Source organism: Talpa occidentalis, unplaced genomic scaffold, assembly GCF_014898055.3.
Source record: "Talpa occidentalis isolate TD23 unplaced genomic scaffold, MPIMG_talOcc4v2.1 talOcc4.10, whole genome shotgun sequence".
NCBI classification, from domain to species: Eukaryota; Metazoa; Chordata; class Mammalia; order Eulipotyphla; family Talpidae; genus Talpa; species Talpa occidentalis.
Window position 1 is genome coordinate 104,005,506 of NW_023600993.1, and position 69,388 is coordinate 104,074,893.

Sequence of the window (69,388 nt, forward strand, 5' to 3'; positions counted from 1 at the left end):
TGGCCAATCTCACAACATGGTCCCCCCTCCTATGTCCCCCCGCTTGCCCTGTGTCAGGCTCTGTCCCAGGCTGCCAACGTGCGCCCACAGTCCTTGACATCACCCCATTCTGCAGATGGGGAAACTGAGGCTCAGTGGACTCCGACTTGGGCGGCCTCATCCTGTCCCCTGGGCAGAATACCCACTTTGAAAACTGAATCTGGTTCAATCTGGTTCTTTCCTTTAAAACTACGGGCACGGGCCATGGGCGGCGACAAAGCCCCTTCTGAGCCCGCAGTCAGGAGGCAGACGCGTCCACATCCACGCCGCCTCTCCGCGGCTGAATTCATCTTGCTGCATTTCCTCTCCCGTGCTGGGACCGTCTCAGCCCCCTGGGGTGTAAAAACCTGAGGTTTAATCAGAGCGGCCACTTCCTCTTGCCAGAGAAGCCCCAGCCCCTCTCAACCAGCCTCCTATATTTAGATCCCGCCCGGGCCTGCGAGCTGGGGCTGGCTGGGTGGGGCCGGGCCTGCGGCGGCTTCCGCCCCAAGGAGGGGTTTCCAGCCTGTGTCCCAAGAGGCCCAGGAGCCCGTGGGGCGAGCAGGGGGTGCATGAGGCCAGGGCTTCCCCCGCAGCCTTTCCCATGCCTGCAGCCGTGTGGGTGGGCAAAATCTGTTATAGGACAGGGAGAGGGTCAGCCCAAACCCTGCAAACCTGCCTATTCTACATGGGTTCTGCCATCCGCCGCATCAACACAAAACATAGGAGACTTTAATGGGAAGGAACTTTAATAAAACTAGGAAACAATACAGGAAAGGCAAAGAGTCTAGTTTCTAAATGAAGCACCCAAAGTTACCCGTCCCCTCGTGGGTAAAAGTCCATCCATATGGGATTGGCCCAGAACAAGGCCCCAAAGCCTGCCACAAGTCTAAAGCATCTTCCAGTGGGGACCCACAGAAAAGGGTCACAAACAACCAGACAAGCCCGGAAGGAAAAGAGCAAAATCAACATCAAGATAAAAGCTGCCATGGTCACCTCCCCACGGGTCTCACCCACATCTGTGTCACCCAGTCCACGACCAAAAGACAAGCGCAGTTTCTTCACGTGTCTCTCGGCTCCATGCGCCTCCTCCAGGTCTCCTGGCTCCATCTTTCTTCCTTCCTTCCTCAGTCTCTTCTGCAGCTTCTCCTCTTCCTGCTCAGCTCCACCCTCCCTTGGGTGGGGCAGGGAACCTGGAACTTCCCCCTTTCCTGGGGACCACCCTGTTACAGATCCACTTCCAGAACCCAAGAGAACACGACCCAAGTCACTGGCTGCTTGGTGAGTGCCACCCACCCAAGCGCCCCCCGCGTCGGCCGCTGTTCTGGACTCTGGGTCCAGCGTGGACCAGGCTGGACAGGGCCCCTGCCCCACAAGGCCGAGCCAGAAACCACCTTGTCCACTAACTACACAACAGGGCAATGGAGGAAAGGCACAGAGGAGGCGTGGAAGGGAGGGTGGGCTCCGGGGGAGAGGGCAGGGGAGCCTCTGGGAGGAGGTGACCATGAGCAGAGGCTGGAATCATGGGGCCCCCATGAAAGGCCTGGGGGCGCAGAGGCTGGAATCACGGGCCGTGGAAGGCCTGGGGGTGCAGAGGCTGGAATCACGGGGCCGTGGAAGGCCTGGGGGCGCAGAGGCTGGAATCATGGGGCCCGTGGAAGGCCTGGGGGCGCAGAGGCTGGAATCATGGGGGCCCGTGGAAGGCCTGGGGGCGCAGAGGCTGGAATCATGGGGGCCCGTGGAAGGCCTGGGGGCGCAGAGGCTGGAATCATGGGGGCCCGTGGAAGGCCTGGGGGCGCAGAGGCTGGAATCATGGGGGCGGGCACTAGGGGGTGAGAGACATGCACACAGGAGGGTGATGAGTTTTCTTTTTTTTCTTTCAAGTCAATGACCGTTTCCTGAGGGTTTGTATTTGCTATTTACACACGTAGTTTTTGTGTTCTTACGTCACTGTTCACGGCTGTGCGAGGACTGGTTTCTCCCTCGGACTCGGTTCTCCCGGCACGGCGAATGGCCCCACGTCCCTGTGCGCTTCCCTCCCGTGAGACCCCCTCCCCCACCCCCTGCAAGCTGCTCCGGGCCGTGGTCAGCGGCTGTCGTGTCTTTTTCTTGACCCTTCGTGTGATTTCTCTAATTCTGCACGTAAGTGAGACCGGCCGATATTTGCCTTTCTCCCTCTGACTGACCTCGGCAGCGTAGCCCCAGGGTGAAGGATCTTCCTGTGGAGAACCGGGACAGGGACCAGGTGGAGACGTGGCAGGGGCGGCGCCGTACCCCCCGCAGGCCTTCCCGAGCCCCGGGTAAGCGCAGAGACTTCAAGAACACTGGCTGGGGCGTCCAGAGACAGGTTCTCACCGCTCCTGGGTCTGAGCGGCCGGCTGAGCTGACGTGGAAAACCACTCTTGGGGGCTCCAGCTTCCTCTCTGTCAAAGTAGGGGCAACAGTATCTTCCATCCTCCCCTGTGCTGGGTTGGTGAGATGCTGGGTGTGGGGCCCAGGACAGTTAGGAGGGACTTACCGGCCTGAGCACTTAGGATGACCCCTGGGAGCTGCAAGGTGGGTACGGGTGATGTCCAGGAGCCAAACCAGGGTCCGGCCTTGGGCATCTCTAAGAGTGATGACCAGTGTCCCCAGGACTGCTCCAGGCCTGTCTTCAGCAGTGACCCCATGTGGTGGCAAGATGCCAGGGTAGCAGCAGGGAAGTCTGGCCGAGCTGGGTTAAGGGTGACCTTAGAGAGAAAGGTGAGGGCACGCGGGGTGTTCTGGGTCATGCGGCATGCGCCAGGCGGCCTGGGCGAGGGGGAGCAAAGAGCTATGGTCTTCCCTGTATCATAACTTGGTGGACTGGTTTAGTCTCACTTTGGCAGAAAACTTCCTAGTACCCAGCGGCTCTGGGAGAGTGGGGGTGGAGGGCGGCTGGGGCGGCCTGTGGTGCTGGAGGGCCTGTCACTCTGTCTTTGCTCCTCTGGCCCCTCCGTCCTGCCTCCCCCAGGCTCGCAGCCTGTCTTCCTGGATTTCTCAGCTGGGGAAGCTCTGAAGACGCAGGCGGAGGGAAGGCAGCGGTGGGCGGTGCAGGCGGCGGTGGTCAACAGCAAAGTTTGCCTCACTTGCCCGCGTACCTTCTCCTAGAAGCCCTGGGTTTCCAGGATAGAGCTGGAGAGTAACTTCATGAACGTGAGTTAAGAAAAAAGAGCTGCTTTGAATGAAACCATGAAGCAAATGACTGATCAGATGGAGAAGACAGCGGTGGCCCCTGAAGAGCTGACGTTTGGCACCTGCAGATGAGGGCCCTCCTTGGCGCCTGGCAAGATGGCTCAGTGGCCTGGGTCTCACCCACCCCTCCCCTGCCGACCCGGCCTCAGTCCCTCGTAGTGGGGTGGCTGATTCCAGTTTCTGGGAACTTCCTCTGCTCTGCCTCCCTCCCTCCTGCCGAGTCAAGCCAGGAAGCATCCTTCCTGGTCCAGCACGAGCCCTGGCACAGCCTCCTCGGTCGGAGGGCATCCTGGGAGGAGTGCCAGCCCCGTGACTTCTCCTCCTTCACTGGCCCGGCGCACCGCTTCTCCCCTGGCTGCTGTCAGCATCACTGAGGCTCTCCCAAGATGCCCAGCTGCACAGCCCTCCCCCCGTTCCAGGGGCAACACTGGCAGGGGTGGGGTGCCCTGGCGAGTTGGAAGTGGGATCTTCCAGTGAGCAGCTGAGTGGAGCTTGGCCCGGAGCTCCCTTTTTCAGACGGGGTCACTGAGGCCCAGAAGACGCTCAGTCACAGAGCCTGTGACTCCAAAGAGGCCGGGTGACTGCGTCTCCCCCTGGGGCGAAACCTCCCACCTGGCTGTCCCCGGCCCGCTCCCGCGCGCCCTTCCCTGGCCTGCTGCCCACCCGCTCTTTGTTCTCCGTTGCTGGTGCTGGAGCGCCTGGCGCTGCTTTGGCGCCGGCGGGAGGCTGAGGCGGGCCCTGCGCAGGTTGCTATTTGCTTTGCCCTCCACAGCGCCTTTCTGACCTGGGCGGAGGTGGGTGTGGGGCCAGGTGTGCAGGTGTAGAGGATTTGTCAAGGAAGAGCTACCTGTCCACTCCCAAAGTTCCTGGTGCGGCCTGGAGTCCTGGTGGGGCCACCTGGAGCTGAGGGGTTTCCCAGAAGCAGGACTTCCCATGCCAGAGCCCAGTAAGCCCCACGCCCACTGCAGGAGACCTGGGCGGGGCAGTGGTGGGATAACAGGTGGAGGGGGATGGGACCTGCCACCCCGAGGCTACTGTCCTGCTGCCGGGAGGCCTCTGTACCAGGCCGGCCTTGACCTCAGGCAGAGGGAGTGGGAGCCCTGCCCGCCTGTGCTGACTGCGGGGTCTAGCCACTGCTCTCCCGGAGCCCCGGGGTCCTCGTTTGTACAATGGGGGAAGGATTCCACTCCCCAATCAGGACGCTGGGGAATCAGATGAGAAAATGAACACACAGCACCGCGCCGAGTCCGGGCTCGCGACAAGACAGTGCGGGGACCATGTGACTAGTTCTCCACTTAAAACCCAGCTCCTGCCTCTCTCAGAATGAACCCCAGGCCCCAGGGACCTTTGACGCTCCCGCGCCCTGCCCCACTACCTGCAAATCCTGCTCCCCTCTGCTCTGGTCAAGCTGACCTTCTGGCTGGACTAGACCTGCCCAGGCCCCCTCCTACCTCAGGACTTTTGCACATGCGGTGTCCTCTGCTTGGAGCCCCACCGTGTCCTTCACAGGGTTGGCTCCTCCTCATCTTTGGCCTTAGCTTAAGGGTGGCCTTGCTGCCCCAAGCCCCGGCGTGTTGCGTGTTAAGCTTTAAGTGGTTAAGTAGTGAGTGAATGAACATCTGCCTGTGGAGGCCCCACTGGGCTGGAGGGGGAGCCAGAAAATGCCTTTCCTTCTCTGAGCCCAGGGTGAGAGGAGCCGCTAGTTCCTTGGGGCTTTCTGGCATGAATGAAGTGGCAAAGATGGACAACCCTTGCACCCCCCGCCGAGCAGACTCAGACGGCTGCGATGTGAGCCACGTGCGCTTGCCCGCGCCTGCCCGCGCGCAGGGCTGGGAAGCAAGGCCGGGGTGGTCCTGCCTGGTCACCCCCACGGGGCAGGTGCCAAGCCGAGGTCTTCTCCGGGCGGGGTTGCCCTGCATCCACCCTCCTCCCTCCTGCCGGGGTTGCGGCTGCCAGTGCTCCTAAGGCAGCAGCTGAAGCGTTACATGCCCTGGGCCCCTGGGGCACCCCCTTCCCTGGGCCCCTCCCCGCCCGGACTTCAGCACATTGTCAAGGCTGTCAAACAATTTCCCTGCCAGGTTTTTGCAAGAATCTGAGGCCTCACTGCCCGATGCCAAACACCCTCTTAAGACAATACCTCCGGGGCCTGCGGGCCGTCCCCGTCCCCAGCCGCCGCCTCTCCTCGGCCATATATAGGCAAAAACCGGGGAATCCCTCTCTCATCACAGGCTGAGAGTGGAGGGGGCTGACACAGCCTCCTCCTGACCCCCATTTCTTGGGCCTCCCAATCTGCCACCCTCTGGCCCGGGGCGGTGGGAGGCGGCCAGGTGGGCAGGAGCCAGCTGCCAGTCCGGCGGGAGCGCCTGCTCAGGGCCTCCAGTGTCCCACCAGCCCAAGCCCGGGTGCCGGCTGGTGCAGGCTCTGACCAAATAAGGCCTGGCAGCAGGGCTTCTGCACAGGCTCGAGCTCAGGCAGGAGGCCGGGTGACAGCGGCCTGCCGGGCCACTGCTTCCTTCTCCTGGGCGGCCCTGCAAGACCCATCCCGCAGCTCTGAGGGCAGCCTCTCTGAGCACCCCTGTGGGAGGGGAGCCTCCATGGGAACCTTCAGGAAATGCTGTAAGAACCTCACAAGAAGGCGCAGTGGGGAGAGGCCCTTGGCACCCCAAACTTGGCCCTAGGGGCACTGTGCCCCCTCACCGCAGTGCATGCACACCAGCCCCCATGCCCAGGGAGGGTTTGCTGATGGGCGTTATCTGTGGTCACTGGACAGCCCCTTCCCAGTGCGGTGGGGTCAGGGGCAAGGCTGGCAAGGAGCTGGGTGAGAGGGCTGGGGCTCTGGAGCGAACTTGTCCTTTCAATCAATGAATCAGTAAAGACTTCAGGTCTAGACTGCACGCCAGAGACCTTGCTGGATCCTGAGAAACCAGCAGAACAAATGAGCTGAGGCAATTCCGTAGCTAGGAAGGTATTTTGTTTTGCAATTGCAGAAACCAGGGCTCGGAGAGGTTGTGTGAGTTACCAAAGGCCACACAGCTTTGGCCCGCAAGGATGCAGACTGGAGAGGAGATGGGCGGATGGGGTGTCTCCGGCGGCTGTCTCAGATTTTGGGGCCTGGCTTTCCATCCGTGCCTCTCCAAAGGGGGTTTGCCTCAGAAACACAGGCTCAGCCAAGTTCTTTGGACCCGGCCCAGGAATCTCTTGTTATTCTTCTCTGAAGATGGTGCCCCCACCTTGGGGGTGGAGATACCTCCCCAGCAGGGACCTGGCATCTCTGGCAGCCAGGGGAGGATATTTTTAAAACTCCCAGCTGGTTTTTATCGAGGCTGCTGATATGTACGCGCGGAAGCTTTGGGTGTGTTGTGCCAACATGCGGCGCAAACTGAACACAGGGGCAGGGGTGATGTTCACCAACAGGGAGGTGGCGGGGCTGCGGCCTGTGCTCTGTCCCTTCAGAGTCTGGTGAGAGCAGGGGGCGAGAGGGCCAGACCTGGCTGGGGCTCCTTGGGCGGGAGGATATGGGTATCGGGCATGTTCTCAAGAAGCTGCAGGCCGGAGCTGGGGGCCGAGTAGGACTCCAGCAGCTTTCTGCTGATATGCTCAGTTTTCCTCTTCTGGGAGGTGGCAAGACAGACAGCTTGAGAGCACAGATTTTGGAGTCCAGCAATCCTCAGTGTGAGCTCTGCCTGCCTTTAAGAGCTCTATGATGGCAGGGATGGCTGTAAGCTATGGCTGCGTAACAAATCAGCCCAGTTGCTTGGTTGCTTGAAACAATGCAATTCTGTGGGTTAATCTGAGCCCTCCGCTGGGTGGTCCTTCTGGTCTGTGGGGGACACATGTCTGTGCTTGGTGCTGGGGCCACTGGAGGCTCTCTCTGGGGAGCAGCGGACTCTTGTCCAGGTGGTGTGGACAACTGGCTAATGTGTCCAATTCTCTGGCTCCTTCTCTTGATGGAGACAGAGTCTAAGAGAGCACAGAGCTAGTTGGAGGCCTGACTTGATTTGCCAAAACATCCTCCCACATTCTATTGGCCAAAGCAAGTTGTGGGAACAGCCCTGCTTCAGGAGACGGGGAGCTAGACATGACGTTTTGATGGGCGCAGCTGCACCGTCACTTGAAGGGTTTCAAATACAAAGAGGGATGGAGAATTTGAGCCTTCCTGCACCCCCCCAATCAAATTAAAGGCACACTGGCAGCACCTATGTGGCTCCCCAGCTTCAGTTTGTAACATTGGGAGTGTGTGAACAATGTGGTTATGTGTGAGCTAAGTGGGGTGATGTATGGGCAGAGCAGCTCCCCGTGATGCTGGGCGACTCCTCCCTCAGAAGGGCTACTTCCTGCCCCCCACCCCTCCAGATCTAAGACACACGCCAGCTGCTTTGTACAACCCCTGTCCAAAAGGAGAGCCTGCCGTTGCAAGAAGCCCACCAGGGCCAGGAGCCTTATTGATAAATATCCCCCCCCAACTCCTGGCTCCAGTGGCAGGCACAGAAAGTTCCCAGCTCAGCCTGACCGCGTTCACACAGACATTCTCTGAGGCCCCGGCAGGCCCCAGCTGGGTTTGAAGACTCACTTCCTCCCAGCTCAGCCTCCAGGTTCCTGTGTGACCCTGCACTGGGTTCTTTACTTCTCTGGGCCTCAGTCTTTCCACAGCAAGGCGGAGGGTGGCGGGCAGCATCTGTTGAGTGTTCTGACGTGCCCCTACCAAGGATTCTCAGCAGACTGGCAGAGGGGAAACAGGTTCGGAGAGGCGAAAAGCCAGCCAAGTTCACCAGCCAATAACCAGAGGCCGCAGGCTCTGGCCTGACCCCAGGCCTGACCCCAGGTCTGTCTGACCACGGAGCCGGCCCTCCTGGCTCCTTTGCTACCAGCTCCTGCCAACTTCACCGTCACATGGGGGAACGCCGTTAGAGCCCCGCCTCCCAGGTGAGTGAGGAAACCGAGACCCAGGATGGCATGGGGTCCCCCAGAGCCTGCCCTCCAGCCACACTGGGCTCCTGCCTTCCCTGTGTGCACCCCCCTGCCTCAGGGTGCGTCCACATTCTGTTCCTTCCCCTCGCCCGCTTGGCTGGGTTGGTGCCTCCTTCCTGTGGGTCTCGTTGCTTCTTCAGGGAGGCTCCCCTCCCCCGCACTAGACTCTCCTCTTAGGGGCTCCCTGGCCTTGCTTTCTGTGGCCACTGTCCCCACAAATGTCGTGGTCTAAATCAGCGCCCAGGTATTGGTTCATGGTTTCCGTGGGTCAGAGGTGCCGGCGGCTGTGGCACCTGCTTCCTCAACAACCTGGGCTGCCCTTGTTGTGATCGGAGGGCGGAAAGCCAGGCCCAGGCCAGGCCCCAGAATCTCTGCTTTGGAATCTCTGGGGTGGGTGCGGGCAGCTCTGGAGAGGTCTCTTGGAGGTGCAAGCCGCCTGTGCAGCGTCAGGGAGCCTGACCTCACGCAGAGGGCGGGAGGGCGGGAGGCCCCTCGGCTGACTGCAAAACCAAGGCCCAGCGGCGGTTGATGGCTCTTGCACCTCCTCTCCTACAGGCCCCGATCTCGGGCTTCTTGATGCCACCCAGACAGCCAGCACCAGGCAGCAGCCCTGCACCGTCAAGTGGGGACAGTCACCTCTCCCCAGGGACACGCTGGCTGCGGAGAGGCGGGGAGGCTTGGGGGCCGGCAGAGGGAGAGCAGGCCCTCAAGGGGCACTGCATTGAACCCTCTGCTTGGGGGTCACCCCAGGGTGCCCGGGCCTAAGTTGCACTTGGCCTCAGTCAGTGCGTTGGCACGCTGCCTGGGAGCCTTCTCTGGGTGGGGGTGGGGAGGTGGGTTCTGAGCACAGCTGCTGAGGTCTGGGCACTCGCCTCTGGGGGCAGGTGACGAAACGCGGGGCGGCCAGGGTGAGATAAGGCAACAGGGGTGCAACGCGCTGTCGACACTGAGTTTCCCCGACACTTCCGCCGTGCCTGGCACTTGGGCACCAGGCTGAGGAGGGAGGAGGCGGGCACGCGGGGCCCGGGTGGACGCCAGCGGGTGCACCTTGACCACCTGTGAGACCTCCCAGACCCCCTCTCTGTCCTGGTGAGAGGCTGGGCCCCTTGGCAGTGCCCCCGCCTCTGATGTGTTTCTCCTGCCGGGAAGGGCCCGGAGGTGAGCTGGCAGGTGCCTGTGCCCCCAGGAGACCCGAGCCCGTGGCGCACCCTGGCCCCCATGCCCTCCTCACAGCACCGCCTCTGCCCCCCCCCCCCCCCGAGGGTTGCTTTTCTTTGGCCTCTTTGGCTCTTCACTGGGGCCTGAGCATGAGTTTCTTTCTGTTTCCTGCTGGCAGGGGCGGGGAGGCCTGGGGATCATCGGGCAGGAAACGGAAAACAAGCAAACCTCCCAGGCAAACCCCCATAGGTGAAGCATCGGTCTGACTCAGGATGTCATCAGGCCAGCGGTCTGCCTGCCCCTGCGCTGGCTTGGCCACACCCTACTCGGGGCCACACACCCCACAGCCCCAGACAGGCCAGGGAGTGGAAGAGTGGCTGACCACCCCTCTCCAGGGCTCTGTGCGCTTGTTTCTGGAGTCACGCAGCCGACGCCTGCACTTGCTGGGGTCCATTCTGAGCCAGGGCGGGTGGACATTCATTTAACCCCCGACGGCTGGGGGAGCCCGGCACTCTGCTGGCGCCCCTTGGGGAGCTAAGGAGCCCTAGGCGGGGAGGGGTCCGTCAGCACCTGCCCTCTGCCCGTGGGGCTGGCGCTGGCCTGGGACCAAGGGCCTGACCTCCCGGTGCCTCTGGGGAGGAAGCCAGCTGAACTGGGCACCCCAAGAGGTGACGTCGCAGCCCCCGCCAAAGACCACAGGCAGCACTAGAGCTGCTGGAGAGGAGCCGGAACTCTGGAAACCACACTCTTATCTGCTCCCCACAATGCTGCAGCTCGGTGGCTCTCAAGGTCATAAAGTGGGGTGCTACTTCATCGGCTTGCTCGTTCAGTCATTCACTCACCGGCTCGCTCTCTAGGCTGTGTTAATGGAGGCTTCGCACGGGTCGGGGCGCCCACTTCCAGCGCCGGGCACCCAGGAGACCAGCGTGGAGGCCAGGGCCCAGGCGTGCGAGGGCGCCCGTCAGCTTGCAAGGCCGATGGAGTCACAGGCCTAACTCTTTATTGAAAAGAAATGAAATCACTCTGCGTGTTCTGGGGTTTGTCAGTTCAACCCTCCCGCCCCGGCAGGTGGCTCCTGGCTCTGGGGGTGAGTCTGCGCGGCCCAGATTCCGCGGGCCTTGCATTCCAGCCTGCGAGTCGTGAACCAAGCCCCCTGGGCCTGCACTGAGCCCCACAGCTACGGCCTCCACCCAGCGGTGCCTGTGTCATGGGGACACCAGACAGGCTGGCGCTGGTCTCCAGCGCAGCAGATGGTGGGTGCCAGCCCTGGGTGCCAGGGCTCCTGGAGGAGCTGGGACAAGCACAGCAGCAACAGCAGCCTCAGCCCAGCAGCCACGGGCTCACCGGGCTGGGCCCTTCTGTGACCTCCCCTGACCTCCTGGCCACCCTGCGGGCCAGTGCTCTCTTAGATCCCTTTTGCAGAAGAGGAAACCAAGACCAGTGGGCGGTCAGATGGGCATGGTGTCCCTGTGGTGGCGCCTGAGTGTTCCTCACTCGCAGCCCCTGAAGGAGGGAAGTGGCAGGCCCAGCTCTGGCCCGTCCGCCCTGCCCCTGGCCAGCACGTGCTCCCAAGCCCTGCTGGGAAGCCGTCATGGTTCACCGGTGCTGCAGGACAAACAGCCCCAAGTGTGGCGAATTAGACAGCACACATCTGTCCCCGCAGGTGTCCGTGGCCAGGAGGCGGCCTGATTACCTGGGCGCTCTGCTCAGCGTCTAGCCAGGCTGCGGCCAAGGTGGGCGGGCTGTGTTCTCATCTGGAGGCTCAGCAGGGAAAGCCCCATCTCCACACTCCCTCGAGCTGACGGACGGAGGGCCCGGGGCTGGCACTGCTGTCGTCTTCCCGAGGCCACTCTCAGGCTCTGACCCCGGCAGCCCCTCCCGCTTTCAATCTCAGACAGCGGAAGGCCCAGCTGACTTAAAACTCACCTAGTCAGGTCAGAGCCACCCAGGATCATCTCCAAGTCCACTTCTCTGTAACTGGCTTTTAGGGTGCTGGTCCAGCACATTCAGAGTCCTGCCCACATTCCAGAGAGGGGGAATTGCGGGGTGCCTGTTCCGGGGAGCAGGATTCTCCTCCCACAGGGATGCGGGTTCTTCTGTGCTTTGAGGGAAGGCAAGAACATTCCCTGGGTGGACTCCTGGCCAAACTGCCTTAGAAAAATCGGTGAGAGGCACAGGCCCCTGTCCAAGGCCTGGCTCTGGCCAGCTTCGGGGTTTCTGCGCATCCCAGGACTGGGTGTGGGAGCCAAGTGTGGACGCTGCTCCCATGCGCCGAGTCCTGCAGCCAGAGCCAGACGGTGCGATGCTCAGGGCCCCACGCGTGACACAGGGTCTGACGCACCTGCCCTGGGAAAAACAGTTGTTTACACTATGTGTCGTCATTTTACAACCTTGCTTCGTTTTTCACAACATAGGCTGTCTCCCTCAGGTGTGGGCACCATCGCTTTCCCAGCACCGGGACCCCTGTGGTCCTCACAGAAGAGACGCCTCGTGTTTCTTTCTCCGTCTGGCTCGTTCACGTAGCGTCATCCCGCCCAGCTCCATCCATGTTGCCGCAATGGCACGGGCTTCTCTTTTTTGATCACCGAGTAGGATCCCACTGCGTGTCTATACCCCATCTTCTTGGTCCGCTCCTCTATTCCGGGGCACGGAGGGGGTGTCATCTCTCGGCTGTTGTATAAATGAGGGACGCTTCGCAAGTGGACGTGTCTTCCTCGCACAGGGCCACCCTCTGCATCGTCCCACTAGTAGTAAATGTGCTGCTGAAGCCAACACAGGAAAAGCAATTTTTAAGTACCTGGAATGGTTGGGTCGGACCTCAGGCACAGCTGGATCCAGAGGCTCAAATGTGACCCTTGCGTTCCCGCCACCTCCGGCTCTGTCTTGCCCTCGAGTCAGCCCTGACCCTCCTCTTCCAAGAGCAAGTCAGATTCTTTCTTCCCAACAGGTTCACAGAATTTGTTAAGAGGGATCGACTCGGGCCTGTTCCCCAGCGGGTTGCTGAGACCTGCAGGGCAGCATGAGCTGTGGCCAGGACCGGGTCACACGTCCATCCACAGCCTTCAGGAGTGGGGCTGTCCCTACCCGGCCACAAGGATGTCATCGGGCAGGGGGTCCTATAAGGAAATCCCAAGAGCTGCTTCTAGGTGTGGGAGTGTATAGGGGAAGCAGGGGGTGGTGCAAAAAAAAAAACCAAAAAACCAAACTGGGGTGATATAAACACCCTCCCTGCTCACCACCGGGCAAGACAACAACAGCTAGGGGACCTCTGCAGTCAGTGTGCATGGCGGGGGTGGGGGTCCTTCTGGAGGTGCTGGGAGGGGTAAAGGGGGTGCAGTCATTTCTAGGGAGAGGGGGATTCCCAAGCCTGGGAAGGGCAGGGGTCTGGGCAGGAGACTAAGAGACTGTCTCCCTGGGCACCTGCAGTCTCTGGGGTCCCAGCTGGAGCCACATGTCCCCATCCCCCCCGCCCCCCGCCCTGCCCAGCCAGAGAGTGCAGATCTGCCCCCTTCAGGGGCAAGGCGGCTCCAACAAAGAGCACCGCTGGGCATCCAGCATGGCCTGGGCAGCTGGCGCTGGGAATGTCCCATCTGGGGCAGAGGGCAGCCTGCCCAGCAGAATTTGCGAGACCCGGTGCCGGATGAAAACGCAGCTCAGAAACTACTGAGAACGTGAGGCAGGGCTTTAAAGCCCATTTCGTTTGACTTAGAAGAACAGAGTCAAGTGTTGCCTCCTCCTGTATCCTGGTCACCCAGGCACCCCAGCCCCTGCCTTCACTGGGGTGCGGTGGGAGCATCACGGCCTGTGCCAGGAGGAGGGAGGTGGACTTGGGGACCAAAGATGGAGGAAGTTGAGTGATGGGCACCTGCCTCTGCCTTGGATCAGCTGTGACCTGGGGGGGGGTGGGGGGCGGTTCCTTGTGGACTCCCCTGGGGGTTATGGGTCGTGACAGGGCACAGAGGTCCCGGGACCTTGCCACGTTGGAGCAGCGTGGGGGAGCTGGTGGCTGGGTTCCGGAGCTGGTCTCATGTCTGCTGAGGTGTGGGGCCTGGCGTGCCTGGGGCGGGGGTGCTGGGATGGTGTCTGGCAACCCCTGGCCCCCAGAGCCCGTGCACCCTGAGTGGGCCGGGCCTCCCACAGCAGCCACCTGGGCCGCCGCTGCTCGGGGGTGGGGTGAGGAGTTACTCCTCCGCCCGTGCGCCCACTCGATTCCACCGCCCAGTGTGTGGGGATCCCCAGGCAGGAGCCTTCCCCGGTGCGAACCCCGAGGTCTACAGGCTTTGGGACGCCCTCCCGGCTGCCACTGGCCAGAGCCCCCCGGCAGGTCCTGGGCAGTCCCCTGTGGGCAGGACGCCGTTTCCTCACCGTGCTGTCCCCAGCCGGCTGCCTGGGCCCGCACAGCCCCTCTCCGAGGCTGCCCGGGGACCGACTCTCCCCAGAGCCCCGCCCTCCCGTCCTCCCACTGCCCCTCCAGAGCGAGGCGTGGGCCGCTCTGACGCACTCTGCCAACAGGGAGCCTCAGCCGCGCGGGGCCGGGCCGCCCCGAAGCGCCTGTGACAGGCCTCCTGAGAGTGTCCGCAGGCAGAACGGCCCCGAGGGAGGCTGGCGCCGGGGCGGGTGGCCTGGGCAGTGACTGTGGGGGACTCCACGCTCGGCCCATGCTCTGCTGTCTGCAAATTCTCAGTGCTTTTGGGAGCGGGTCCGGGATGTCCCTTTTGCTCTGGACCCTGCCGCAGGCCCTGACACCCGGCGGCCCCCGCGCTGTGGACGTGTTTCTGGCAAACACTCGGCCTGCCTGCCACCTGGGGGGTGGTATCCCTCGGGGTGGGGGCTCAGGGCCCCCCTCCCTGCTGCCTTCAGACCCACCTCGGAGCTTTGCCCCCTCCTGCTCCGCCAGCTGCCCCTGCCATCTCGACACTCCTGGGCCAACGCCCATGGAGCCCAAGCCGGGAGGGAGCTGGCCCCTCTCCTGGGGCATCCCCTTTAGCTGCACGACACCCCGGGAGATGGGAAAGACCGTGAGTTCCATTTACAGAAGGGATATTGAGGCGGGGGACAGATGGAGCCACTTGCCCGCAGCGGCTGGCATGACTGAGCCTGTCCTGAGCCAGGAGCAGGGCCCAGGGTGTCCCCCAAGGTCAGAGAAGGGAAGGGTGGGTCCTGGTCCACGTGACCCCACCTCGTCCCTTCCCCAGGGCTTGCTCTGCTGGAGATGCTGTAGGTCCCCAAAGCTTTTGAGGTTCATGGCTGTATCACTGGCTGGAGTCCCCCGGGTCATAGTGGGGACCACGAGTAGTTGGCACCAGGAGACCGCCTGGGTCGCTGCATGCATCACCCCCCCAGGCCTCGCCTGGGCTGGCCCGGAGCCCCTGGGGACGTGAGGGACTAACCTTGCCAGGGTTCCCAGGCCTCACTCCGAGGGAGCTTTTTAAAGCCACTTCCTGGACTGGAAAGGAAGATGCCAAGTGCGTGCCTGGTGACGCGTGAGACCCAAGGGCCCTGGGCCTTGCCGTGGGACGAGTCAAGTGTGGCCTGGGAGACCTCACTGGGCACTCGAGGCCAGCGGGTTGGGGAGGCCCAGCGTCCTGTGCTTATAGCTAGTGACCAGGTGTGCCATGTTGGGGGGTGGGGGGAGGCAGAGTCAGAGGGAGAGAAAGGGACACATATAGAGACAGAGAAAGAGGGGACAGGAGGGAGGGAAAGTTGGGGGGAGGGAGAGAGGCACCCGGGGGGGGGTGTCTGTGTGGGGGCGGTGGCGGCTCTAGATTTGCCATCAGGGTTCAAGGCTGGAATTCCAGCTCCGTCAGCACTGGCTGTGACTCAGGGCCTCAGTTTCCCTGTCTGGAAACTGGGGCCAATGGCAGTTCCCTCCAGGGGAGGGTGGTGTGAGGAAGCAGAGGGTCTGGTGCCCCGTGGGGCTCAGACCTTGTGGGTTTGATGTTGACACAGGACCAAGTGGGGGTTCTCTCGAAGGAGGCAGTTAAGGACAATTATCTGGCACTGGGGGATTCATTAAAGGAGCGCCCGACAGTGAGCAACACCACGCGCGCTTGGACCTGCGGGGCCTGGACTGGGCAGCGGGCCTGGGGAGGCGCTTGCTCTGTGGCTGAGCGGCCGTCTGCGCGGGTCAGCTCCCGGGCTCCCAGCTCCCGCCGCCTCGGCCGTCCGTGGGCTTGGGGGAGACTTGCAAAGACAGCGCAGAGTTGCCAGGGGCCCCGACTCCCCAAGGTCCCCGAGTCACCTCCCTGCCCTAGCGGGGCTGTTTGTCCAGACCGGGAAACAGGCTCGGGACGGATCTCCTCAGGCTGACGACCAGGTTACCCCCGATGAGCCCAAGTAAGTGCAAAAGATGGCATGAGGAGGTCGCGCTTGTCACAGCCAGGCTGCCCCACGCCGCCCAGGTTCCCCCGAACGTGCTCAGGACACAAACCCCAGCTCGAAGGCTGCCGCCTCTCACGGGGCCCGCGCTAACTCCAGTGTGGACCGCCGGGAGCTCAGGTTGTCATCCCACAGCAGGCGCCCAGGAGACCCCCCTCTGCCGCCCGCCTGGGGTGGACGCGTCCCTCGTGCCCGGAGCTGTGACACCCGGTGCCAGCGCCGCAGGTTTTGAGGAAGCTCCTCGGGCAGCCCCAATCCCTCTTGCCCAATTTCCTGGCTGAAATCTGACCTCAGGCCCCTGCGGGCCTCTCCCTCGAAGCCTGACTTCCTGAGGCTGTGAGCCCCCAGAGAGGTGACTGCAGGTTCTGGAGGGCTGGCGGGCTCAGCCGTGTTGTCCTACGGGGTCATTTCTTCAGATCCCAGGAGCCCCAAGTGCGGGGCTTCCCTTGGGGGAGTATGCAGCTCCCACCAGCAGAGAAACTGGAGGGTGCAGGAGAATCTTTAGCATCTTTCGAGGATAATTCAGCGACCAGTGAGTCCTGGTGGGAGAGGCTGGGGGAGGAAAGCATTTGTTCTGGACCTGGGCGGCTGAGGCCCTGCACAGCGGGCACCAGCTGTTGCCCAGCAAGCCTGTTCCCCACCTCTCCGAGCCTCGCTCTGCTCCTTGCCAGCCTGGGTGACCACACGGGGTGGCTGGAGGTAGAGGTGATAGCACTGGCCTCCTGGGGGACACTGCGTGTTGGTGCCCAGGCTAAGGGCTGTGCACCAGCTTCCACTACCAGGCTGCTTCCTGGAGCCGCTGGGGGCAAACCTGGGGGAAAATCCCCCAGGCCAGGCTCGGCCTCTCCTAGAGGAGTCTGGCTTTCCAATGAGGGAGTGGACCGGCTGGCAGCCCTGTGCCCATTCCGCCGCCTGCCTTGGCCCGCCAGCGGCCCTTTGGTCCTGCCACTCAGTGTACCAGGAACTGTGCTTTCTAAGGTTGTCATAACTAGGGGGCTCCTGGCATCTTGCAGATGGTAGAGAGCAGGGATGTGCCCCATGCTCCCCCCACCCCATGCAGGGCAGCCCCGCAGTCAAGAATCATCCAGCCCTAGAACCTGGCCAGGGAGCTAATCGAAGCTGTTTCTGGCTCCAAAGCAGGACGCTGAGGTTTTAACCCCTGGCAGTTCCAGCGCCTGCACCCAGGGGTCTGTTGTGGGGAGGCGCTCACAGCACAGAGCCTCTGCTATACCCCAGTGCTGGGTTCACATCGGCTTGGCTGGCACATAGTAGGCCTGGCCAACACACAGCAGGCATTCAATAAATGCTGCTATGGATTTAATCGTGGTCTAAACTGTCATTGAGCATCCAAGAAGTACATGGTGGTCGTCACCCACGAAGTTCAAGACGCTGTGGGGTCCCACTGTCTGTCCCCCTGACCCAGTCCTCATGCTGGCTCGCAGGGTCCTCGCTTCCTGGCCCACACTCCAGGTCTCAGTGCCCAGCAGCTGCCCAGGTGGGTCTGCAGAGTCTGGGCTCATGGCCTGGGCAGCACCCCGAGATGGTCCATCTGGGGAGCTGATATGCTGTCTGTAAACCTCCACCCCGTGGCCACAGGATATGGGGTGAGGGAACCCACCTTCGGGGCCTGGGTGATTATGGACAAACTTATGCTAAAAAGTGATTCTTTGTTTATCTGAAATTCAAATTTAACTGGCTCCAGTGTTTTACCTGCATCCCAACTTCCTGGATCTCCTGCCTCTCCTCCCTGCCCCTCCTGCTTTGTTATTGTATGTAAAGGTTTTATTGAGGTGTAACATATACATACAGAAAAGGGCGTGGGTGCAGGAATTGTTACCACATGAACACCCTGGCTGGGCAGCACCCAGATCTAGAAAGAGAACGTGACCCCAGAAACTCCAGGGTCCCCTCAATGGTGACCTCGGCCATCCCACAGGCGTGTCCACAATGCCTCTTGGTCTGGCTTCTCTCTTTCCACGCTGTGGAGCTGCACCCTGGTCCACTGGGTGCCTCATCTCTTCTGTGATCTAGAATATTCCATGTTCTGATGTGAAACCTTTGGTTTCTCCATCCCTGCTGTGGGTATTTGGATTGTTTCTGGCTTGCGATGGCTATAAATAAAGCTGCTGAGAACATTCTAGCGCATTACTGTCTTAAGGTTCATCCTGGTGCTCAACACCCCAGGAACCAGACCAGGCACCTCACGGTCACACGGGCCCTTTCCTTTCCCAGCTGCGAGGCGTCCCAGGGCGGCCAGTCTGGTGCTCCCTGGGGGCGGAGGGGGGCCGAGGAGCAGGGCTCCTCCTGGGACAGCGCCCATGTGGGATTGACTTGGGGGCACAGACTTGGATTTGCATGCATCTGGCTGGGGCCCGGCAACTGCCATGCAAATACCAGGGAACTGGGCTCTCAGGACCTGGGAGGGGCATAGCAGAGGGTGGGGGGCAGGGGCCTGTGGGCCACGGGGAGGCCGCTGGGCTCCCACCTGCACCGAAGTCCTACTGGTAGCCCCCCTCACCCCAGTACTGTCCAGACGCTCTCCAGACAGTCGCAGGGGAGCATTCCCGGGGCTTCTTGAGGGCCTCCTGCCCCCCAAGCTGGTGAAAGAGGATGAGAAAGGATCTCGGCTCCAGCAGGACCTGGCCCAGGGCCCCTCAACCTTTGCTCCCAGAGTCTTATGAAAATAGCCTGCTTCTAGCTACTCCGGGTGGTGGAAGGCCTCGGGGAGACGCTGCTCTGAGGAGGAAGAGGGAACCCAGAACAGCTCCCGGGGGGGAGACCCAGCTGCAGACTGTATTTTCCAGCAAATGGGACCGTCTCTAAAAATGGCAAATTAGCAGCCACTGTGTACAGCGCTGGGTGTTCCATGGAAATGCGGCCCCTCTCCCTCTTGCCTGCATCCAGGACCCTGGTCGCTGGGGTGGCCTGCCTGGCTCAGAGGCACTAGCGCCTGTGGCCCTGGGGTGATGTGACCGCTTGGGGGTCTGGTTGCTGGAGGCCGGTCGGCAAGCCCCTGGGTGGGAAGAGCAGCCGGAGACTCCCAAGAGAAAGCAGAGGTGCCGGGCGGGCGAGGGGTGCGTCACGCCATCTCCATCTGTCAAAAAGAATGTGAAGAGCAAACTCAAGGCCACCTTCACACCTACAGGGGGCGCTGTATCCCCACCCCGGCAGCACAGCTTGTTCTCTTGCAGGCTGGGCTGAGGGCGGCCCCTGCCCCAGGAAGAGCCTGGGTCTGGTCTTGGGGTCAGAGCCTCCAGACGCCGGCCGCTGTCTTCCTGAGGGACACGCTGGCAGTGGGCACTTCCCAGGGGTTCTGAGCTCCGCACACCCGCGCAGAGGCCTTGGTGTCCACACCTGGATCCCCGGGCTTCTTTCTCCTACCAGTGAGCCTCGGTCTCCCCAGCCGTAGCTGGGGATGGAGACCTGCTCTCGGGCGGTTGTGGGGGAGATGGGGACCTGCATATGGGCGGCTGTAGAGACCGAGGGGCTGCCCTGAAGGACCAGCTGACCCCAGGCCACGAGCTGCCTTGGGCCACCTTTTTCCCCTCGCCTTCTTCCCTTGCCCTCTGCCCTGGTCCCTGCTCTCCAGCCAAGCAGCATGACCCTGACCGTTGTTGGCAGGCCTCGCTTCAAGGTCAAGGAGCCGCATCAGGGCCGGGCTGAGTGTGAGGAACAGCAGCTCAGGGGGTGTGATCTCAGGGTTGGGCCGGGGCTGAGGAGCCCAGGACCCTCCCCCCACAACATCTGCCAGACTAGCCCTACCTCGGCTAGACTAGAAACATCTTTGCATATGCAAAGGAGCCACTGGGCCTCCCTGAACCCTGGGGGGCGTCCAGGCCACCTGCTCTGGGAGGGGAGGCTGCAGCTGGGGAGGTGGGGGGCTCTTCCAAAGGGCTGTTAGGGACCCCAGTCAAGGGCGGGGAAGGAGCCCGCAAAGCTCTGGAATGGTGGAAAAAGATGGGGCGGGACGGTTTTCCCCCTCCCTCCTCCCTCTGTTCCTGCCCTGCCCCTCCACTCTGACTCCGGGGCAACTGCAAGCTGGCCAGGTGCCCAGTGGGGCTTTGGAGCGGGTGGCATTCAGTGCTCCTGACCCGGAGTCTGACCTGCAGGTGGGGCAGAGCAGGTGACAGGGCTAACATTTCTGGGCTGACCTCACTCTCCATTTCCTCAACAAATGAGTCAGAGGCACGAGGCGCTGGGGCCGGGCCGCACTCCGGGCTTTCCTCTAGCTCCCACGAGAGGCTCCCCTGGCCAGGGGCATCTGTCCAGGACCCTGATGCCAGTGGGCAGCAGCCCGCACCCCAGGAGCCTGCCTTCTGAGGGGCAGGCCTTGGGCCAGGCAGGTGCCCCCACCCCAAGCAGCCCGCGGAGGTGGGATCATGAACACTCTGGCTTGGGGGTGATGAAGTGGAAACTTGGGCCTGCCGGGTAGGTCTTGGGAGCCACCCAAACCCCACCAACAGCTAGTGTCCTTCTCGGGTGGGTGAGGTCTGCCCAGAGGGAGGGCTCACAGGAGGTGGTGAAGGGGGAGGAGCATCTCACAGAGGGAGGTGGACCTGGCTGACCCGGCTCTTCTTTCAAAAGGCCACTCCAGGTGGAGGAACACCAGGATTTACCCCAGAGAATATTGGACAGGACCAGATGGGGGTCTGTTCCCTTCCCCTGTACCTACCTTAACCCTCAAGTTCCAGCCGGCTTGGAATCTCACTAGCTGAACCTGGCCTAGCTGCTCAGGCCACCAGGCCGCTTCATCTGGAGCTGTGTGGCTTTTCCATAAGCTCAGGGGGCCAGGGTGCTCTGTGAGGTGAGCCTCATGTCATTTCCACCCCAGGACCTTTGCACATGCTGTTTCTTTCCCTGGCATCCTGCTTTTGCGTGGTGCAACTCTCTTTTCGTTCAAATCTCAAACCTCTAGATAAACATGAAATTCTGCCTCCTCAAGCCTCCATCCTTGATTTACATTCTCCCACAGCACAGCACCAGCCATCTGGCCTGCCAGGCACTTGGCTTATTTTGTTACAGTGCTTCTGCCTTTAGACTGTAGCTCTAGCCAGGCAGCAAGGAGCCCACACTGAAAATACTCTCTGTCCCAGCGCTTAGAGCGCTCCTTTAACTCGGTAAATGCTTGCTTTATGGTTCAGTCAAGACATTTAATAAATGGCGTGCTGCTTGTGCATTGCTAGGAACAGGAGCACAGTTTGATTCAAGGAAGTTGCTCCAGGTGCAGCTTGGACCCAAGATTTTAGAAAGTTCCCTAGGAAATTCTAATGTACTGGCAAAGTTCAGAATCACCATGTTCAGGATCTTTGGAAACAGGAAGGATATTAACTCTCTTTTTAGCATATGGATTTATTTTTATTTTTATTTTAGCAAGTGTCACAAACCAAACTTCTCCTGTCGGGGGAGGGGGGGCAGGCCAGCCATGTAATTGGCAGAACTGAGAGCAAAGCAATAGGGAATGGTGGGGATTGCGGTAAACTTGGGACCCATGGCCCATCCTAAAGGCCCAGCCACATGCCACATTGAGTGCAGTGATTATTAATGTCCTAGGAGGCAGACCCGGTGGGTGAGCTTCAAATGGGTTGAGAGAAACAGGAAATATGAAATTAACCAGTTCAAAAACACCAGCTACTAATTCAGATTGAAGAAGCGGGGGGGGGGGGCAGTCATGCCGTTGGTGGTAGGCAGCCTGGGACGGCCAGTTTGAAATCTTGCCTTCATGTCCAGGGCCTTTTTCTTCACTATGGAGGGAGACACTAACATCCTCTTCTTAAGTGGTGTCAGCGCATCTGCTGTGGAAGGTCGAATAACGGCCCCAAAGGTGTCCCTATCGTAACCCCCTGGAAGAGGTCACCTCACAGGACAAGGGCGATGAAGTTTGAAAAGCAGCTGCTTGAGGATGATCCTGGATTATTAGGGGGCCAGGTTGTCACATGGGTCCTTTAACTGTGGAAGCGGGAGGCAGGACAGTGTCCAGCAGGAAGATGAGACTGGCCTTTTTTGCCTTTGCAGACAGAAGCAGAGGCCACTAGCTAAGGGTCGTGGGCAGCCTTTAGAAGCCAGAGAGCACAGGACGATGGATCCTTCCCAGGACCTCCCTAAGGAGCAGGGCCCTGCCGATAGCCCTGCGGCTTCAGCTGGGGCTGGAGCCACGTGACCACGGCCATCTTTGCTCTGAGGCCTAGAGCCGGTAGGTGCCCACATCAGCAGCCAGCCCTGATGGTGGCTGGGGACAGGTATGTGCTTTGGGGTTGGGGGCGGGGCGCGGGTTGGAGCACCTGGGTTTCAGGCGCGCCCTGCTCAGGCTGGAATCCAGCCTCCACCCTGAGCGGTGAAGGATGAAGGATGAGGATGAAGCAAAGGGAGAAGCAAAATCAGACCGCAGCGCAGCACTGTTTCCCACCTCGGGCGCCAGGACCACCAAGTGGGGCCGTATTTGGTTCTGTAGTGACGTGGCTCTTTTTTTTTTTAAAGATTCATTTTATTTATTTATGCATACCAGAGCTGGGGTGCAGGCCAGAGATATGAGGTGAGATGATTCACCAGAGAGAGTGGGGAGTGGAACAGGCAGATCCACTGAAATCCACTGCTGAGGGGAGCAGCGGGGAGACAGGAGAGGTCTGCTGCGCCATGTGGGCAGCTCCCTGGCTGGGGATCGAACTCGTGCTGCAGTGGCTTGGATAGTTGCATAGTGCTGTGCTTAACCCCTTGCGCCACCAGGGAGGCCTGTTGAGCCTCTTTTCTTATCTATAAAATGGAAATATGAGCAGGAAGGGGCGCCTGCACACCTCCCTCCCGGGACTGTTGCAAGGACTCGATGCGGGTAATGTTACAGCTGTGTGCACAGCACTTGGCACAGAACAAATACTTCCGCATGTTTATCTTAACAATCCCAGGATTATTTATTATCATTTAGGAGGTTATCTATCTATCTAGCTACATCATTATGATTTATGACAAATGATATTGGTTTTCCATTTACTGTAGTGTTATAAAGTTTTGTTTTAAAATAGAAGCATCTGATTTCTTTTTAAAGATTTGTTTATTTATTTATGCAGACAAGAACTGGGGTGTATGCCAGAGGTGTGGGGGGTGAGAGGATTCACCAGAGACAGAGTGGGGACAGAACAGGCAGATCTACTGAAATCCACTGCTGAGGGGAGCATCGGGGAGACAGGAGAGGTCTGCTGCGCCCTGTGGGTCACTCCCTGGCCGGGGATCAAACTTAGGCCACGATATGCTGAGACTTAACCCCCAGGCAACCAGGGAGGCCCAGAAGTATCTGATTTTTAAGAGTGAGTGGAAAATAAATAAAATATCAGTGCTGATAGTACCCAGACATGGTCCAAATCCTGGGTGGTACTGAAGAGGGGGTAACGTGACCAGGGCGGGAGGGGCCTCAGCACCAGGCAGTCTGGGCAAGGTAGGGTGGGCCGGGCCGAGGGAGGAGAGGCTCTGTGGGGGAGGCCAAGGTGCTTTGTGGAGGACCCCTGCTTCCTCACCTTGCCTGCTCTGAGTGTGCAGACTCACCCCAGGCCCAGCCGGGTATTTTTAGCACACAGGCGTCCTGCACTGCTGTGCACACTCTGACCAAATTTAGAAATCTCAGAGGTCTCAGCAGTCCATATGCCTGGTAGCAGAGAGGAGTGAACAGGCCCCGGCCACCATTCTAGCTAAAGCAGAAGGGGAAGTGCAGGCAGAGAGAAAGAGCCGGGGCAGAATCACGGTCTGGCCACGGTCTCCTACAAGAGCAAAGCACCCCAGCCCATGCTGTGTCTAAGGCTGCATGGCCCCAAGGCCACAGAGAGGCCAGGCCACAATATGGTGGGCGGGGGGCTTGGGAGGGGGTGAAGGCTGGGGCAGGAGCAGTTCCACTCCTGTCAAAGCTTTACATTAAATGTTTGACTTCAGTGTCCTGAAATTTGAAAACCTTGATCACCCAACATTTAAAAATTTCACAATGGAAAAGCCTCAAACTGAATACCAGATGGGATTTCCACTAAGCAAGGGCGTGTGCAGCTGTGTGGGGCGGGCCACACTGTATATGACCACAGACGCCCTCTCTCCCCGTCCCCTCTTCCCCAAGGAACACCCAGATGTTCCTGGGACCTGCTCCAGGCCTGCTCCTGGGGGCGGAGTCCACGCCAGCCCAGCGAGGGGCGTGGCCAGGGCCGACAAATCACGGCTCCAGGAGCCCTGGTTCTTCTGGGCTGGGTCTGGCTGCTGGCAGGGCCTTGCTGTGAACTGTCCACCACCCCCTGCTCAGGCGTCTGTCATACAAACTGGCTATTCCGTGGAAACGCTGCATGACGATGCACCTGTGCGTCCCCAGGACGTCCTGGCAGATCCAGCCTGGAAGATGGGCAAGTGGTACACAGAGCCCTCACCCCGCCCCCCAAGGCGGCTGAAAAGGAGGCAGGGTCTGCTCTGCTGTTACGTAAGAGGAGACTAGAAGCATCTTCAGCAACACAACACAATTTTCTCTCCCTTGGTTCCCCCAGTATCTAGCAAGGGCCTTCAGCTAATATGTGTTGATTGACTTGAGGAAATCAGGCCCCATGAAGTCCAGGGCTTTGCCCAAGGTCACCGGGTAGGGTGACCTGAGCTCAGCTTGTGTTCCTCCAGACCCACCTTACTTATCTTGCAATCAGTTCTTGCACAGTGCCCTGCCCCGCTGGGGCAGCTGTGCAGGAGTGCCCTGCAGCCTGCAGCGGAGTTTGCCCTCCTGGTGGCCCAGGGTTAAGGGCTCTGTTTTGAGCATACATTTTGACAGCTTGCAGCTTTGCAAGATGGTTTTAGCAAGGGCACGGGCAGAGCACTTGATGACATGGACTTCCAAGTTCAGGAAAGGATGCCTTTCAAAAATACAGAAAGCAAAAATTAAAATGATGACTAGACGTAGCCACAATTATAAAGTCCTCGCCACATTTCTCTAAGTCATCAAAAAGAATAAATGGACAGAAAATCAGTAGGCTTTGAGAATGGGGAGTTTATAACATCAAATGCTTATGACAGAAAATAAGAAAGGTCTAAAGGGAAGTATCGAAGCTTCTACTTTTAAGAAATTAGAAAAAGAACTGCAAATACCCACTGAAGGAATGAAATTATAAAGAGCAGAAATCAATGAAATTATAATCAGAAAATGAGAGGCTTAATGAAGCCATAAGTTGGATATTTGAAAAGATCAACAAATTCGATAAGCTTTTTGCCAGAATGACTGTGACAAAAAAAAAAAAAAAAGACAAAAATGAGCAGAGTTAGGAGTGAGAGCAGAAACGCTTCCCTGGATGCTACAGATGTGAAATGGATATAAAGGAACATTACTAACAACTTTAGGCCTCAGTCTCTGACTTATGCCCAAATATGCACAAATCTGAACAACATGACTTATCAAACCCACTCAAGAAGGAGTGGAAACCTGATTACTCTCACGGCTTTCGCAGAAACGCATTCACAGTTAAAATCTTCCTAATACAGAAAACACCAGACTGGCTGACTTCGCGGGCAAATGCAACCAATTCAAGGAAGAAATAACCCTAATTCCATGCAAACTCTTGAGAAGATGGAGGAGGAGGTAACACTTGGCAACTGATTTTTATGAGGCTAGAAATACCCCAACACCAAAGATAGTACAAGAAAATAAAACTACGGGGCCTGGTGGTGCAAGGAGTTTAGACGCAACCTATGAAGCTGTCCGCAGCCACTGCAGCATGAGTTTGATCCCCGGCCAGAGAACTACCTACAGGGCAAAGCAGACCTCTCCTGTCTCCCCGCTGCTCCCCTCAGCAGTGTATTTCAGTGGATCTGCCTGTTCTGCTCCCCACTCTGTCTCTGGTGAATCCTCTCACCCCCCACACCTCTGGCCTGTATCCCAGTTCTTATATGCATAAATAAATCTTAAAAAAAAGAAAGAAAACTACAAACCAGAATCGCCTGTGAGTGTAAATGAAAGGCTCCTCAAGAAAGTATTATAAAATAACATAAAATAATATTATAACATAAATTTATATAATATAAATTAAATATTCAGTATATTATATATTATATATAATTATATATTAATTACATAAATTATATAAATTTATACAATATAAATGAAATATTCAGTACAAACATTTAATATAAATTCATAGACTATAAATTATTTAACATATTATATAATATATATTAACTTATAACATAAAATTATATAACATAAGATTATTCAAATCCAGCAATATATGAAAAGGCCAATGAGATTTATCTTGGACCACAAGGCTGCTCCAACACCGGAAGATGAGTCAGCATAATTCACCATCGCCACGGAGGACAGAAAAAGCACGTGATCATCTTAAGGTGAAAAAGTATCTGACAGATTTTGACATCCGTTTATGATGAATTCTCAGCAAACAAGTCAAAGAAAGAAAATCCAGTGTAAGGCAGCGACACAAAACCTGCAGCTCACATCACTCTTAGAGGCAAAAGACTCGATTCTCTTCCCCTCAGTGGGGAGCGAGGTGGAGATGCCCTTGCGTGGCACCACGGCGTTACCCCAGAGTCCAGGCCAGCGCAGCGTGGAAAGGACCTAAAACTGGACAGGCTGGAGAGGGAACTCAGGTGTCTCTGCAGATGGCCTGATTGTCTATACAGAGAACACCGAGGACTCTGAGCAAACCACCAGAATTCACAACACGGGAGTCGGGCAGGGCTGTGGGATAAAGGCAGACATACACAGCAATCCTAGCAGCAATGAACCACGGGAAACTGAAATTTGACAAATAGTGCAATGGACGATAGCACCCCCAAAAGCCCACGGAATGCTTTGGTATAAATGCAACACCTGTGTAAGATCTGTAGCCTGAAAACCACAAAGCAATGAAGGAAGACATCTAAGAAGGCCTGGGTAGTGGGAGACAGACAGCGTGTGTGGACTGGAGGACGCAATGTTGGTAAAATGATCAGTTCTTCTCAGCCTACAGCTTCCCTCCTCCCAACCCCGGCAACCGTTTTTGTACAAATCAACAAGTAATTGAAAATTTACAAGCAAAAACAAGAGATAAAAGGATAATCAAACCAATTTGGAAAAGAGCAATGTTGGTGCTGTGGTCTGAAGTGCCATTTTGTTATTAGGGCAGGGAGAGGGGGGCCCCCCAGAACCCCCAAACCTGCCCACTCTAAATAGGTTCTTCCAGACGCTGCATCAAGACAGAACATACTCCAGTGTGTGAGCCCTTCGGTGGCAAGGGACTGTAACACAATTAGTGTGCAATACAGAAAAGGGGAAGAATAGTTTCCAAATAAGCACCCAAAGTCACCCCTCCCCTTGTGGTAAATGTCCAGGCGGACAGGGCTGGCCCAAAGCAGGACTATGAAGGCTCAAACGCCCCCCCACTGCCCCAAATCTAAGTCACCTTCTGGGGGGACCCACAGGAAAGGGGCAGAAGGAGCAAAATCAAGACAAAAGCTGCCATTGTCACCTCCCCCCGGGTCTCTCACCCACGTCTGTTCCAACCAGTCCAGGACCAGGATGCCGGCGCAGCTTCTTCACGTCTCTCTGCTCCCTGTGCCTCCTCCAGGCCTCCTCTGGCTCCATCCTCTGCCTCCTTCTCCATCTCCTCTCCAGCTTCTCCTCCCTGCTCAGCTCCACCCTCCCTTGGGTGGGGCAGGGGACCTGGCACCTCCCCTTTCCCTGGGGGCCTCCCCATTTCAATTTCCCCAGGGGAGGCTCACTCTGAAGCTACAAGAGTCAAGATGGTGCGGATGGCGCTGAGCTCGGGGCAGGGCTGCCAGTGTGGCCAGTTCACCCCCAACGCCACTGCCAGGCGCAGAGGGAAGCTCTTGATTACACGGCGTGGGGCCAGCCCCCCCAACTTTCGAACTCACGCCTCGAAGGTTGACTCGAAATGAATCACACACTAAACGCACAACACAAAGGGATCAAACCTGCAGAAGGAAACCTGGGAAAAATCTTAGTGACCTGGAGTCACGCAAAGGCGTCTTCAAGAGACACGCAAAAGTGAGTCAGCCAAAAAGGGGTCAGTTAGACTTCAGCAAAAGTGTTTCAAGTCTGCTGTTTGGAAAACACTCAAAGAACGAGAAGACAATACGGTGGGCAAACACCTGCCGGTGGTGCCTGATGTGAACTTGTGTCTGGTTTGATAAGCATCTTCCACCCAGTTTGATAAAGGGTGAAAGGATCTGACCACATTCATGAAGGAAGATAGTCAGAGGGCAAACGAGCTCACGATTTTCAAACTCACTAATTCTTATCAAAATGCAAATGCAAACCACAGTGGCTAACCCCACGCAGGCGCCTTGGGGAAGCCCCCCGCTGCTCAGGCCACGGCTGGTGGCCTGGAGCTGGCTCCGCGGCCATCCTCCTTCGGCCTTTAGTTTGGGTGCCTCAGAAGGACTCGACGTGTCGGATCTAAGGTGGGTCACACATCGGGGAGCACATTGCCTTGGGGATCAGATTCTAAAATCCAGGCCCACAGATAGAAACTGAGTGAGGCCAGTGACCATGGTCATTATGAGGGAGGAGGCTCAGCTTCAAGGTGGTGCTGGTGACCTGTGGGGTCCAGGGCTGGTCCTGGGACACCAGTGCCAGGCTCGTTGACAAGTGTCCATTTAAAGTGGACATTGGGGCCTTCCTGGTGGCACAGGGGTTAAAGACACAGTGCTATCAAGCTATCGCCAGCTTCTGTGGCACGAGTTCCATCCTGCCCAGGGAGCTACCCACCGGGCACAGCAGACCTCTCCTGTCCCCCCGCTGCTCCCCTCAGCAGTGGGTTTCAGTGGATCTGCCTGTTCTGCTCCCCACTCTGTCTCTGGTGACTCCTCTCACCCCTGCACCTCAGGCCTGCACCCCAGCTCTTGTGTGCATAAATAAATAAATCTTTAAAGTGGATATTGACTCTCCCAGGAGGCAGTTGTGTTTATTTTAGTCTTTTCCTCTTTTTTAATTAGCACTTTGTGTCACTCCATCACCATGACACCCTCCCGCAGCTGATCATTCAATTAGCTGCTGAGACAAATGCGGGCCAAGGTGGGAGCACCTGTAGGAGTCACAGGTGGGTCCTGGGCGCAGAGACAGTCTGTCTGTGCCGCCATTTCTTACCTTACGACGGTCCAGTCAGGTTCCCTCCGCAGACACACGCCTTTGCAGCTGCACCTACATGGCAGCTGAAGCACGGCCAACAGCAAGGTGTGTACACCTGCCATGCCCAGGCGGTCGGCGGTGGGTGGTCATCCATTCAACCCTCACCTGGAGCTGGAGGGAAGGCAAACACGACCACTGTCCACACATGAGGACGCCGAGCTGGACTAGGGACCAATGGCCACATCCCCAAAGGGGTCATTTTACCCCCTAACCTGCCCCAGCTTGGAAACACACAGTGTTTATAATGTGGATGACCAGGAGTCACCCCTGTGGGGCACCCCTGTGGCCGCCTACAAAGGCACGTAAATCCTAGACCAGGAGGGAACCTGGCTGTGCCTGTGGAATAAAACTCTTTCTGTTTATACAAACTGTCTTATGGACACCGTGGATGTTTTCATCCTGTCGAAACCCCTGAGGCCCTTGTGAATCATTTTGTCAGGATTCCCAGAAAACTTCAATGCTGCAAACGTGTCACTTATTTTTAGGGGGAAAAGCTGTTTGTAGGGTTCAAAATGCAGGATGGTTTTGTCACCCCCAGACAAGTCCTTGCTCAAGGGTGCAGGTGGCTCTGAACTGAGACTCTTCCTCGAAAGAGGTAAAACTCAGCTCTCTCTTGGTACGGGGGGAGAGGCCCAGCAGTCCCTCCCCGCCTGGCCCGCCCCGTCCGGGGTCCCTTTATTGATGGGACAGATCAGCCTAAGCTGGCAACCTGCTAGCTCCGCCTCAGCATCAGCCTGTCACCAGCGACCTTTGCACCCAGCACTGCAGTGAGACTCGGCCCCGCACAGTAACAGGCACTTGCTGCTCCCACTCATCGGCCCGTGAGGAAACTCTCACCAGGACAACTATTTGCAGCCTTTGGGTCTGGTTCCCTGGGATGCGTGCGGCCTGGTGGCGCAGGGAAGAGTTTACTGTCCTGCAGTTTTTTCTCAACGAGAGCCGAGTCTCCGCTCCCACCTAACGGGGATCATCTGCAACTGCTCAGAAAATGAGCTCGTGCGTCTCACGCTTGTGTAAAAGTGGACGGCAAGTAAGAGTCGTGGCTGTGGCTGGGAGACGGGCGCCCCACTTGCCAGCAGTCACACCGCCCGGACTCCGCCAGCTGCACAGCAGAGCCCTCGGCCAGGTCTGGGCTGGTCACAAATCACCCTGGCAGAGCAAGATGTGGTCAAATGATGCTGTCATTTAACACCCTCCCCAAACAGGGAAGCGCGATTGAATTATTTCCTGCTGGGTCTGAAAGCTATTTTAAGCTGCAGCATTTCCAAGGGAGCGCCCTCACCTGGCACCCCAGACTCCTTACTTAGCAACCTCGGGCGCCAGAAGAGAATTTAATACAACAAATTGCCAAGGTTGTGTTCCACCCCGTTCTGACTGCAGCCTCCCTTAGCGGATGGTGTCCCGTGCAAGCGCCGAGAGGAGGGAAGGGCCGCCCTCTTGTGGGGAATGCTGTCCTTGCTCCATGCCTGGGAAGTTTCTCCTTTTGGGGGGTGCTCAGTAGGCGTCTGTCGTAAATTTCACCTTGCAAGGCGTCTCCTCCGGGATTCACACACGCACAACCCTGCAAACTGGGTATGGCTGTTGATGAATTTTAAGTGGTTTGTATTTTCAAACCTATTTCTTCTCTTTTCAAATTGAAAAAGTTTAAAGGTAGTAAAATTTACTGCAAACCGACCATCTTCACCTGCCCCCTTTCAAACGCATGGCTCGGTGGGATTCAGGGTAATCCCGTGCTGTGCAACCAGGCTCTAGAACTTGCGCATCTTATACAAATTTTTACCCGTGCCCATTAAACCCTGGCTCCTAATCCCCGCCCCTCTGCCCCTGGGGAACCCCGTCACGGTCCAACTCCATGAACAGGGCACCCCAGGGACCTCCTCTAAGCGGGGTCGCACGGTATCTGTCTCCTGGGGACAGGTTTACCTCACTTGGTGCCACGTGCTCTAGATTCCTCTGTTTGGACACGGAGCTGAGTCAGCATTTCCTTCCTTTTCGAGGCTGAGTAGTATTCCAGTGTGGGCACCCTCCTGTGCGGTGCTAGACCCACCCAGGGATGGACATCTGGGCAGCGTCCAGCTCGGGGCTACTGTGAGCCGTGCCGCTATGGACGTGGGTGTGCAAGGACCTTTCGTTTGGACTCGCGCTCAAACTGCGGGCTCCTAGGGGGATTGTGGTTTTAATCTTTGGAAAGAGCTGCCACACTGCTTCCTGCAGTGCTGCCCCGGTCACGTGCCCAGGGTCCAGGCACAGGAGACACTTGTAAGAGCCCACACTCACACACGACCAAGCAGCAATTTCAAATCATTTCATTTTATTGAATTGTGCAAAAACATCTTTAAACAGCAAATAAGAAACTATTATAAAGACTCGAAACAGTCACAGCAGTAGCAGCCGCCAGACACAGAATGTCAGTCTTCTTACGTGAATTCAATTAATTGCTGGAATCAAGATGGTGGGAAATTAATCCATGTGATCACTTTCTACGGGGCTTTTGGAGTTGAAATATTTTAAACAATGGATTAGTATCTTAAGAATCAATTCATTTAACTGGACAAGGGGAATTCCTTCACAAAGTAATAAACACGTATCAACTCATCACAAGGTTCACCTAAATATCTTATCACTGTGACTGGTCAATTATGCCGCAATAAAACTGAATAGAGAATTTGAACTAAAGACCTGACAGTGGTTTTAAAATATGGGGAGAAAAGTTCACAGCAAAAGCAGTTGCTGAGTTCAGAGAAGGAAACTATGACTTGTGGTAAAAACGGATACTGGTGGATTTTAAGGACCAAAAAGGTGTTTCACAAGCTTGAAGGTGGAGAAATCGCCTCAATGGGCAAAAGAGGAATAATTACTAATTGCAGGGGGTTATGAAAAAGAACAAATTCTTCACAAGTGGTTTCTCATCAGAATTTTGTTTCTCCTCTCACTGTTGATTATTTGAAAAAATACAAAGGAGATTTACCGAAATAAAAGGGCTGGGAACTGCTACACCAATCAGCAGGAAGGGGATGCAGTGGGATGGGGGTGGGGTCAAAGAGCGCAAAACCTGCAAGTGAACCCCACTCTGGCACCAAAGTAAAATAGGTTAGTTGCTATTTTCCAGTCTAATCTAGAGATCGTAATTTTCTACTAAGATAGTTTTATAAACCTTAGATCTCTTTTGTTGAATTTTGAACTAATTAAAAACACTATGGTAGCTTTAATGTTAGGAAAATTCATTTGAATAGAAAAGAGCATAAAATTAGTCTTTTATGTTTAAAATCCTAATATGGGAAATATGCTGGATATGTCTGACTCAAAATAACATTTTCCAGCCTTGAGTGTGTGCACTCAAGTGTAGACCCTGTCTACACTGCTGGAGGAGTAACTACCACCCCAGAATCACCGCTCGCTCACTGCGGGCTACTTGCCAGTGTCGAGGGAGTGGATTCACGGGTCTGGGGCATCACCCTCGAAGCAAGCCGTGGCCCTTGAATAAAACACCTGCAGTGTTTTTCAAAACATCTATGCAAAACAGGCGAACCCCTCCAGGCACCCTCCCCAAAGCTGCAAAACCACGACCATCGTGGGTCTCAAACTGAATCGTTATCAAGTAGAGGCCGAAGCAGCTGACTGGCCCTGAGGCCCGCCCACCGCGTGGGAGCCGCCTTCCCTCACTTGTCCATCGCGTGGAACAGCAGCTCGCAGCTCAGGTCTCCCGGGGCCTTGTCTCCGGCGGCAGCGGGTTCCCCAAAGTAGACGGGAGCCGAAAGAGCGGGGTACGGCTCTTCCTTTCTGGAGGGGGCCTCTGCAGCGGCAGCGTCTGGGGGAAAGTGCAGGGTCAGCCAAGTCACCCTCAGGCCCGGAGACAAGAACCCCCAAAGTGCAGCCAGGCGGGACCAACGGCCGGGCCGTGTGTTCCCAAAACAAGGTCTCTGCGCGGGGCCAGGGCCGCCAGGGCCACCGGAGCCCCAGTCTCCGCTTGCTGCTCTGAGTCAGGCTTTCTCCACCTCAGCTCTACATTTAGGGCCCCCCCCCCCAGACGATGCCTGCAGGGGGGCGGTCCTGGCTGTGGGGTGGTTAATGAGCACTTCCCTGGCCTCCACGCAGCAGCATGGGCCGAGAAACATCCCCAGATGGGCCTCCTGTGCCGGGGCAGAGTCGGCCTGGCGCGAGGAGAGCCTGTGGGCCCATCTAGTGCCGAGAGGCCCCCGTGTCTCCTGCTGCTGCGGTCGGCCCTTGCCCTGCAGCCCGTCCACAGCGCCTCCACGGGGCCAGGCCGTGCCTGGCAGGGCGAGAACCTCTGGGCACAGGGCGTCGGCACCGCTGCCCCGCCACGGGGTGGGCAGGGGGTCAGGTGTGCACACGGATGTGGCTGTGGGCTCGGCCGAACCCCTGCAGAGAGCAGGCTGACTGTAGATGAGGAGACCAGGCGGGGTGCTGTGGTCACTGAGGGGCAGCCAGAGTGGCCAGGAGACGTGCCGGGAACAGGGGCGAGTCAGGGAGGCGCGGCTGGCACCGTGCAGGGACAGGGCGAGCCTCCGGAGACCTGGTGCTGTTGGGTGGGAGGCCAGGCAGGGGCGCGGAGGGGCGGGCGGAGAGGATGCACCGGGGAACAGTGGTGGGTGGGGAGTCACGCAGGGGGTTCTGTGTCTCTCCAAACACTTGGGGACTTTCCAGGCTGGCGGGGAGGTCAGGCCGAGGAGGGGAAGTCGGCGCTGGAGAGGGAGGGAGGGAGCACGGAGCCACCACAGAGCCTCAGCCCAGAGGCGGGGCAGCTCTTCCCAGGACATGCGTGCCCGCCCCCTCCCCCGCCCGAGAAAACTCTGGGAAACGGCACTTTATAACAGCGCTGGCACAAGGACGCCTCCGGTCCGGCCTGGACGCAGGACCTGCACGCAGGATGCTCCCGCCCGCTCACCTCGCCCTAGGCCCACCTGCGCCCTGGCCTCGCAGAGGGGCCGGGCAGCTGGGGACGGCGGGGCTGCAGCCGGGAGTGGACAACACGGTGCTCACAGGGGTCTGCAGAGACCACCTGCTTCCCTGCCTGCCACCCTCCTGCGCATGGGGGAGGAAAGCCCACAGCACAGGGGTCCTCGCAGGACAAGAGCCTGGGGGAGCAGGGAGCAGAGGGCTCGCTTTGTCACCAGGACCCACCCAGTGGGGAGTGTGGGCCCCAGCAGAGGGCTCAGGTCCACCTTCCCACTTCCCTCACTGCAGTTCTGGGGGCAGAGCCACCCCGCAATCCACCGAGCAAAATGAAGTTGAAACCGCCCAAAGCCACAGCCAAAACCAGCACCGGACGGGGCTACAATCCCCTCCTGGGTCCGGTGTGTCTCCCCCACAGCAGTGCTCGGCGCCGGGGACGATCAGTCACCAGAAGACCTGGCTGGCAGCACAGGCCACGCGTGGGGGCAGGTACCGTATTTCGCCGCGGCGCCTGTCGGGGGGACCGGCTTGCTCTTGCGCGCGCTCTGTCCTCGTCCCGAGGGAGCAGGCTTCTCCTGCCGCGGCCCACACTTCTTGGCGTGTCTCAGCATGTTGTTCTGCGGGAGGAAGGCACAGAGCGCACGCATGTGAGCACTGCGGACGCACCGTCACAGGGCAGACGGTGCAGCAGAGGCCGCGCGGGAAGGGGCCGTCCTGCGCGTCAGGTCTGGCCCAAAGCGAGCTTGCTTTAGAGGTCTCCCTAGGACGCAAGTGAAGAAGACGTTTGTTTTTCCAGAATACTCTCCAAAGCGAGGCCTGATGCTACCTGGAATTCACGGTATCACTGATTTTGTGGAAAACAAGAACCCGCCACGGCGATGTCACGGCCTGCCAGCTTTTCTCTGGAACCCACCCTGGATGCGGTTAACCAGCTGCCAGCAGCTCAGGGCAGTCGGGCATCCCCCGCCAGGGCCCTGTGGGAACCAAACTGAGGTGAACACCTAGGACTGGGGCCACAAGACTGTACTTAGCTGCCAGAACCTGCCAGACTGTCGTCCCCAGGGCTGTGCCCTGCCCCCAGCAGGGGAGGAGAGCCCTGGGATCCCCCACCCTCTCCGGCCTCGAGCTGCCAGCCAGGCTGGATGTGTGTGGCTTTTCTACTTGCATTTCCCCGACGGCGCCCACAAGGGCACCCTTTCCACACTCATCTGCCCCCCATCTCCTCTTGGGTGAGGCATCGCCAGGGCCTGCTGCCCACCTCAGGGGTGGCCTGTTTCCTTGGGGCTGAGTTTGAAGAGCTCCCTGTGGGCTCTGCACCCCAGCCTTAAGCAGAAGGGACAGCCACCAGGCCGGTGACCTCTTTCATTCCCCTGACGTCTTCTGCAGAGCGCAAGTTTTTCACCTCCATGCAGCCCATCATACTGTTTCTTTGCTGGGTTGTGTCTTGGGTTTACTGGAAAGGGTTTCCACCCCCGCGTGCACTGGCCTTGCTGTTGCTCCAGTTGCCTTCTCTCCCCACTGAGCTCCCCGAACCTCTTCTCGTAGTTGCTGTACCTCCTGCTCTGGCACCCCGCCCCCGCCCTGGGGTTCTGAGGCTGGCAGGTCTGTCAGGCTCTGCCTCCACCTTCAGGGAGCCGTCAGTCTCCCCCTCCCTGGGGCACAGGGGCTCTGACAAGGCCCTTCAGGATAGCGAGTGTCCCTGGGCTCATTCGGACGCCCCCACTCCCCTGGGGAAACCCCTAGACTTTCCAGCTCCGACAGCTCCGGTCTGCTGTCTGTCTCCGAGTCGGCCTGCTGTCGGCATGTCACGTAAATGGAATCACGTCGTCTGCGGCCTCTTCCAAGGGTCCACCCGCGGGAGCACATACACTGTCCCTTCTCATGGCCGAGCAACGTTCTGCCGTCTGGACGAAGCGTGTTGTACTTGTCCCTGAGCAGAGGGACGCCTGGGTGGTTTCCTCCCGGGGCCACGGTGAGTAATTCTGCTGCGAGCGTGTGTGTTCAGTCTTCGTGAGGCCACGTTTGCATTCTTCTTTGGAGAAGCCCAGAAGCGGGCTCTGGGTTATACGGCAGCTCTAAATTTAACTTTCTGAGGAGCTGTCAGACTCTTCCAAGATGGCTTCAGGATCCGAAAATGCCCCCAGCACTGCACAAGGGCTCCGATTTCTCCACATCTCCACGGTCTGTCTCAGATTCGGGTCGGCCTAAAGGCAGGCCCCGGGGGTTTGCATTTCCCTAGTGGCGGATGATGCCAGCGCGGCTTCTCGGCCCACTGGCTGCGTGCAAGGGCGGGCGTGTTAGCCATCTACAGAGCTGTTTTTATTGACGAAGTACCTTTGTTTTACATGCTTATTAATTTTCACAGCACAGGATTTCTCCCCTCAGGTGTGGTCACCGCAGCTCTCCCACCACAGTTCATGATGCCCTGTCCCCCTGTCCCCCCGGAGGCCTCAGATCTACGGCCAGCTCTCAGGGGCTGGTTTTAGAGTTTATCTCTGTCTGACCCTTTGCTTGGATTCTCTTTATTCCACATGGAAGATTCCAGACAGAAGTGACCCCACCAGTGTTTCTCTTTCTCCTTCTGGCTCAGTTCACGTAGCTCTACCCATGTTGCCGCAAACGGCATGAGAAGTCTGCTCAGACCCGCCTGTTGTGGGCCTGTCTTGTTCCTGCTGAGGTGTAAGCCTCCTTTACATTCTAGGTGCAAGTCCAACCGGGCTTTCTTGAAGGGAAACAAATTTTGACACTCCCAACTTCCTGCTGAGGGGACCCACACCTTCTTCTCTGCCGTCTTGTCTCTCACACGAAAGGGCAGTGTCTTCACGGTGCAAACTCTCCATGCAGCTTTAACTTGCTTTGAATGAACTTTCTGCACCATTTTTGTCTGAAATTCTGAGCTAACAGCTTCAGCATTGTAGAATTACCCCACACCACCACCCAGGAAAGCAGACAACTCTCCTGTCTTCTTTAAAAGATGAAAGATAAGGGGCCTCCCTGGTGGAAGCTGTCCACAGCCACTGTAGCACAAGTTCGATCCCCGGCCAGGGAGCTACCCACAGGGAACAGCAGACCTCTCCGGTCTCCCTGCTGCTCCCCTCAGCAGTGTATCTCAGTTGATCTGCCTGTTCTGCTCTCCACTCTCTCCATTCACTCTGTGAATCCTCTCACGCCCCCACACCTCTGGCCTGCACCCCAGTTCTTGTATGCATAAATAAATAAATCTTTAAAAAAGAAAATAAAGAACTGCTACAAACCATTTCAGAGTCTGCGCTGTGCCATAGTGAAGTCTTGTGCCTGGGGACAGTTTTTAAATGTTTACTAAAAGCAAGACTCCTTTGTCTGTAGATTTTGGGAGTTTGAAAAAATCCTAAAACTACAGGCAAGACTGTGTTGGCAGAATCGTCTTCTTTACAGAAGGGGAGGCCACGCTTTCTTAAGATTTTTTCAAAAATTTTGTGACTCCAAAAACCTAGCAGCACCACTTTCCTGAGGCTGATAGACGCTACTTCAAGTCCTGGCCAGTGTCCACCAGCAGCGTAAGCCCTGAGTGTGAGGCTGCACCGGGGGTACGGGGGCCCCGCCAAGGAGCGTCTGTGGTGGAGGCAGCTTACCCAGCGGGAGAAGCCTTTGCCGCACGTGGGACATTCATAAACAGGCGGGATGAAGTCTGCATCGTGGTACTTCTTGAAGTGCACGTTCAGAAGCTGCTTCTGCCGGAAACACTTGTTGCAGGCCAGGCAGACGAAGGGCTTCTCCCCGGTGTGGGTGCGGACGTGGATAGTCATGTGGCGCTCCTGGGCAGGAGGGAAGAGACGCCTGTTTAAAGGACTTTCTCAGCATCAGACGTTATTGACTGGACGACACCTTCTTCTTTCTCAAAGATGAGTGTGCTATCAACACAAACCCGCAGCCCATACCCTGCACGGGTGGGTCGGTGGAGGGATAAAGATGAAATAGGGGCCTCCCTGGGGGCGCAAGGAGTTAAGGTGCAGCACTATGAAGCTATCTGCAGCCTCTGCAGCTCGAGTTCGAGCCAGTGGCCCACATGGCGCAGCAGACCTCTCCTGTCTCTCCGCTGCCCCCTCAGCGGTGTATTTCAGTGGATCCGCCTGTTCTGTTCCCCACTCTGTCTCTGGTGAATCCTCTCGCTCCCCGCGACCTCTAGCCTGTACCCCAGCTCTTGTATGCATAAATCAATCTTGAAAAAAAGAAATAAAATAAATGGTACTTAAAGACCAATAAAAAATTGACTGCCGAACTCCACCAAAAAATAAATAAAACCCACAGCAAACCCATTCTCAACACGGCACCACCACATGGAGGGAGAGTCTGCCCGTTGGTGAAATGCCGTCTACACGGCCAGCAAGCGACTCAGTTCTCAGACCGACTCCCAGCAGATCTTCCCAAAATGCTTGTGTTTGGAGACTGACTTCTAAAATTATTAGCAGTGACCGGACTTCACAAACGGCAAACTGCAAACCTAAAAAGCCCAACGTTAGTGTAACCTTGCCAGGTTCTTGGGGTTGGAGGCTGCCGCCCCCCCAAACCTTTTCTCCTTATACTTCCTGAGGGTATTGAAACACGTCTTAATGCTGATTTCAAGGCATGGCGGGTGAAGTTATTCTTCTTTGCAAAGAAATAACCAGAACTTGCAACTAAAATCTACATGTGTCAATAATTTGGAGAACTAGGACAAAAACATGCACCCACTGAGCGAACTTGGTTATGTATTCGAAGCTGTGCCTCTCTGAGCTGAGCACACAGCCCCCAACCCTTCCCTGTCCTCTCACCCCCTCCCTCAGGAGCCCCCACCTGGCCCCCCTGCTGTGAGTCAAGTTCCAGCCGGCTCTCCAGACCCCCAGGGCCCCAGCCGTGCTCTGGCCTCATCTCCAGCCTCAGGTACCTTCCTCTGTTCTCTGCTCCCCCACACTTGGGGCTTGACCCGCCCTGGAACCTCCCACCCACGTCTTAACCACCTTGAGCACACAGCTCCTAACTTTAATAAACTTGCGCCCGGGGCTGCAGCAGCCTATGTTAATGCTCCAAATCTCCCGAAACACTCACGCGCCTTTATTCAAAGCACGCATGACTTGGAGCCACACTTGAAACATCGTGAGCCTGTGTTTCTGCCTTTGGTATGAGCACCAAAGACCCACACGGGCCAGCTCCTGGGCTTTCAGTCTGAGGCCCTGTTAATGTTCTCAGACCGAGGACTCCAGGGAGCTTTTGTTTAGGTGGGTGATAGCTACTCGCACTGACTGCACCGAAATCAAAACTGAGAAATTCAATATGAAAATGTGAAATTCAGTATGAAAATGCTTATCGATTCACTTAAAAATACCAGCAAACAGCTCAAGTTAACCTATTTCTGTAAACATGCATTTTCAAAACAGAATAAACAACACCTGGCTGAGCAGGAAAGGTTGCCCATTGTTACAGGCTGTACTAATCGGAATAGACTCACTACAAAGGGAGCTCTTGTGGATCTAAAATTCTAATTTCATGGACACTCTGTATTTTTATTTGAGAAAGTCCACAACTTGGTTCAAAGAACACAACTGGACTCTCATCTCTGCTTCATGCTGTTCTGGTTGAAATAACCTGAAACAAATCCAGCTCCCAGAGATGTGGTTAGAAAAGGGAGCAGGATTTCAACAGCTTTTTCAAATAACTGGAGACCTCCCTCTCTGACACTACACTGAAACTCAACCAGTGATCATTTCTTAAAAGTTGATTAAAATGCAGTCTTGAAATCACATCAGTGACCCCTGGCTATACCAACCCCTGGACAGCTTTTACCCACGTGATTTTGTGTAACAATGGATTGGAAAATACCTCTTTACCGAGTCATGGGCGCGTCTAAGTACTGGCACATTTAATTATACAAAAGTAAATGGCTTTCGCAAAATCACACCCATCTCACCAAAAAAAACCTGGAAGTGTTAGAAAGCTGTTATGCTCGCACTGGTAGATGTGGCCTCCCGAGATCCTAATTCTAATTTCCTCTTGGAAGCTGAAATCGTACCCTAGGCAACAAGCTTCCCTCGAAGGAGACTTCTGGGAAGACCCCTCACCCCGGAGAGGAGGAGCAGCTTGTCACTTGCTCTTTCGAGTAAAAAGGGGGGTTCGTGTAAGTGTGGCTATTTGAGCTGGTAACTCAGGCCCCGGGGCTTTCCTGTAGAACCACTGCCTCCACAGAGGATGGGGGTTCAATGCCGACTCCCCTACTAGTCCCACAGGATCCTAAGAGGACGAGCACTCGGGCCAGGGGTGATGAGACCCAGCGCCTTTCACTGCTTTGCCAAGGACGTTCTCAAGCAGAACTGTCGTCTGCTGCCTGGGCCTGAAGGGCAGGACAGGGAGGTGATGAGTCCTGCTTGGACGCCTCTGCTGCCCATGCGTCGCCAATTCCGATGTCCACCCAGCACAGGGGAGGACGTGCTGGCCTTAAGGGGCCAGCAGTTTTGACCTTCTGGCCCTGACTGGTCCCTTTGCCACGGGCCTCACGCTGCCGCCTTCTCTGACAGCCTCTTTGGTTAGGCCGACGCTGCCAACGCCCTGGGCCCCCAGCCCCACCGCGTGCCCCGGGCCCAAGCAGGTACCTGCTTGCAGGCGTAGCTACAGTGCTCGCACTTGAACCGCTTCTCGTTCTTGTGCGTCTTCTGGTGCTGGAGGAGCGGGTAGCGCTCGTGGAAGACGGCGGCGCAGTAGCGGCACTTCATGCCCGCGGTGCTGTAGGTGTGCAGGTTGCGCAGGTGGACGCCTGCAAGGGCCGTGGAGCATGATGCATGGGAGAGGGCGCCGGCCCGGCCTGCCCATCCGCCCAGCGCAGGGAGGCTCTCCTGGTGGGGCCTGGGCAGCCTGGGTCGCGGCACAGGGCCTGGGCGCCGCCGCCCAGACACCTGGGACCTCTGCTCCCCTGCGGTGACCACCCAAGTACCCCAGATGTGACCAGACATCTGGGCGGGCCATCCCCACGCAAGAAACGCCGCCCCGGACGTGTCACCAGCAGACGCATCCCCACAACACCCGGGCCGCTGGGCCCGCCGGCTGATTCCTACACAGCTTTGGAGCCATCAGGCTGCGGGTCAGGTGGCTTCATGCGACACAGGGACCCTTTGTATGTAGCTTCAGGAGTCAAGACGACCCTGTTTTCTCCTGCCTTGTGACTGATGTGCTCAGGGGTTTCTGTCCCCCGTTCCAGGCCCACCGCTGCCACCACCCACAACTGCGGGGTGTCCCCCAGAGCCGCTCCAGGGCGCCTCCTCGTCCCGCGGGGCCTCGGCACCAGGACCAGTCCCGTGGGAGGCGTGAGGTCTGGCTGCGTTTCCTGAAGTGAGTCCCTCGGGGCCCCGAGACTTTCTAGGGTCAGCAGGACTAAGGAAAGTTTGTGAGCGTCACAGCAGAGAAGTGAACGCCAGGACCCCCCGCCAGGCCACCCAGACACCAGGCACGGGGCTCCAGGGTAGGTTGCTCCACCTCATCATCTGCAACCTCAAGTTCAAGAAACAGCAACCACAGGCCTCAGGAGCCAGAAGGCCCAGGTTGCCCCTCCGGGCCAGGCCAGCGCTTCTGCCAGGACGCCAGCAGAGGGCGCCCCAAGACCTCGGAAGAATCCGCCTGGCAGGCGGCACTCACGCAGGTCGCTCTTCCTGGCGATGATGGTGGCGCAGTGCGGGCACTGGTACTTGGGCACATTCTCGCTGTGCTTCTGCAGGACGTGGATCTTCATGGTGCCACTCTGGGTGAAGCGTGCATGGCAGACCTGGCACTCGTAGGGCTTCTCGCCTGGGGACAGGACTGTGTCTAGTGGCCACTCCCCAGGCCCCGGCCCGGCCCCTCACAGGAACGGGCCTGAAAGCCTGCCTTCCTCAGGCCCCTCTGCAGCCCCTGACCCCACCTTTAACCCCTGCTTCCAGAAGGTTCCTAAATCTAGCCCAATGGTGGGAACGCCCGGCCGTGGGGATGTTGCACAGGGGCGCTGCGTGGGCTCAGGGCAGGCACCCTGGTCCCACCTTTGGTGCCAAGGCCCGAGAAGCAGGGCCAGTGTGTGTGTCAATCAACAAACTGTGGGAGCAGCAGCCCCGGTGCCAGGCTCGGCCTTAGGGGTGAACCAAGGAGCTGACCCTCAAAACACCCAACACCCCAGATGCAGGTACTGCTGGGGTCGGAGTCCGGGGGCTCCCCTCATGCTGAAGCCAAGCACAGTGCACTCTTGAGGCCCATGTCCAGCATGGAGACTGTGCCTATCCGAACTTGCACCCAGGGGCCTCCCCCGAGCCCTGGACATCAGCCTGGACCCACGTGGCCTGGCCCGGCCCTCACCTGAGTGTGTCCTCATGTGGCGCTTCAGCTTGTAGGTGTCCTTGCTGGCATAGCTGCACAGGCTGCACTGGAAGGGGCGCTCGCCCGTGTGGGAGCGGATGTGGCGCTTGAGCTTGCTGGCCTGCGGGGCAGAGACGCACTGAGCACGGACAGGCTGGACACCCGGCCTCAGGGGAGAGCGTGAGATGGGGTGCGCAGCGTTCCCACACACGAGAACATGAAGTCTTTCCTTGTGATATTCTGTTGGGGAAATTTCTTTGACTTGAGGGGTGGGGTAGAAGGGTCCTCTGGGGACCCCCACCTCACTTTACCAAGGGAAATGAACCCCAATGGCTCAACGCCAACAGCAAGTTTATTTTCATTTCAAAGGTGACAGACGTACGCCCCATGGCGGCCAAGTTGAGGTCACCTGCGGGAACACAGGCCGGGTTGTTTATACAGCGAAAAAGTGGGGCCTGGAAACACAGCCTGGGGGCCCCTGGCAGGCACCCCACTGGGGGCCCCAAGTGGCCACTTGTGTGCTGACGCTGCAGCGGCTTCTTCCCAAGAAGTAACTTCTAAATAAGAGCTGAGGTTTCTGAGGTTAAGAGGGAGGTGCCGGAGTGGGAAAAGGCAAAGCATCGCACAGCACTGCATTTATAGCCCAGATCGGCCAGAGAAGCTCCTTCTGGAGGCAAGCGACTTAAAGGCCTAAAAACGGAAATAACCGTCATAAAAATGAAAGTGTTAACAGGAGCCCCCGAGCACGTTGCCAGCACCTGTGCACTCGGTTCAAGGTGGACACGGTTTACACAGGTGAACCCCCTCCAGCTCCTGTGCCCAACAGTGAGAAGTCATAAAAAGAGAGTGAAATGTATTCGATTTTCACACCACAATTTTTTTCTGGGGTGCCTTATGTTTTCACTCCAAAAAAGTAAAAGTAATTTCTACATGGAAGAAAATAGGTTCTTATTTCATTCATTACAATCCCAGGTAATCAGTAAAAAGGCGAACAGCATCCGACCACCCCCATGGCCAGCCTCTGCCTGACTGTCCTGTCACCTTCTAGAAGTTTTCTTCTTCCAAGTCGCCTCTGCAGGCCTTATCACCTGCAGCACTGGCTCGCTTGGGCTGCAGAGCAAGAGACCCACACCCACCTTGGGTGTCCTAGCAAGGCCGCTCTCTACCTGCACCCCGAAACATGACAAACAGGCCTGAGCCTGAAGAATGTTCCAGAACAAGGCTCACAATGGAAAACAAGATCCAAATGGAAACATTTAGGAGTTTTAGAAGAAGAGTGGATTGTCTTTTAAGTGCCTTAGAAAACAAAGCAAAAAGGATTTTTAAAAATCACAGCATGAGCTCGTTGGTAAGAGGAGAGGCTGGAACAGGCTGTGGGTGGGAGGCAGAATGTGGGTGGTGGTGGGGGGGCATGAGAGCCTCCAGGGGCGGCATCACCTGCACTGTGGCTCCCCCACATTCCTGCTGGCACGTGTCTAACATGATGGGGGGAAGTGGATGCTCCCCGCAAAGGAGACCAGCGTGGCACCAAGAAACTGCAGAACCGGGGGCCTTGGTGGGGCAGAGGGGCACGTGCTGAGGCTGCTGCAGACTCTGAGCCAGGCCAGGGCCCTGGTGGGCCTGTGAAGTCGGCTCTGACAGCCGCTGGACATCAGGAAAAAGTCCCCGTCCCGGGGGCCCCTCCTTGGGAATCTTCATCATACGACAGTCCCAACCTTTAACTCAGACGAGACGTCATTCTCCAAGATAGCAACAGCAGAAAAATTCCTTGGAGCCAGTGCCACCCTGGCTGAGATGCCCCGGCCCTGAGACCTGGTGTCTGCAGCCAACTTCGGCTGCGCCCTCTCGCTCCGCACCCTCGTGACTGTCCTTTCCTGCTGGACGCGCATGAGGACCGCGGAGCCCAGCGGAGGGTGGGTCTTGCACGCCAGCCACAGAGGGCAGCACTGGGTGGTAAAGGCAGCCTGTGTGAGCAGGTAGCGGGCGGCCAGGGCCAGGAGTGACCTGACACGTCCCCAGGTTCTCAGCGCCCGAGGGTCAAGTGGGCCCTCGGGCCCCCTTCTGTGTGTGACCCTGCGCCCGGGGGGCAGGCTCCAAGGGGGCAGAAAAGAGCTGAGCTTGACCTGTCAGCGCAGGCGCATTCTGAATTTGTGGGACCCTGTGCTCCCGAAAACCCCAGCTGGGACTTCCAGCAGACCTGGAGTCTCTCAAGCACCCCTGTCCTCTCATCTGGAAGCTGCACATCTTTACCTGCTGACTTCACGACCTGGTGCTCACAGGGAAAAAGAAATCCCAAGCCAGTTTGTAGTTCAACAACGAGTGTGACTCCTGCGTGGGTTCCGCGCGGACAGTCACTCTGGGGAGGCCTGGTTTGCAAGTGATTCTACTGTTACAGTTCCCGCGGGGTGCGGGGCGCGGGCACGTACCTCCACGCTGGCGTACTTGCACAAGGTGCACTTGAAGGGCTTCTCGTGGGTGTGCTTGTAGCGCCGGTGCCGCACGAGCTCCCCGCTGGTGACGAAGGCCATGCTGCAGTCGCCGCACCTGTACGGCCGGGTCCCTGCAAGCGCGGAGTTCATCCCTTAAGCCCAGGCTCCCCCCAGAATCTCCCCAGAGTGTGACGTAAACCCTACACGCCCCCGAGGAAGTGAGAAAAACCCTTGTAGCGGTTCATGTTTTGACCCGAAATCAGAGAAACAGACAAGACTCAAGTCCCAGGTGCCGCGTCATCTCACACAGGCAGAGGTGAAAATGGGAGCTGCCCTGCGGAGAGGCAGGGCCGGGCTTGGGAACGGTCTTGACACCCTGGATCCTGGATGTCCCTGAGCACGGTCCAGACCCTGGCGAGGGACAGCAGGGGGGCCGGCGTCCTGCCGGGGCCTCCCACACAGAGCCGGGCGCCCCCGCCGCTCCCACCTGTGTGGGTGTTGACGTGGTTCCGCAGGAGGGTCATGGTGCGGAAGGCCTTCAGGCACAGGTGGCACAGGTGAGGCTTCTCGCTGGTGTGGGTTTTCACGTGACGATTGAGGCTGGAAACTCTAGAAGAGGCGAAGCTGCAGACGTCGCACCGGAAGGGCTGCTTTCCTCCTGCAGGAGAGACGGGCGTGAGCGGCTGCCAGGCGCGCCTCAGATGCCAGGTTCTGCTCCAGCGCGTCGACCGTAACCTGGAACCTTCTTTTTTCTCCCTTAGCCTAACATGGAAACCCTTCGACCAAATGTGTTATCTTTATGTTTCCACACGCAGCTGATTTAAGCCGTTAGGACAACATGCCCCTGCGTGGCGTGAATGGCGCTTTCATGACTCTGAAAACCGACTCTGCGGCCACGGAGCTGACGTCCGCTCCCTGCTCGGGGAACCTGCTCACCTTCCCTCTGAGATGACATAGACATGGGGGTGCGGGGAGCCTTAATATCTCAGAATGCCCTGAGGTCAAAGCGAGCGAGAGACAAAGCCCAGACATTTTCAGCAAACTGCAAGGTGGGGTTCACAGCTGGGGTTCTGCGCCTGGGCCTCAGAGCGGCACCTTCGCGGCAGCTGACAGGCAGAGACCCCCGCCCAGGGGAGGGAGGGGCGGACAGGGACAGGCGCGGCCACCCAGGGGCCAGACTGCCCTCTGGCCTAAGAAAGAGCAAAGGCCCCGCAGAGGTGCAAGGCGGTGAGCCCGGACAGCCTCACACCAAGTGAGGGGCGGTCACAATGTGATGTGTGCAATTCCATGCGTGGTTTGTGTGCAGACCCGCGCGTGAGCCATGCACGAGTCCACTTACATGAACTGTCCAGAAAAGCCAAGTCCAGAGAGCAAAGCACATGGGTGATTTTCAAAGGCGAGGGGAGGGAAGTGGGGATTGACTACGGGGCATGGTTTTCTTTTGGGGTGATGAGAATATTCTGGAATTAAAGCAGGGCAGAGGCTGCACAAAACCGTGACTATATTGAAACCTGAAAATGAACTAGAAATTGGGAGTTTGGGGGTACGCTCTTGATTTAAATACACATAAAACTAACAGTAAAGGTTGCGAACTCAGCCACCTACTGCAGCCAGGAGCCGCTGGCCCCCAAACCGGCTGTAGCCACCAGTGGGAAGGGCGGAGGCCCGTGAAGTGTTGTGGCAGGCACAGAGCTGAGGCCGCCAGTCATGCCTTAAACAAAATGAGCTAGAAATTGCGATGACAGGGGACACCCTTCACTGAAATAAGTGAAGAACTAACATATTTTCTAAAAAGACAAACAGGTAATTTCTGAAGGTCAAGGGCATCCTGTGGACCGCCAGGATGTTCTCTCAGGTGCGCGTGTGGACACAGATTTGGCAGAAGCGGCACCGATGCATGGAAACCAGGACGTGGCTTGCAGAGGCACAGCCTTCAAAGCCAGCTTTCCACTCCCGGCGCGGTTTCAGTCCCAGTGTTCACGCGGCCCCACACTCCGCTCCACGCGCGACTCGGCCGGAGCCGGCAGGCGGGTACCACGGCCTTAACACCGCTCCAAGGCCTCCCTAACCGGGCGCGACCCGCCTGGCGGGGAGCCCATCACAGGCTCTCCCCACGCCGTGGAGGCGTCCACCGCAGGGCAAAGCCACCCCTGGAACTACCCCCACAGCCTCGTCCTGCCTCCTGGACGGGGCCCCCACTCTGCAGGGTGTCCGAGGCCTCCTTCCTGGCCTCACCTGAACATCCCTTCTGGAGCCCACTCCTCATGGGCCTAGCGCCCCTCACCTCCACCCAGCGGCTGCAAGCTGAAGACCAGAGTCGGGGCGCTCCCTCCCGTGCACCATGCTTTGGGGGGCATTCAGATGATGCTTTAGAAACACGTGCAAAACGTGGAACACTTTGGACTGGATTCTCAGTGCAGAACGTTAGTTTAAAACGTCTCCCGTTTCCTGACAGTTTGAACATGACGAAGCGTCAACCACTTAAAACTTCGGTGACCCCCTCCTTGGCCCCGACACGGAGGGTGCCCGCCTACCCGCTGCCTTTCTCGGGTTTTTTCTCCCGCTGGATTTTTCATCGGGCGGCTGGCTGGCCGCGGGCGCGTCCTCCTGTTGCTCCACGTTGAAGTTTGAGATCGTCAGGACAATTTCGTCTCTTCCCTCATCTCCCGGCCTCACTTCCACGAGGAACAGCTGCTCCTCCACGGTCCCGGCCGGCGCCCCCGCAGCCAGCGGGGCGGCCTCCTCCTGGTCCTTCTCAAGCTAACAGACACAAAAAATATTCCAGCAGCTGTGATCCCGGCAGCCCCAACCCGCCGGAACTCACTGCCGGGAGGAAACCAGAGAGAACGCGAAGAAAACCCAAGTCCCTCACGATCAAAACCCTCAAGCCAGTGCCGCCGAGCGCCGCGGGCCTGGTGCCCAAACACCTTTCCAACTCACACGCTCAGAACGCGGGGTCTCCCAGCACCCCTGGGAATTATTTTACTGTGTTTAATTTTAAGCTGCTTTAGAGAAGACACTTTTCTGTCCCCCCGCCCCACGCCACCCCCAGGTAAGGGGCGGTCACTAAAACCCGCTGTACCTTAATCAACCCGGTGCTGTCGGACACGGGCACGTCCAGGGTGCCCTGAGGCGCAGCCACAGCCACGCTCTCCCCCAGAACCTGCAGCTGCGCCAGCTGCACGGGCCGCAGGGAGCACAGCGCCTCCGGGATGCTGACGGTGACGCACGGGAGCAGGCCCTGCTGCAGGCCCTCGTCCAGCCACAGCAGCATGGGCAGCCCCATGGCCTGTGGCACCATCACCTGCACCTCCCCGGGGGGCTGCGGGGCCAGCCAGCCCAGCTCCTCCAGCCTGGCCTCCCCAGGGGCGGGGGGCACGGGCTGCAGGGTCAGCGAGGCCTGACCCGAGGCCTGGGTGGTCAGCACCAGCTCCTGCGGCCCGTCCAGGGCCCTGGCCTGGAGGGCGAGGTAGGAGCCCTCAGGGGGCCGTGCTCCGCCACCGGGGGGTTCCTTCGCTCTGCACAGGCCGCTGTCCTCGGCCTGCGGCTCCGGCCCAGCCGCTGGCGTCAGCTCCACCGCTTTGATCTTGGTGAACTGCTCGGGAGGCTGAGGGGCCACCATCGCGCGGCCTGCGGGAGGGAGCGGCCGTCGGGGGGCACTGGGGCTCCGGGCCCCGCAGGCCCAGCAGGAGCCCCGAGCCCCAGCGCTCCGGGCCTGGCAGGGGGAGGCCCCAGGGGGCTGCCCTTGGGCACAGGAGGCACCGGGTCCAAACAGGGTTCAGACTAAATCACGCGCCGGTCCGGAAGGTTCTAGAAGCAACAGACTTGGCTTGCGCGGGCTTTCGGCATCTGCACGCCCAGACCCGCAGGGGGGCGCCCGCGCGGGGCCTGCGCGGCCCCCATTTCTGGGCCTAGAACTCGGGCTCGGCCAGGCCGGGCGCAGCAGACCCGCCCAGCGCGGTGGGGGGGGCGCCCCCAAGCAGCCTCCGGGTTCAGGGCCGGCACGCGGCTTTGCACCCGAGGACCCCGCCCCCCGCCCGCCCCCCACACTCCTTTCGGCCCTTCCCGTCGCCCTCTCCCGGGGAGCCCCAGGGGGCCCCTCACCCGCGAGGCGAGGCCTGGGCGCTCCGTCCTCGGAGCTCCGTGCGCCGCGTGCAGCAGGCGGGGTCCGCCGGGGCGGGCGGCGGCGCAGGGCTGAGGGGCGCGGGGGCGCGTGCAGGGGGGCGGTGGCGTGCAGGGGGACGGCGTGCAGGGGGGGGCGGCGTGCAGGGGGGGCGGCGTGCAGGGGGCGGCGTGCAGGGGGGCGCGTGCAGGGGCGGCGGCGTGCAGGGGGGCGGCGTGCAGGGGGGGCGGCGTGCAGGGGGGGCGGCGTGCAGGGGGGGCGGCGTGCAGGGGGGGCGGCGTGCAGGGGGGGGCGGCGTGCAGGGGGCGGCGTGCAGGGGGGGACAGCGTGCACGGGGGCTGCGTGCAGGGGGGCTGCGTGCAGGGGGGCTGCGTGCAAGGGGGGGGGGCCACGCAGTGGTGGCAGGGGGACCCGCAGAGGCCGCTGCACTCTTTGCGGGGGGACGTAAGGCGCTGAAGGGGGGCACAGAAAATAGAGGGGGAGAAGGCTGCGGGGGAGTCTGCAGGGGGGACCGAGAGAGCTGGGGTGACGGACAAGGGGCGGAGGAAAAGGAACCTGCAGGGGCGCTGTGACCCTGGGCGGGGGAGGGGCAGCGGGCCCGGCAGGGGGTGCTGGGAGTGGGGTGGGGAGGGGCAAGTGAGCTGCAAGGGATGCTGGGAAACGGGGGTGGGCAAAGGGTCTGCAGGGGGCGCCTGCAGGGGTGCAAAGGGTGCTGAGACCCTGGGGTGGGGGGGCGCCCTGCAGGGGTGCTGGGAACCTGGATTGTGGGGGGAGCAGCGGCCCTGCAGGGGTGCTGAGACCCTGGGGGTGGGGGAGGGGCATTGGCCCTGCAGGGGTGCTGGGAACCTGGATTGTGGGGGAGCAGCGGCCCTGCAGGGGTGCTGAGACCCTGGGGGCGGGGGAGGGGCATTGGCCCTGCAGGGGTGCTGAGACCCTGGGGGCGGGGGAGGGGCATTGGCCCTGCAGGGGTGCTGGGAACCTGGGGTGTGGGAGGGCAGCGGCCCTGCAGGGGTGCTGGGCACCTGGGGGGCATGTGGCTGGGAAGGGGGAAGGGCTGGGCATCTGCAGAGGGCACTAGCCCGGGGGGGGGGGGGGGGGGGGACAGGGAGACCCCGCGGGCGGAGCCGGGGAGGACACGGGGTGCCGGGAGCTGGGCCGGGACCTGCACGGGGCTGTGGAGGCTGCGGGGAGCCTGGCGGGCGGCCGATGGGGGCGCGAGAGGGCGGGCAGAAGGGCTTGGCTGGAGAGCTGGGGATTGGGGGGGCGGGGGGCTTCTGAATAACTGGGGGGTTGAAGCGCCAGGGGAAGAAGGGGCTGGGGGGGCGAGCGCGCCCCTTGTGAAGCGCCCCAGCTCCGTGGCCCTCGTGCGGGTCCCGAGGCGCCTCCCTCGGGCAGGCGCGGGGTTGGGGGCGCCGGCGGGTGCGCCCCGAGTTTGAGGCGCGGTCACCCGTGCGGGAATCGGCCCTACTTTGTTTTAATTTTTCCCAAAACTTGAAGGCCGCGTCCTGCTGCCCAAGCGGGCGCGCGAGGAGCCCCCCGCGACCCGACCCTGCGGAGACAGAGGCCCGGGGGCGCCCGGGGAACCCCAGCCGGCGCCCGGGGACCCGCCGCCCCGGCGCCGCAGAGCCTCGGCCTCCGCTGGCGGTTCTAGAACGTTCCTCGCCATCCGAGGACGCTCCCCGCCGCGCTGCTCCTCCGCAGCTCCGCCCGCACCCCGGTTGTGTATCTCGGGCCCCGGGGCGGCGCCCGCAGGGCCTCCTCCTCTTCCACCCCCAGGGGCTCCCCACCCCCCGGCCGGGTCTGGGGTCCCATGACGGGCTGTGCGCCGGGGAGAGACGATACATGCTTGAGGGTCCCCGGGAGGAGAGCGCCCCGGGAACAACTTCTCCATCCTGCAGATGAGATTTTCTGCCCCAACAGTCGCCGCCTAGTCGCTGCCCTGGGGGGCCTGCGGGGGGCCCTGGGGTGGCCTGCGGGGGGCCTGCGGGGGGCCTGCGGGGGGGGCCTGCGGGGGGGGCCTGCGGGGGGCCTGCTGGGGGGGGCCTGCGGGGGGCCCTGGGGTGGCCTGCGGGGGGGCCTGCGGGGGGGGCCTGGGGGGGGCCTGCGGGGTGCCCTGGGGTGGCCTGCGGGGGGCCTGCGGGGGGGCCTGCGGGGTGGCCGGTGCTTGTGTTGGGAATTTGTGTTTAGAAACCTCAGCTGCAGATGACAAGTGTCATATTTAAAGGGGTGTGAGCCAGTGGGAGGGGGACAGGCAGGGGGAAGCTGAGGCACTGGGGGAGGTGGGGGAGCTGCCCTGAAGGGGAGAGCCGGGGAGGTGACGGGTGAGGGGGGGCAGGCGGGAGGCACCGCCAGCCTCTGACCCTTGCTCCCCAGTGCGGAGTTGCCCCGAGGACGAAATTCGCTCAGACCTTCCCGGGCCTCACGGAGGGAGGCCGTGCGGGAGCCCCGGGAGCCTCCCATGAGGACCTGTCGCTTTGGGCCTTCAGAGCTGGAGGCGGTCCAGAAGGTCATCCTCCTCAGGAGCGTCCGGGCAGGGAAAGGGGGGGAGCCTTTGGGTGCAGCTCGTGCAGCAGGGAGGCTCCAGAGCTGGGCCTGGCCGGGGAGATGGGCACCGCCAAAAGCTTGGCCTTGATTCAGGCCGACCCTGGCCATGCCCGGGTGTGGCTTCGGGGGGGCCCGGGGTGGTGTGTAAAGCCCACTGCCTCGGGCCGATCCAGAATGTCCAGACCTCGTTCTCAGCACAGCGGTGTCCTCCGGCGGCGCTTCCTTGGGAGCTTCCTCTCCGCTTCCTAGACTCGCCTCCCCTGTGCTGTTGGCTCCCAGGATATTTGCGGGGTGGGTGCCTCGGGAAGAGATGCTGGGGTTCTTGCTTACCAGGAAGCTCTCATCTGTCTACCTGCCCACCCTCCCACCCTCCCGTCCTACCTACTTCCTTCCTTGGCTGTGACAAGAAAGCTCGGGGGCATCTCTGTCAGTTTTGCTGACTGTTCAATGCACAGAGACCCTGGTGCCTCTGGGGGTGTTGGCCTTCACCGCCCCTTCCCCCGCCTCTCCCGCACCCGGAGCGGGATTTGATGTCTGGCCCGGGAGCCTACGTAAGTGCGCGAGGTGGCCTGCCTGTGTTGCTCTGCTGTGGTATTTACCTAAACGATTGCGTGACATCCCTGACCTCTTCATTTTAAGAACTCTTTCTGGGGGCGCAAGGGGTTAAATGGCAGCACTGTGAAGCTGTCCGCAGCCTCTGCAGCACGAGGTCCATCTCCGGCCAGGGAGCTACCCACAGGGCGCAGCAGACCTCTCCTGTCTCCCCGCTGCTCCCCTCAGCAGTGGATTTCAGTGGATCTGCCTGTTCTGCTCCCCCACTCTGTCTCCGGTGACTCTTCTCACCCCCCGCACCTCTGGCCTGCACCCCAGCTCTTGTATGCATAAATAAATAAATCTTAAAAAAAGAAAAATAAGAAAGAAATCTTTGTGGAACTTTCGACTCTATCAGTTAACGCTGTCAGTATTTGTCATCAACTCGGCTATCACCCCCGTTAGGAAAGGGGTGCTCAGAGGGCCTTTCTGAAAGGCACCAGAGTTTCCAGTTCAACACAGAAGTTGCCATATCCCGACATGGGCCGCAGGCTGCAGAGCCGGGGCCTGGGCACGGGGCGGGCCCGACGCGGCCGAGCTCAGTGCGTGGTCACGGGGCCCTGCACGTGCCGGCCGTCAGCAGCTCAGCCCTAAAGAAAAAGCCAGAAACCAAACCACTGCTTTGTCGTATATGACAGAGGGAGCATAAACACCAGGTCCTTCTGAGTGTGAGGTGGTTCCATATTTACACGCTTCTCTGAAGCCCGGCTGGTCTCTTGCGTGATACACTTGGCACCTGTGCGTGTCATAAAGATCATCTGTACCCAGAAAGTACACAAACAACCTCTCTTTTGCCTAAAACAGTCTTGCTGTCGCTCCGATTTCAACCAATGAGTTGCAAAGGAGTGTCCATCTTCCAACCTGCCCGTGAGCCTGTTGGGCAAGCGCTGCTGTCATGCAGACCACTGTACTTTGACCTTTGGTATGAACACAGCGAGAGTGTACTTTGGTGAGCGATTCAGCATTGCTCGTGAACTTGGCCACAGGGGTGAGGGGCTTGGGGACAAATGAGGCCAAGGAGACAATCCTTCAACCATTTGGAATGTCTCTGAGAAGGGTAGAGGCAGGGAAACGGCATGGGAATTTGATTGCTATGCAAAAGCAGACCAGAAAGTTCTGGAACATTCACAGACTTTATCGTTACACCCTCTGCCTTGTCCTGGCTATACCTGAAGAAGCATCTGGTAGATAAATAAACCACAACAGCGTCATTACATTCAGTCTGGTTACGTGTCGGGAAGCCAGCGTTTTGGGCAAACCTGTAAAGCTGTACCCCAAGGAAGGAAGCAGGAGGAAGGAAGCTAGCTGTACCCCAACCTGTTTGTGGTAGTGAATTGAGGGACTGGGGGCTCACAGTACCAACATGAAGAAACCCCTTTTCCTGTCACAAAATTTCTTTAAGTAGCACATAGTGACCCCAAAGTGTGATCTACATTTTTGTTGTTGAGGAAAAGCCTTGGGGCATCCAAAATCTCAAATAAATTCTAAGAGTCTGTGGTCCGAAGTCCATCGTGTCTGCATTCTGAGCATATCTTGGAGGTAAGGGGTGCCCCAGTTCCCTGCTGCGTGGCCCTCAACCGGTCACTCAACTCACCCTCTGAATCTCTGTTTTCTCCTCTGTACCTTGAGCCGAGTTCTAGTACCGTCTTAGTCGTATTACTTTGCAGAAAAGCAACGGAAATAATGTATGTCCAATGCTTAAAAATTAACACAGTGCAGGACTCCAGACGATGCAAAAGGACTGTGAGCTGTTTTGTTATTTTCACTCACTTATGCAACAATTCTCATTTGTCATAAAACTATTCAATGTCGTTGGAATTCTGCAAGTCTTCCAAACTTCACTTTGTAGATTTCTTTTGCTTGTTCTAAAATTAAATCTTCCTTTAAAAAATGACATCTTTAAATCTTCTGCATGGAACAGATAAAGAGGTATTATTTTACATTTTTAAATTTCTCAAGTAGGTTTGGCATTAGAGAAAGGACTAAATTCAGTGGCATGGTTAGATCAGACCTAATTAGATGCAAATTTGAGGCTGGGAATTCTGCTCTTAAACCCCAAGAGGGTGATGCTGGCTGGTGTCCAGTGCTGAGGACAGTTGGAGGTGGCCTGCTCGAGCTGGCTCTCGTCAAAGTCAATGGCAGCCTCACACCTTGCACCAACCGGTCCTTGCTCATGAGTTAGTACTCACCTTATTCGACCCCCCAGGGGCATTTGGTGCTGTTGGCAACTTGCTTCTCTCTTTTTTTATGTTTAATATATTTAATTTTATATAATTCTTACGTCGTTTTTCATTTTTGCAAAATGTATGCATTTTCATTTTGGTTCTATGCCCCATAGAATTGCACCCCCCTTATTTTGACCCTAATCCCTCCTTTCCTCCCCCCCCCACCCCATAGTGTGTCATTGGTTTATAGCTGCTTGTTGATTTTGATTTTTCTTTATTATAATTAGTCTTTTTCCTGGTCCCTTATTTAGGTTTCCTAAACTCCTGCTATGAGTGAGACCATCCGGTATTTTTCTTTTTCTTTCTGGCTTATTTTGCTGAGCATGATCCCTTCCCGCTCCATCCATGTTGCAGCAAATGGCATGTATTTATCTTTTTTGAAGGCTGAGTAATATTCCATGGTGTATATGGACCCCATCTTCTTGATCCAGTCATCTATTTTTGGGCATTTGGGTTGTTTCCAAAGCTTAGCTATTGTAAACAGTGCTGCTTTAAACATAGGGGTGCAGGTGCTCTTTGGAATTGATGTTTCTGTGTCCTTTGGGTAAATACCTAGGAGTGGAATTGCTGGATTACATGAAAGCTCTATGTTTAGTAGGTCCAGAAATCTCCACACAGCTCTCCATAGTGCTTGGACCAGTTTGCACTCCCACCAGCAGTGCAGGAGAGTTCCTTTTTCTCCACACCCTTGCCAACATTTGTTGTTGCTAGTTTTTTTAATATGTGCCATTCTCACAGGGGTAAAGGAATGTCAAGTTGCAGGGAGGAGAAGTTTCGTCTGCCATAGCCTTTACTCTGCCTCTCGCACAAGTGAAAGGGGGCAGAGTAACATACCCCGTCCCCAAGGGCTATGGCAGATGAAACTTCTCCTCCCTACAACTTGACATTCTTGCCCCACACAAGAGTCTCGTAGCTCTGGGCTCCTGCAAACCTTTGTCCAACATCTCTGAGGCCTTCCTGACCACCCTGTTCAAAATCGAACCCCCAGGGACGCTCCTTGGCTGAATTTCCTTGGCACTTGAAAGTTTTGGGCATCTCCTCCAAAAATGGAATGCTCATGCCTGCTAACAACTGAAGTAGCTGAAATGCGTGCTCCCCAACACGCGTCACCTGCCTGGAAGCTCCCTGTTCTCTGCCTGGTGCTAGGTCAGTGGCTGGCACAGTTGATGTGCCTGCCAAACACCCGTTGAAGGAATGAACTCGAATGAACAGTTGTGAGATCATTTTATGTAATAATCCTACCTGGTTAGCTGAGTGTTTGAAATCAGCATGTCCTAGGTTTGGCTAATCTCTCTGACGAATTGTTTATATTAGTTTATTTATTTATTTTATTTTTACTTTTTATTATTTTTTTAATAAATTTTATTTTTATATTCCCCATACAATTGCAACCCCCTTATTTTGACCCCAATCCCTCCCCTCCCCGCCCCCCATCCCCCATAGAGTGTCTCTGGTTCATAGTTTTTTGTTGATTTTGATTTTGACTTTATTATGATTAGTCTCTTTCCTGGTCCCTTATTTAGGTTTTCTAGATTCCTGCTATGAGTGAGACCACCTGGGATTTTTCTTTTTCTTTTTGGCTTATTTCGCTGAGCATGATCCCTTCCAGCGCCATCCATGTTGCTGCAAATGGCATGTGTTTATCTTTTTTGATTGCTGAGTAATATTCCATGGTGTATATGGACCACATCTTCTTGATCCAGTCATCTATTTTTGGGCATTTGGGTTGTTTCCAAAGCTTAGCTATTGTAAACAGTGCTGCTATAAACATAGGGGTGCAGGTGCTCTTTGGAATGGATGTTTCTGTAGAGCTGTGTGGAGATTTCTGGACCTACTAAGCATAGAGCTTCCATATGATCCAGCAATTCCACTCCTAGGTGTTTATGTTAGTTTAATGGCGTATGCACCCAATGTTTCTTTAACTTCCTGTTTGTCGCGTTTCGAAGGTGTATGTCACAAGGAAACAGGGTGAGGTGGATCCCAGAAACTTCCAGAATGCTTCCAGGTTGTCTGCTGAAGGGCCTGGGGTGTGCCGTGTTCACGCACCAGCTCCCATTCATACAGATGAGGGTGATTCAGGGGTGTTCCCCAACTTCCTGGCTGCTGCTCATGAGCTGAGGGAGGCCTTAGAGAGCAGGATGCTCTGAGCCCCCCAGCAGTGTCTGGGGGTCCAGGCACACCTGGAATGGCCCCATAGGTGTGCACAGGGTGGGAGTGGAACACCTGCCAGAGTCCCAGCTGTGTGACAATCACTGCAACAGTGTTCCCCAAGAAGATGTGGACTTTCCATCTTGGGGGGACAGGCTGGTCATGTGAGCCATTTGCGTTGACATTGAAAAGTTATTGCAGTTTCTTGAGGAACATTCGTGTGCAATTTAGACTAAGCACAAATTCAGCTGTGTTCAGAATCTACCCCTCGTGTCTGCCCCCACCCCTTCACACATGCCTGCAGCAGCCACCTGCCCCCAAACAGGCATACACACTCACACGCACATGCACACACTCAGCCCACTTACACACACATTCACAATACACACACTCACTCAACATACATGTTCATACAGACACACTCACATGCCCTCCACCCTCACACACTCACATATTTACTCCTACGTTTCCTCGCTTGCCTGCTTCTTCACAGCCCCAGCCCTGAAGCATCTTTCCAGACTCCTTCAAATCCTCCTTCTGTCTGTCTGCCTGAGCACCCCCAGGCTGCCCCCAGGCTCCCCTCCCTCTCCCCTGTCCCGGGCCGCTCCTGGGGCTGGAGAGCAGGCTATGTGGACAGGCCTGGCCAGGACAGGCTCTGTTTTGCCTCCGTGGGAAGCGCTGGAGAGGCTAAGCCAGAGCAGGTAATTCCACTCATGTCCCGGAGGGCCTTCCCCCTGCCCTGGCCTGCGGCTCCTCTGCCCAGCGTGTCCCTCCGTGGGGGCACGGCTGGCGTGTGTGGCACTCACAGGCAGAAAAATGACGGAGGGCAGCGAGGGGCTGTTGGTGTCGGGAGGTGTGAGGCCCGGCGGCTCTGCCCTTGGGCTCCAAGGTCACAGGCGTGACCCGGCCTGCCCTCCTCTCTCACTCACACAACATCCACCTTATTGCACCGAAACACGTTCCTCACCAGGGCACGTGGATGGAGATGCTCGTGCTTGACCAAGCGCTTGGCCCATGCTGCTGACCCCAGAGGCCGGCGCTGGAGGAGGCCGGCTGCTTGGCTCCTTTTCAGGGGGTGACGCTTGGCAGGGCCTGTGCTGTCTTTCCCACGCAGCCCCTACCCCATGGCCTCTCTGACGTCAAACCCCTTCCTCACCCCACTGCATCAATGCCAAGTGCATGCCCACTCTTGGGGGGCCCACTCTGGGGGGCTCTTCTCATGGACACTGTACTATCTGTAACTGCCCTTTCCTTTCTTTTAAAAAAAAGATTTATTTATTGATGCATACAAGAACTGGGGCCTAGGCCAGAGGTGCGGGGTGAGAGGATTTACCAGAGACAGAGTGGGGAGCAGAACAGGTGGAAGGCAGCTATGCTCACCACTATACCACCAACGCGGGCCTAGAACAGGTGGATCTACTGAAATCCACTGTTGAGGGGAGCAGCAGGGAGACAGGAGAGGTCTGCTGCGCCGTGTGGGTCACTCCCTGGCCAGCTGGGGATCGAATTCGTGCTGCAGAAGCTGCGGACAGCTTCACAGTGCTGTGCTTAACCCCTTGCACCACCAGGGGAGCCCCATAACTGCCTTTTCCATGGTACCTCATGTTTATCTCTTTGACCTGCATTCGTATTGCTGGGTCTACCTGTTCCCCTCAGCCTGGGGCCTCCAGGTGACCGGGGCCCTCTGTCCATGGAGCCCTAGACAGTGCCTGGTTTTCATAATTGTGGTGACCTGCAAAAGCCCAACTGCCAGGTACTTCCAAGGCCTGGGCTCCCGCGGGTTGTGAGCCCGGGACTGCAGGTGCTGTCGACCTTGACAGTGGCAGACGCAGCAGGCACAGCTCACTCTTCTGGGTCACGATCCCCAGGCACAACATTTTGCAAATGGGCTCTGTGATGGGGAGTATAGCGGAGAATTAGGGTGGAGGGCCCCCTCGTTAATGTGCCCCCGCACGCCTCGCGTCCCTCTGTTTGCTTTTACACCATATGTCTGTCTCCTCCTGTGAGTGTCCTCTGGCCTCCGCCCAGCTTTCCGTCAGAAAGTTAGAGACTGAGCCACTCTTCAGCAATTAGGCTGGACTTCAGTTGTTTCTGAAAGATGGATCTAGAGGCGATTTTCCAATTACCAGCAGTCATCAAATAAACGGAGACAAAAGACCGCCGCATCCCTGCCTTGGCACGGACGGCCTCGCTCCGGCGGGAGCTGGCAGTTGTGTCTCAGTGATGAATGCAGGGAATCAGCAGCTTAAAAACCAATTAGCTTTCTGCTTCTTTTGCTAATATGGGGACGGTGCTGGGCAGAGCTGGGCTGCTTGAGGATGAAGTTCAAACGGGGCCAGGCGTGGGAGTTAAGCTAGCAGAACTGACGCAGGGCGCACACTTCAAGGGCGCCGGTGCGCTTAGTGGTATCGGAACGTCCATCTTCATTTGATGGAGCGCTTGAGAGTCGAGTTGTCAGCTCCCACATTAAAGATGTCACAGCGGTGGAGACTGTTCCAGATAATGATGCCGAGAGACCACTGGCTCGGGCATTTTGCATGGGTGCTCTGATCTGCAGGTGGATGTTTTTCTGTACGTTTGCTATCTGCAAAAATGTCAGACTCATGCACACGAATATTTATAATGTGGCTTTGATTTGTCTCATACAGTTGTTTGGATGGTGTCTTGCTTTGTTAATTGTTGCACAGGGTTGATGTCACAGGGTACTGATATCACAGGAGGCCCGGGGGGTCACCTTGGAGGTGTGGTATGGGTTCAGGGCCTAATTGGCGGCCTGGAAGTTCCAGAAACTCAATTCTGTCAGGACCCCCTGGTGGAGCTGACCAGACTCAGTGTCAACCTCAGGGCCAGTTTCATCATCTACAGCACAAGCACACCCTTCTGAGGAGACAGAGTCCAGTGGCCTCCAGAGTGCCCTGCGTGCTGTGGCCACTGTGACTGGGGGAAAGGAACCTGAACTCACCACTCACCTAAGGCAAGACTCGACCGTTGTGAGCCTCAGTTTCCTGATTTGTAGGCTAGTGACCCTTATCCCTGCTCAGGGTTCTGGGAAGATGGAAGGTGCTGGATCCGGGAGTCAACACTGAACGGGTTGATGCATTTGAATGAATAGCCTGGGGGATCTGCTGAGAAGACTTTGGTGTCCAGGTTTGCATCTCCAAGCCTGGGGCAGCTGAAAGTCAGTGTCCTCGTCCAGTCTATTGGGGCCAGACTGACATCTACCTCTCACACTAGCTGTGCATGGACAGACATGACGTGGACGTGGCGGGGTGGGGCCTGGACAGAGGAGGGCCCTGTCCTCAGGAGCTGTGCTGCTGGGAATCCTGGGTGTGGTGCCACTAGCCGCAAAGGAGAAATGGGGGCTGACGGGCCTTTGCTGGGCACAAAACCCACCACCACAGCGGCCTGGCTGGGCAGTGCTGCTCCACCTGGCCCCAGGTGTCTAGGGCAGGATGACTCCCCGCTCTAGGGGATCGCCTGCCCTGGGCATTTTAGGGTGCACAGCAGTGCCCGGCTCCGGTTGTGGCCACCACTGACCCTGGACACTGCCACGTGCCCCAGGTGGGGCCAGAGATGGGGTGGGGATGGAATGACCCTGCTTGGGGCTTCCTCTCGCAGCCCCTGGGAAGCCTGTGGGTTCAGTGTCCGAGGTTGTGCTGACCGCAGCCCGCTCTGGGCTTCTCTCCTCTCCCCCCGCGCTTCCCGAGGCTCCTGTGTGCACTCGGTGACACACAGGCGAGTGGCTGGTGACGCGACAGATAATATATCAGGGAACAAGGCTAAGTGGCCCCAGGGACACCCCACAGACCTTTGGCCATCACCCCCTTCTGTGAGGCCCCCTTGCTTAGACCGTCACGCCACCAGGAGCCACAGCCTCAGGGACGGCGCAGCCCAGGGTGACAGGCCCCGCACGTGCCCCCCTTGCTCTCGTCACCCGCGTGTACTTGTCTGCGTTACCATCCAGTTTGGAACATTCCTCGGCAGCGGAGCCCAGCGGTGGGTGATGCCCTCTGTCAGGGCCAGAAGAGCCCGACCCGTTGCAATCTGGGCTAATGTCGGGGGAGGCCTGGCCGCATGCGTCCAGTTAGTTTCCAATTAAGAGATGATATTTTATTATTTTTAAGTCAGGCAAGGACTGGGCTAGGAAACAATGACTTAATAAGATTATTCTGGAAACACGAGGAGTGCGGGCAGGAGGCGATTGGAAGCTTCGTTGCGTGAGCCAGGCCCGCCCGCGCCCAGCGCCGCACAGTCAGCTCTGCGGACGGAAAGCAACATCTTGTGCTCCTCAGGCATTTCGGGAGTCTCAGAAGTCTTGTTGACACTGTTAATTTGCTTATCGAAGCCTTTCCTGAGAGATCGTAAAAGGTAAACTTTGACCAGCCGCTGCGGGGATTGCTGGGAGAGGCGCGAGAGTTTCACTCTGTCGTTCTCTCGGGTCCCCTGTCCCACGTTTCTGGGGCCTGGGATGTTCGTTCCGTGACCCTATTTTCAGTTCCCATCGGGTCCCGTTTTACCTATTGATTTTTCATTGGAAAATCACCCCCCTCGCTCGCTGAGGCCCTTTCCTCTCGGGCCTGGGGTCTGTCGCCAGCACATGGGGCGCGGAACCCACAGGCCCGGCCAGCTTCGGTCTGACCCCCTCAAGCTGTGTCAGTTTCTCTGATATTCCGTTTTGTTATTTTGGAGTAAGCTGTGGCTTCCCCAACTCCCGGGCTGTGAGGGCTGCTCTGGGAAGACAGAGCGTCTCAAGACAGACGGCGGAACGTCTCCCACAAGGGGCGGCCACGAGGTGGCTCCGACGTGCAGACCCAGGAGGGGAGAGTGGGTGGGCCGGCTCCTCAGGGTCTTAGGCTGTGATGTCGGGAGAACCGGAGAGGCAGAGATGTCAGCAGGCACTTTCCACAGAACACTCTTGTCATTAGAGCGATGTCAAGGTTGCAGGAGCCCAGTGATGCTCAGGAGGGCGGGGGTAGGCCCAGCAACATTTGCTCTCTGGGGATGCCATGGCTTGGGTCAGACAGGCACGGTCCAGAGGAAGGGAGGCAGGGCAGTGGCCAGGGGAGGCAAGGTCTTACGGTGAGGGGAACACTAGCAGGGTTATTCATGGCACCCCCAAATGGAAACACCCAAGGGCCACCAATAGAGGGACGGGTAAGCCAGAGGAAGCACATGCGTGTGATGGGGCCCCAGTGGGCTACAGCAGGGATGGGGTGCTAACCTTTGCTTGGTGGTGAACCCTGAAATGCACTTGTGAAAGGTGCAGATGCAACAGGATTCTATTTATATTAAACCAGTAGACCTGGCAAATCTGTGGAGATGGAGTTAGAAGGATGGTCGCCGAGAGGCTGATGGGGGGTGAGACTGAGGGGTGATGTTCATGGAAGTGGCTTCTTTTGGGGGTGATGACATGTCCTAAGAGTGATTTAGTGGGGTGAGAGTTGCTCAGTTTTGTAAATATACTAAACCCACTGAGCTGTAGATTTCTAAAGGATGGTTTTCAAAATGTATGACTTATTTCTCAACAGAACTGAGTGTGTGTGTGTGTGTGTGTGTGTGAGAGAGAGAGAGAGAGAGAGAGAGAGAGAGACTGTGCACCCCAAGGACAAATAAATAAAAGAGAAGAGAATGAGTCTATTAGGTGGTTGTAATCATAAAAACTTGAAACAGGATTTTAAAGTCTTTTTTGTTTAGGAAAATTCTGCTCCTTGGGGCCGAGTGGCTAGAAAGAGCTTGGGCACCCGGTTCTGGCTCCGGCAAGTCTCCTGATCAACCTGGGCCTCGTGTCCTGAGCCCAACACCAGCAGTTAGACAGAAGCACCAGGCTTCCCTCCAGCTCCGGACGCCCCGGGGTCCCCTGCTCTCTCCCTGTTTTTTTTCTTCCCAAGCATGACTCCCTCCAGGTCTCACCTGCACTCCTTGCCACTACTTACATGGAGAATTTATTTTGTTTTCTGGCTTTGGATGTTTTGTATATCGGGTTTCCTTTTAACAATTTCCTAATTCTTCTTAAAGTGTCCCACTCGGTTGTAAAAATACCTAGAAACCCCATCTGAGTTGCGATCTCTGACCTCCCTTTATGTAACCTGGTTACGCAACCAAGAGCCGAGGTTGGGTGAAAAGCCACCAAGTTCAGTTAAAAAAAGGACTGTCTTGACTTTTGTCTTGGGTCCAACACCTGCCGTGGGCCTAATTTATCACCTTATTTTCCTACTCGATTCCTATTTATCTCTCCTGCCCTTATTCAGAGGAACTTGAAAACATTAAGCACAGCCCTTCATTTGATTAAATTGATTGCTCTGCGGGAAAAACAAGCCGATCGAGTCGGCGCTGAAGATAAGCCTGTTTCCAGGATGACACCGCAGGCTTTAACCGCAACTGACATCCTGAGTTAAAGGTTGAGGAGGCTGGCGGGAGGCAAGGAAGACAGCAAAGGAGTTATGTTACAGTCAGCAAAGGTTAGGAATGAATCACAGGAGCAGGGTAGGAAAGCAAGTAATAAAATAAGTGCATAATAGTGGGCTGCCAGGCAGACAGGAGGCTGATACCAAAGTGACTGCACACGGGGGGGCCGTGCGCCAGGGACGAGTGGGCGAGATGGAGAAACAGAGGAAGATATAATGAAAGCCAACACAGAGGGGGAGTGTGGAGGAGGCTGTCACTTTGTCTTAGGAGGAATTAAGAAGCCAGACAAGTGCTAAGTGTACTTTCATTTGAAAACATGATCAGACAGTCTGAGACTGGCGCCCCGGGGGTGGCGAGCAGTGCTGTGGGGTCCGGTGGGAGCCCCCTCCGACTCGGGGGACTGCAGGGCCTTGCCAAAGCTTGCAGGTGTCCATGGGGTGGATGGCAGGGGTGATGTTTGGGGTTTGCTGGGTCTCCTTGAGTCTCCTTGCCAGAGGACAATAGCAGGTGGAGGTGAAGGCAGCTCACGCCTTAGTTGAGGGGCCCCAGCGTGCAGACCTGCTGGCCCTCACAAGACCTCAGGCAGGGGGCCTTAGGCAGGGGGCCTCTCCTCATCCCTCTCTCAGGCGGGCCGCTGATGACACACAACTAGGACTCCACCCTTGCAGGGATCCTTCCAAAGACCCCGCAGAAAGGGTTAGCCGCGCCTCTCCCGGGAGGAAGGGGCAGGGTTTCCGTGACCACCCAGACTGGCCCACATCCATTGCACTGTTCTGCAGGGGCCACTCTGAGCACGGGAACTTCTTTGGCAGGTGGTTTCCTTTCCCCCCCGCTTCGTTGCCAGTGGCTTCGATGGTCAAAATAATGCCTTGACCGAGCAAAGGGTGTGCACCATGGTTTCTCGGGAGCCCCGCCGCCCCAAGCCCTGGCTGTGCCCCGCCAACCTGGCAGGTCTGCAACGCCCTGAGCTCACCTGAGTGTGGGTTCAGGGAGCAGCAGGGTTCTAGGGTCTAGAGGAATAGACCCTCCTTAAATGTGCTCTGGGGCCCAGCCACAGCGGCCCCTACAGGTTGAGGGTTTCGGTCTCCTTCTAGAAGTTTCTCTTCAGTTCTCCACTGTCATGGCCAACTGGAGAAAGGAATGCTGGCTTTATTTAAATGCTTGGATACCAGAGCAGGCTTCTGGGTCACAGGGGCAGTAGCTCAGAGGCAGCTGTGGTCTGTCTGCCCTGAGCAGGGCTTCAAGGAACCCCCTGGACAAGGGAGGTATCCCAGGTCAGCGTCTCACTAAAGGAAACGCTCAGCAAAGAAAGTTTCTACAGGACTGGCCAGACCCAGCTAATGTTTCATGAGGATAATGGAAGGCCTAATCTGTTTTCAGAGTGTAATTTTATTATATCTCAATGCAAAAGAAGGTAAGATAGATTCCCTATTATTTTATAATAACCCTATCATTTTTATACCATACTATTATAATAACCATTTTACTGCAAGTGATGAATATGTAATTGCGTTTCTTATATATTAACATATTATAATTTATCACCGCAAGCCTTGCTCGCCCCCCCCTTAAATTTTATACTTTCACTATTGAAAAACTTTTCAGTATTTTCTAAAGTAGCTTATTCAGGCTCATGTTGTAGACTTCTGGCAGCAAACCTAGTCATCGCTTCTCAGATGGTAGGCTGCCCTGAAGGGGTTAACAAATGAATTCATTGGTGATGATCAGGGAAGGTCCCCCTAAGGCGGTGTCTCTTTGGGGTGCTCAGCTGGGGTCCATGAATGGGAACTGACCGCCTGTTAACAAGAGCTGCACGTAAGCCGGGGCCCCAGCTCGCTGCCTCGGACAGGTGAACACTCACTGCTCCGTGTGACTGAGCAGAGTGCAAGGGAAACTTTAAGAAACAAACGAACCACTCCTTTAGAGTGCCCTTTTAGGCTTCCCTGGTGGTGCAAGGGGTTAGGACACAGCCTGTGAAGCTGTCCGCAGCCTCTGCAGCACAAGTTCAATTCCTGGCTGGCCAGGGAGCTACGTGTATTTCAGTAGATCTGCCTGTTCTGTTCCCCACTCTGTCTCTGGTGAATCCTCTCACCCCTGCACCTCTGGCCTGTACCCCAGCTCTTGTATGCATAAATAAATAAATCCTTAAAAAAAAAAAGATGTCTGAAGACAAGACAAACATACTTTAAAAACAAAAAAGAAAAGTGCACTTTCGCTTTGTGCCCTCATGTCTGAGCTCCCAGCACGTGCTGCCTCTTCAGAGCTGCCCACTGGGACCATTTGGCCTGCCTGGCGGAGGTGTGTTCCTCCATGAGCCAAGTGGATGCAGGTGGGCCTAACCTTTGGGCCCCCCCATCGCTCAGTAGGGCTCTCTGATGTTGGGGCAGGACAGGCCCCCCACTGAATGCCCATGGTGCCCCATGTCTTTGTGAAACCTGGTACTGAGGTTTCTGCCCAGAGCAGAGAATGTGGATGAGAAGGTCAGCTGTTCCCAAGCTCTCCTGGAGGCTGCAGGTCTATAACTCACGCCTGTGTGTCACTCAGGATTTGCTGATTCACTCTCCCTCCGATTTAGTGCTGTTGTGCCTGGCAAAACTCTTGTTGCCTTTGGATTTTGTATTCCAAAGGGAGAATGATTTGGCAAGCAGGGTTGGGCTCTCAGGAAAGGACCCAGTGCAAGTAGCACTGAACCTTCCCGATGGTGTCCCTAGAAGTTTGAACAAGACACAGCGCCAGCAGGAGTCTGAGGTGCAGGCGAGGCCCCCAGGGTGGCCCCCAAGTGCCCTGAGTGTCACCATCCTGAAGCCCAGCATCGTGAGCATCCCGGGGGCCGATGACCCTCAGGGTGAGCACATCTGAACCAAGTCTGGTGGGTAGCACAAGAATGCCAGTGTGGCCATCAGCAGACTCCAGAGCTGTGGTGGGGTCAAGTGCTTCCGCCTGCTGTGAGCTCAAGGTGCTCAGACCAGAGACTGAAGCAGAGGGTTGGCCAGGTCAACCCCATCCTCTGTCAGGTAACAGTTGTTCTTGAGCATTCACTGCGGTGAGGGCTTGGACACAGTCATGACAAAGACTGGCCTGGTGTTTATCCAGCATGGCGCTCACATTCTTGCCATACATTCTGGAATTGAACCCAAAGGAAGACTGTAATGTCAAATATTAATACGCTGGTAGGAAACACACTGTGCGTGCCTGGAGATGTTGAGCCTGAGTGACAGGTGGCCCAGACAAACACAATGCAGGAGGAATGCTCCGGGCAGCCCGTGGAGCAGGTGCCAAGGCCCTGGGGTAGGACTGAAGGTGGCTCATGGATGCGACCAAGTTTAACTCACCAAAGGGAAGATGATTTGGAGGTTCTGTGGCGGTGAGGGGGGCAAGGGTGTCCTGGCTGTTTCCATGGACGGAAAACAGTGTGAAACGGTGGGTCAGCAGAGGGAAGGAGTAAAAAAAACAAGTGAAATTTTCTGGATTCTTCTGGGCCCTCTAAGTGCCACCCTCCCACACCCACCTCGCACTTGAGTGCAGTCAGCACAGCATCTGCCCTGTGGATCGAACGCAGACACGTGTTAGTGCACGTTCTGGCGTGCAGGACCCGGCCTGGAGCGGCGTGGGCAGACCACCACGACCACCACAAAGGAGTGGCTTTGCCGAAAATGCATGCATTGCACCCAGGGCTTGCCAGGGTCCATGCTCCCCGGGAGACGCCCAGGCCCGATTCCCAAGGAGATTTCGTCTCCGACTTGGACTTTTTCCCCCGAAAGGAGCAACCTGTGTCACGTAAAACTTTTTCTTGACATGACAATACCTGGATAATTAGATCCATAAAGAACAATGAAGAGCACAGCGTGTCTAAGTGTATTTTGAGCAGTCATTACCCATCATCTGTGCCTTTCAAATGTCACTTGTGGGGTGTGCTCTGTTTGCAGAGGAACACAAAACTTTCCCACTGTTCTTCACAAAGTAGCTGAGAGCACTTGAAGTCTCCGGTTGAACGGGCAAGTCGTTCCAAAAAAGAAACGTTCCAGTAAAGGCTCGAGGCCTTTATTTTGAAAAGCCTGCGCAGTAGCGGAGTCCATCAGCGAGGACATTCCCCTTCCAGTCCTGACGGGGCGGGGCAGGGGGTGTCCTCGGCCAATGCCGGACATGCTCTCCTTTAAACGATGTGACGGCTTGGGGGGGCGTCGGAGAGGCCCCATTCGATCATTTAAAAACACAAGAGAGGCAGTCCAAGGAGTTTTCTTCCCAAAGAGTTTATCGTTAACATTCATACGTGTCCTCTCTGGGAGCGAGTGACCCTTTCCTTGCTCCCTGCAAGTGGACGCTGTGAAGGCGTTTGAACTTGAGGGAGCCCAGGGAGTCTCACCTAAGGGAAAAGCAGGGGTCAGGACTCCCCGAGGGCCTGGACTCCAGCTGACCCACTGCTCGCCCATCCTGGGGGCTGACCCTGTGCTGTGGACAGACAGGCCAGAGGGCTTACGGGCAAGGCCAGCCTCTGCCGAGCCTGGGCCCCAGATCCTGCCCATCCTGGCCGTCAGCTCCTGCCCGGGTACACAGAGCTCAGAGCTACCTGGACGCAGAAGCACCTGCCAGGCAGTGCCAGGTGTGTGTGCTTGGAAGCCCCAGTTTGATCCAAAGCCCCCAAACCTTTCCTTGATCACTGTGGACACTCCTGAAGGCCCCCCTCACTCACTCTGTGGCTTTTCATGCTTTTTAATGGAGCTGTGTGTGTTCAGAATGCTCGGGAAGTGGGGTTTGCTGGGTAGACATAAACATGATCTATCCCCCCGTTCCCCACCCGAAGAACCAGTCTGTGCCTGCCCTGCTCCTAAAAGGACAGCGCTGTGCAAGGGCTGACCTCAGTGGCAGGCAAATTCTTAAGACCTGCACCCACAAATCCCCCCCCCCCATACCCAGCCTGTTGCTGGGCTGAGCCTCCCCAGGCTTCTGGGGAGCCAGGTCGAGGGAGACAGCACGGTCCCCTAGGGCAGGAGGCCGCTTCTCTGAAGGACAAGCTGTCCCTGTCGCAGAAAGTCAGGTCCGGCCAGGCTGAGTCACTGCGCATTTGTGATGCATCCAGCACTGCAGCCGCCAGCAGGGAGGGGACAGTCGCGGGCTGCCATGTTCCCTCCTGCCAGCTTTGAATTAATTTCTTCAAATGTTCCCGTAAGTTAACAATGATTGATAGAGTGAAGATATTATTAATAAAAATTAGGTGCCCAGCTCGGGAATGGACTTCTGTTCCTGCCTCAGCACTTAGCAAAGGGCACATGAAAAAGGGACATTTCAGCAGCTTGCGGTGGGGATGAGCCGGGCCAGGTGGAAAGTGGGCCCAGCCATTCATCAGAGCTGTCAGGACGGGTCTCTCGCCAGAAGCACTTACCAGTATTCACAATGAGCTCCGTGTGCGGCTAATCGGAGCCGGCTCGGCTGTAACTCAGGGCTGTGAAAGCCAGTCGGGCTATTTAGTGCACCTATTTTATTGAACATGCCTGTGGCTTGTGGCTCCTGCACTGGGGGGCTTCCAGAACAGGAAACAGCATGGCTGAGGAGATGCCTGCTCGGGTGCTGTGAATAAGTCCTGTAGCACGTGCACGGGGCAGCTGGTGGAGGACAGGGAAGGGCGGTGTCATGCGTGAAGAATGAGCAGGTTACTCCACGCACACGATAACATAAATCTGCTTCAAGGGAAGGAGAGTGGAGAAGAGCAGACAGGAAGCATATGGAAAAAGTCCACTGAAACCCGAGGTGGTGCTACCACCACTGTGTGCTTAGGGATTTATTGAGGATCAAGTGCTTTTATTGGGGTACCTGTGTCCTGTGCGGTGCACCTGGGGCTCGGCGCCAGTGGCCTGGCAGGGGCTGCTCTGGGCATTGGCCGAGCGTGGAGGGTGCCGACAGGAGCGGCCGCACAGGTTCCTAGGAGTTCGGACGCTGCCTTTGCAGGGTCCCCTCCTTGCTTGGCCTATGGCCCTGCAGGAGCCACGTAGTCAAGGAATAAAAGAATTTGCATCCATAAAGAACAGCACTTTTTTCTTTCCAGAATGTACGAGCGCCTGCTCAGTGGTGCCGGCACAATTTGGAGATGTTTGTTCGGGTTCCCAGATCCGAGCCTCGTAACTTCGGGGTGGCGTAAAATGCTTTGCGGATCCTCAACTAGAGGATGAGGAAGCACAAGACTTGACTAGGCCACACGCCAAGATGGAATCGGAGCCCCCGCACAGGTCCGTCCCCCCAGAGGCCACCCTGGGTCCTGTCCGTGAAATCTTAAGCCTCCCCCAGTCTGATGGCCTTAATCGCCAAGCAGGATTGTTTGCTCAGTGAGGCTGACCTGTCTCTGTTGGAGCCACGCTTTCCAGCCCCGCTGCGGGGAAAGCAGCCCGTGCGGCTTGTGAGCCAGGCCACCCTTGACAGGCCGCTGCCCCCGGACACCGCCGGTCCTGGCGAGTCAGCTCCAGACACGGCACACAGCGTCCAGCGAGGAGCCTCTGACTCCACAGATTCCTTGTGCTAAGTCAGGGAAAGAAAACCTGCAAAGGCCCAGCCAGCTCTCAGCACAATTGCAGGACAGAAGTCAACGCGTTTGAAAATGAAAGAATGAGAGCGTCTACACATACGAGTGCGCGGAGGGCTCCCCGGCGCCGGCCTCCCAGCTCCCTGTCCGAATGGGATGGTGTGTCCTGGCCGGCTCGTGACGAGACCGAGTCTCCTCGTCTGAGTTGGCTCGTGATTCTCTCCCCCGGGGCAGACGTCTCATCCACCCAACAATTTTACTTTTTCTTTAAACGTCCAAAACACACACACGAGTGCTTCC

At 57.4% G+C, this 69,388-nt stretch overlaps 1 protein-coding gene across 1 annotated transcript; it reads right to left on the reverse strand.

Annotated features, from left to right (window-relative positions):
- Window positions 1-31,241: 31,241 nt before the first annotated feature.
- Window positions 31,242-50,476, reverse strand: CTCFL (CCCTC-binding factor like). Its single transcript, XM_037501647.1, has 12 exons — window positions 50,378-50,476; window positions 48,646-49,116; window positions 47,624-48,256; window positions 47,076-47,301; window positions 45,029-45,199; window positions 44,539-44,672; window positions 42,113-42,233; window positions 41,426-41,575; window positions 40,390-40,550; window positions 37,399-37,581; window positions 34,281-34,404; window positions 31,242-32,681 (listed from the first exon to the last, which is right to left on the reverse strand). Exons 1-12 carry the CDS (start codon window positions 50,474-50,476, stop codon window positions 32,533-32,535), a joined length of 2,622 nt encoding a protein of 873 aa, XP_037357544.1. The 3' UTR covers window positions 31,242-32,532.
- Between the last annotated feature and the right edge of the window lie 18,912 nt (window positions 50,477-69,388).

What these genes read in the sequence shown, in the direction of transcription:
- CTCFL (XM_037501647.1), bottom strand. Translation starts at nt 50,476, where the DNA reads ATGGGACCCCAGACCCGGCCGGGGGGTGGGGAGCCCCTGGGGGTGGAA. An exon ending in GCAAGTACGCCAGCGTGGAG is followed by an intron (nt 42,234 to 44,538) that starts GTACGTGCCCGC and finishes TCTGCCCCGCAG; the next exon opens with GCCAGCAAGCTCAAGCGCCA. An exon ending in AGGCGCCGCGGCGAAATACG is followed by an intron (nt 32,682 to 34,280) that starts GTACCTGCCCCC and finishes ACTTTCCCCCAG; the next exon opens with ACGCTGCCGCTGCAGAGGCC.